This window comes from Pistacia vera, unplaced genomic scaffold, assembly GCF_008641045.1.
Source record: "Pistacia vera cultivar Batoury unplaced genomic scaffold, PisVer_v2 Contig505, whole genome shotgun sequence".
Taxonomy (NCBI): Eukaryota; Viridiplantae; Streptophyta; class Magnoliopsida; order Sapindales; family Anacardiaceae; genus Pistacia; species Pistacia vera.
In genome coordinates this window covers 337317-409405 of record NW_022196341.1, presented here as the reverse complement: position 1 = coordinate 409405, position 72089 = coordinate 337317, and the positions used below count along the sequence as shown (strand labels likewise).

Genomic DNA, 72089 nt, shown 5'->3' with positions numbered 1-72089 from the left:
AACCGAGGAACCTCAAAGTTTTAATGAAGACGTAGAGTTGGGAGAATAGCTAAATAAAACTATAGCAATGTTGGATGAGCTTCCAATGAAAAATTCAAGGTATGAAATCTCCTATATTTCTCTTCCCATGTCTAATGAGAAACTTTTACCTTCCATTGTGTAGGCCCCTACCTTGGAGCTTAAGCCTTTACTAAGTCATCTCAAGTATTTATACTTTGGAGAAGGAGACACACTGCCCGTGATTGTAGTGGCCAACCTTTCAAAGGTGCAAGAAGAGAAACTTGTTCGTTTGTTGAGAGAGTACAAAACGGCAATTGGTTGGACGATTGCTGACATTAAAGGAATAAGTCCTTCTGTAACGCCCACATGGAGGTACGTAATTTAATTTATGTTCTTATGCCTTTAGTTGATTTTACGAGTGTACTAGCTAGAAAGAAAGCATTACACCTTCCATGTGCATACACCGCATATTATTAGAGGAAGGATCAAAGCCTACAAGAGAAGCGCAAAAACGGTTGAATCCACTAATGATGGAAGTAGTGAAGAAGGAAATAATCAAGTTGTTAGATGTTGGTGTGATCTACCCAATTTCGAACAGTAAATGGGTTAGTCCGGTCCAAGTAGTTCCTAAGAAATCCGGAATAACCGTGGTAAAGAATGAAGATAATGACTTAGTTCCCACTCGCATTCAAAAGGGATGATGAGTGTGCATAGACTACCGCAAGCTCAATGCCATAACATGTAAAGATCATTTTCCTCTTTCATTTATCGATCAAATGCTTGAACGTTTAGCGGGCCATTCACACTATTGTTTTCTTGATGGATTTCCAGGTTATAATCAAATTGTGATTGCATCGGAAGATTAAGAGAAGACAATGTTTACATGCCCCTTTGGCACTTTTGCTTATCGACGCATGCCATTTGGCCTTTGTAATGGACCCGCCACCTTTCAAAGGTGCATGGTAAGTATTTTCTTCGATTACATAGAGAACATTATAGAGGTATTTATGGATGATTTTAGTGTCTATGGGAAATCATTTGATAATTGTTTGGGTAATTTGACATTAGTTCTTAAAAGTTGCATAGAAACTAATCTCGTTTTAAATTGGGGAAAATGCCATTTTATGGTAAATCAAGGGATAGTTTTAGGGCATATTATCTCATATAGGGGGATTGAAATTGATAAAGCTAAAATAGATCTTGTACGTTCCTTACCACCTCCTACTTGTGTGAGAGAGGTACGTTCTTTTCTTGGACATGCAGGATTTTATAGGAGATTTATCAAGGATTTCTCTAAGATCGCAAGGCCCTTATGCTGTTTGTTACAAAAAGAGGTAGCATTTGAGTTCGATGAAAAGTGTATAAAGGCGTTTGAGAAACTAAAAGAACTCCTAACCACAACCCCAATTATTCAGCCACCCGATTGGAGTCTTCCATTCGAGTTGATGTGCGACGCAAGCGATTATGTCATTGGAGCCGTGTTAGGACAACGAGTTGGAAAGTTACCACCCGCCATTTATTATGCTTTAAGAACATTGAATGATGCTCAACTTAACTACTCCACAACTGAGAAAAAACTTTTGGCAGTTATTTTTGCATTAGAAAAGTTTCATTCCCATCTAATTGGCACTAAAGTTACTGTTTTTTCTTACCATGCAACTCTTAGGTATTTGCTTACAAAGAAGGAGGCTAAACTAAGGCTTATAAGGTGGATTCTATTGCTACAAGAGTTCAACCTAACAATCCAAGAGAAAAGAGGGAGTGAGAACATTGTAGCAGACCATTTAAATATAGTAAATTACATAGTGACCAAGAGAACCCCACCCAACATGTCATGTGCTATCAAGGACAAACTAAAGAAGATCGCCAAGCAATATGTGTGGGATGATCCATATCTTTGGAAATATTGCCCCGACCAAATCATAAGAAGGTGCGTTTCCGAAAGTGAATTTAATTCAATTTAACTTTTTGCCATTCCTATGCACGTGGAGGACACTTCGGAGCAAAGATGACAGCTCTCAAGGTTCTTGAGAGTGGATTCTATTGGCCTAAACTCTTTAAAGACGCATATTATTTTTGCAAAACATGTAATAGATGTCAACGCTCAGGTAATTTAGGCCTAAGAAATCAAATGCCCCAAAATCCGATTTTATTTGTTGAGATTTTTGATGTATGGGGTATTGATTTCATGGGACCCTTTTCGTCTTCTTATGGTTACTTTTATATCTAACTTGCTATTGATTATGTGTCTAAATGGGTAGAAGCAAAGGCCACCCGAACTAATGATTCTAAAGTTGTTGTAGATTTTGTAAAATCTAACATTTTTGCAAGGTTTGGAACACCTAGAGCCATAATTAGTGACGGGGGCACTCATTTTTGCAACCGTACATTTTGGGTTACCTTGAAGAAATACAACGTCACCCACAAGATCTCTACGCCATACCACCCACAAACAAGTGGACAAGCCGAAGTCTCTAATCGGGAAATCAAGTCCATCTTAGAGAAAACCGTGAATCCAAATAGGAAAGATTGGAGCTTGCAACTTGACGACGCATTATGGGCATATAGGACAGCATATATGTAACGCCCACACAGAGGTATGTAATTTAATTTATGTTTTTATAGCCATTAGTTGATTTTTGTTAGAATTATTGTAAGAGAATATGAAGAAATTGCCTTAAACTTGCATTAAGGGTAAAATAGTATTTTCACTCAAAATTAGTTGAAATTGTGGGGAGTGAAAAGAGATAGAATTTCATAGAGAATACAATAAAAATGAGGGCATTATGGTAATTGACTAAGGGGTAAAGATGGAATTTCTAAGAAAGAGTAAGGGCAAAATGGGAAAGTGTGGTTATAAAATAAGATATTAAGGGTTTGTAACCCTTATTTCTCTCCTTTCCATTGCTACTTTCCTTCTCTATTTTCTCTCAATTTTTCACTCAATTCTCCAAGGATTTTGAGGGCTTTTGAGTGGATTTTAATAGGGTTTTGATCCTAGGCAATAAGGGGTAAGAATTCTTGCTTTATGTATATGATTTATTTGTGTAGAAGTTGAATTCTTCTTAAGTTTATGCTTAGGGTTAAGAGAAGGTTTGAATCCAACAAGAGTTGAGAGCTTTAGTGGAGACTACTCAAGTATAAGGTAAGTAAATTCCACTCAAACTCCAAATCAAGTTAAGGTTTAAGAAATCAAGTGAGTAGAGATTTCTTTTAAGCATGCATGTGTTAAGATTATTGAGAAATTGAGATGAGATGATGATTATTTATGGTTGTTGTTGGATATATTTGAGCATGATAAGTGTATGTGGATGAGGGTTGTACCAAGAAGAATTTCCTACATGCATGCCACCTTAATTGAGTGGCCTAAGAAGAAAGAAAGAATGTGTACGGTCCGCAAGAGTGCATGTAAATGAGGACTGTACTCACTCACATGGCCAAGGTTCCAAATCCATGCATCAACCGAGACTGATCGGCAAAGAATAAGAAAAGAAAGAATGAGAAAGCTTGAACAAGCAAAGAAAAGAAAAGAAAAACAAGAAAGAAAAGAGAAGCTTGAGCAAGACAAACAAGAAGAAAGGAAAAGAATAGAAAGAAAAGAAAAGAAAAGAAATAGAATAAGAAATAGAAAGAAGAAAGAAAATGAATTATTGCACATGCATTTCATTCATGCATATTATCATGTAGTCTACCATGGTTAGAAAGAATAGAAAGAATAGAAAGAAAAGGAAGAATAGAAAGAATAGAAAGAAAGAATAGAGAGAAGGAAAGAACAGCGAGAATTAGGAAGAAAGAAAGAACATTAAGAATTAGAAACAGAGAAAGAACTACGAACGAAAGAAAAGAAAAGAATTAAGTAAGGAAATAACCAAAGAAGGAGAAGAGATAAGGGATTTACTTATTGAGCATTTTTGTGCTCACCCCGTTGTTTTTCCATGTTTTTGCAAGAAATAGGTGAGCAGCGGTCGAAAGGACGTCAACAAGCGGAGAGCATTGGCATTACTGTCCACCGTTGCTAAGTTTTTGTACTTGTTAATTTGATATGTGTAAAGAATTATATTTTATAAGTAAAGAAAAATTTGGGCCCAACTATTTTTCAAATGCTAAGTATGTATGTTTTATTGTATATATTCTAAAGTATACTAGTAGAAAGAAGTCATTACATTTTTGGTATTAGAGCAAAGACTTTGGGATTTGACAGTGTGCCATTCTCACCGCCGCGACGTTCCGTAGCCGACTGTTGTAAGTTAAATTTTCTTTCCTTACTTAAAGTGTTGCATGAGTTGATTAAATGTGGTTGTTTTGTAGATGAGACGTTGAACCCGAGCAAGTAGTAAGAAAGCAGTGAGTACAGGGGAACCTTCTAGCCCACCAGAACCTACTCCCCCTACCCTTAATGAAGCTAGAATTTGGGTGATTGTACAGCAAGTCGTAAGAGAAAGATAGGGGAGAGTTGAACCAAAAAGAATTGAAACCCCCATTCAAATACAGCCTACTAGAGAAGAAAGAGAAAGGCCAGTCCCCCGACAGTACAGAATCAGATTGAACCGATTTATGGGCTTCTAAGTCAATATCAGCCGTCAGACTTTAAAGGTACAACAAACCCTTTAGTGGCAAAAGAATGGTTTAGGTCCGTTGAGCGTATGACGACACTGTTTCCTATGACGGACAAGGAGAAGATCTGGTATGCCAGTTTCTTATTTTAGGGTGATGTCCCGAATTTGGTGGGAATTGATGGAAGACACTCATGATGTTTCGGTGATGACTTGGGGCGAGTTTAGAAGATTTTTTGATGCTGAGTATAGAACAGTGGATCAGGTACATGAGAAGATACAAGAGTTTATTAATTTAAAACAAGGGTTGAGTACAGTGAAAGAGTATTCTGTGAGGTTTAATTCCCTTGCCAGGTTTGTACCCGGAATAGGCAGTACCCCAGAATTGAGAAGAGATAAGTTTGTCCATGGGTGGAAGCCAGAGATAGCCCGGGATGTAATGACAGGAGCTGAGCCCCCTCAAACCTATAGTGAAGCTTTAGAGCAGGCTTTAAGGGCAGAAATTTTTGTAGACAAGCTCAGCCCAGCAGGACCAAGTGAACCATCTCCCGCTTTATAGAGAGAAAGATTTGAGAGTGCAAGAAATAGAGAAATGAAGAATAAGAAGAAGTTTCAGCCAAAGAAGAATAGAAAAGATTGGCAAAATAAATGGTCGAGAACAGTAGAGTTTCCCCCATGTCCTAAATATGGGAAGACTTATCCAGGAGAGTGTCTGAGAGAGTTAGGCCGTAATGTATGTTATCGATGCCAGCTGCTAGGGCATCTAATGAAAGATTGTAAAGCTCCTCTTACACCTGCAGCACAGAATTCCAGAGGCATTAATGCCAGAGTGTTTATAGTAGCACAAGGTGAAGCAGAGGCCAATCCATTAGCTGTTACTGGTTAGTTATTGTTTCATGCAGTTCCTATTTATGCTTTAATTGATATTGGAGCCACTCATTCATTTATATCTTATGGGATGATAGAAAGATTAGGTTTGAAACCTACTAGAGTAAGTTGACCCATTAAGATAGAGTTACCTGATGGGGTTAGTATTGTGACCCATGAGATGTTGTCAGGTGAGTCCGTGGTGATCCATGGTTAGGAGTTAGCAGTTGATTTAATAGTGTTTGATATGCCTAACTTTGATGTGATTTTGGGTATGGATTTCCTAGGGAGGTATGGAATAGAAATTGACTATCGGAAGAAGAAAGCGAGATTTAATCTCGATAGTGGAGATAAGTTTAGTTTCGGAGAGGGCCATCAGTTGAGTATGTTGATTAGTAGCATGAAGGCTAGAAAGATGCTAAGAAAATGGTGTTCTGGGTATACAGCCCATGTGGTATAGAGTAGAGATATCCCACAACTAGAATTGTAGAGTGTGCCAATAGTTCAAGAATTTTTAGATGTATTTTCGAAAGACTTATCGGGTTTTCCTCCGGAAAGAGAAGTTGAGTTTAGTATTGAACTGGCACCAGGAACAACACCGATATCTAAAGTCCCTTACCGAATGGCCCCAGCCAAGCTTCAGGAATTGAAGAAGCAACTCCAAGAGCTCCTAGATAAAGGTTTTATCCGACCAAGTCATTCTCCCTAGGGAGCTCCAATCTTGTTTGTAAAGAAGAAAGATGGGTCATTACAGATGTGTATTAATTACAGAGAGTTGAATAAAGTGACAGTGAAGAATAAATACCCGTTACCTCAGATAGATGATCTTTTTGATCAGTTAAAGGGTGCAGTAGTATTTTCCAAGATTGATTTGAGGTCGGGTTATCATCAGGTAAAAGTGGCAGAACAAGATATAGCTAAGACTGCCTTCCGGACAAGATATGGGCATTATGAATTTATGGTGATGCCTTTTTGGTTAACTAATGCCCCAACAGTTTATGGACTTAATGAACCGGGTGTTCCATGATTGTCTAGATCAGTTTATGGTGGTATTTATTGATGACATCCTGATTTATTCAAAGTCGAGAGAAGAGCAAGAGGAACACTTAAGATTTGTGCTGCAGCGATTGAGAGAAAAGAAGTTGTACGCCAAGTTTTCTAAGTGTGAGTTCTGGCTTGATCAGGTGATATTTTTGGGCCATACTGTTTCTAGCGAGGGAATTTCAGTGGATCCTAGAAAAGTAAAGGCAATCCTAGAATGGCAAAGTGTAATATCCAAGATGTCAAAGGTATGTTCCTAACTCAAAATAGTCCTTTAGATGTTAATTTTATGTTAAAAAGCATAAAATCTAACTAAGGGTAATTTTGAGATTGTCTTCGTGTGGACTACGCAGGTTCGATCCTACACTTGGATCGGTAGTAAAACATTCGTCGACAAATTTGGAGGAGCCTCCAACGTGCGTTTGTTTTCTTTAAACTCAGATTTATTTTTCTGCAGATTTTATTTAATATGAATCGTAAAATTATACCCTTGATCTTGGCTCATGTAAACGATCCTTGAATTATATTTTTTGTTTCCGCTGCGTGTATAGGATCGTTTACTAACAGAGATGTCCCATAACCAGAAGTGCAGAGTGTGCCAGTAGTCTGAGAATTTCTAGATGTATTTCCGGAAGACTTACTGGGTTTGCCTCCAGAAAGAGAAGTTGAGTTTAGTATTGAATTGGCACCAGGGACAGCGCCGATTTCTAAAGCCCTTTACCAAATGGCCCCAGTTGAGCTCCAAGAATTTAAAAAGCAACTCTAAGAGCTCCTAGATAAAGGTTTTATCCGACCAAGTCATTCTCCATGGGGAGCTCCAGTCTTGTTTGTAAAGAAGAAAGATGGGTCATTACAGATGTGTATTGATTACAGAGAATTGAATAAAGTGACAATGAAGAATGAATACCCGTTACCTCGGATAGATGAACTTTTTGATCAGTTAAAGGGTGCAGCAGATTTTCCAAGATTGATTTGAGGTCGGGTTATCATCAGGTAAAAGTGGTAGAACAAGATGTAGCTAAGACTGCCTTCTAGACAAGATATGGGCATGGCAGGGTTTCTTTGGACTAGCAGGTTACTACTGCCGGTTCGTGGCAGGGTTTGCCCAGCTAGCTAAGCCATTGACAGCGCTTACCAAATAGAGAGTTCCTTTTATATGGTCAACTACCTGTGAGGAGAGTTTTCAAGAGTTGAAGAAAAGATTAACGACAGCTCCAATGTTAGTATTACCACATGAGGGTGTAGATTATGACATTTATACAGATGCCTCACTGCAAGGACTTGGCGCCATATTGATGCAATTAGGTAGGGTTATAGCTTATGCTTCTCGTCAATTGAAAGAGTACGAGACAAGATACCCTACACATGATTTAGAGTTGGCAGTAGTAGTCTTTGCCTTGAAGATTTAGAGGCATTACCTTTATGGTGCCTAGAGTAATATCTACATCGACCATAAGAGTTTAAAGTATTTCTTTACTTAGAAGGAGTTAAATATGAGATAGAGAATATGGTTAGAGCTGGTTAAAGATTATGAGTGTGAGATTAAGTATCAGCCGGGGAAAGCTAATGTAGTAGCCAATGCTCTGAGCAGGAAAGCTTATTTGTCCCGACTCACAAGACAGAAAGAGTTAATAAAAGAGTTGTGTAAAGAGCAGATTGAGGTCATACTAGGAAATATTGCCAGATTAGAGGTTCAGTCTACCATACTGGAAGAAATTAAAGAAAAGCAGCTAATTGATGAGTGGTGTCAAAAAACAGTTCAGAAGGTGCATGAGGGCAAGACATCAGAGTTTCGATTGTTGGATGATGTTCTCTGTTTTAGGAGTCGGTTGTGTGTTCCTCAGGATGATGGGTTGAGAAAGAGAATCCTGACAGAGGCTCATGATACACCGTACACTGCTCATCTTGGAGCAACCAAGATGTATCAAGATTTAAAGAAAGGCTATTGGTGGTCAGGTATGAAGAAAGATATTGCAAAGTTTGTAGCTAAATGCCTGACTTGTCAGCAAGTAAAAGCAGAACACCAAAGGCCATCAGGGTTGCTTCAGCCACTTAGTGTAACGCCCCACTTGAGGTACGTAGTAGATTATGTTGTATGTTGTATGAATACTTACTATTTTGTTCTTATTTGAGATGGTATATTGTTATTATTGTTTGGTTGGTCTTTGGTTGAATGGATGTATTGGATATGCTGAGTAATTGCCTTGGAATTGCTTAAGACTTCAGGAATTTTGGAGTTACAGGCTTCGCCGGGGCAAAGAAGAAGCTTCGTCGTGGCGAAGAGGTACTGTAGCCCACAAAGTAGCTGCGGGAGTGTTTCGCCGCGGCGACGGGACGGCCAAAAAGTTTATTGAGCTTTAGATATTTTCTTCCTTTGTGGCACAATGACCATTCTACCCTTAATTAGCAGGAAAAGTGGAGAGTGAAATGCAAGGAAATTTCATGGAGAATATGTTAGAATGGGGGTGTGAGTGTAAAGATTGAAAGGACAAAGATGGAATTTTCAAGAAAGAGCAAGGGCAATATGGGAATGAATGATTATCTTTTGAGCTAAAAAGGGGATAAACTTCATAAACCCTTCATTCATTCTTCTCCACCANCGGTTTCAATGAAGTTCATCGCTTCATTTTCTTTTCTTGATCGCCTCAACTCAAACATTTCGCAGACAAAAAACTGACGTGAACCTCTTTAATTTACTTAAAATATACCAGTTCCTTGCTGCGGTTTTCGAGGGTGAAAGTACACTTGAACTTCAATTTTTAATAAATTCGGGGCAAGTGTTGCCGCCCTTGCATGGTCAGTTTTATAAAAATATTTTTGTTTATATGGATAGTTGTGCCAAATCGATGCCTTGTCATGTTAAGATTTTCTATTTCTGATGTCATCGTAATGCTTGAATCCTGCTGCCCTTGTCTTTTTTCTCTTGCTTTTTTAACATAAACAAAACATTGCGAACGGGTGCCTGCGACGTGTCCCAGAGCTTTTAATATTCACTTTATTTGGGGTGGATTATGAATTTGTGGTCAATTTTCTTTATTCCTTTTTAATTTACATTCAACTTCTAAATCACAATAAAAAGGGTTATTTTACATTTCAATAAGGTTAAACTTAACAACTAGTTTATAGAATTACTATAGGAGTTGTAGTACTATAAATAATTTCTTTTCAATTTATAAAAAAAATGAAATTAACATAAAAATCACTAAAAACATATTACATGACAAAAAAGAAAATTAACATTTATTATTGTTTGTGGGGGAAAAAATGAATTAGTTAATTCCGTTTGTTGTGTGAGAGGTTTCCATGTAGCATGTTCACTCAAATTGATATGATACCTATTGACTCTACAACCACTCCAAAAAAATTCTCAAGCGCATTGATGGGTTTGGTCGGTGAAATGTTAGAACTCAAGCCCAAGGGAGAGCTCAACCCAAAAAACCAGTCTGATAGGTGGAAGAGCCCATAGGCTTAAGTACTACACTTGGTGGGTATGAGATCCCGATGTGAGATCCTAACATTACACCTCCCTTCAAGAGTCAATGTCCACGGCTATAATGCCCAACATGGAGGTACATTATTTAATTTATGTTTTATAACCCTTAATTAATTTTTTTTTAAAGTTATTTTAAGAGAATATGAAGAAATTGCCTTAAACTTGTATTAAGGGTAAAATAGTCTTTTCACTCAAAATTAGTTGAAATTATGGGGAGTGAAAAGAGATAGAATTTCATAGAGAATACAATAAAAAATGAGGGTATTATGGTAATTGATTAAGGGACAAAGATGAAATTTCTAAGAAAGAGTAAGGGCAAAATGGGAAAGTGTGTTTATAAAATAAAATGTTAAGGGTTTGAAACCCTTATTTCTCTCATTCCATCACCACTCTCCTCCATTTTCTCTCAATTTTTCACTCAATTCTCCAAGGATTTTGAGGGCTTTTGAGTGGATTTTAATAGGGTTTTGATCATAGGCAACAAGAGGTAAGAATTATTGCTCTTTATCTATGATTTATTTGTGTAAAAGTTGAGTTCTTATGAAGTTTATGCTTAGGGTTAAGAGAAGGTTTAAATCCAACAAGAGTAGAGAGCTTAGTAGAGACTACTCAAGTATAGCTTAGTAGAGACTACTCAAGTATAAGGTAAGTAAATTCAACTCAAAATCCAACTTAAATTAAAGTTTAAGAAATCAAGTGAGTAGAGATTTCTTTTAAGCATGCATATGTTATGATTATTGAGAAATTGAGATGAGATTGATGATTATTTATGTTTGTTGTTGGATATATTGGAGTATGAGAAGTGTATGTGATGGTATGATGATGGGTTGAAATTGGAAGAATTGGAGAAAACTTTTGGGAGTGTTTTTGCCGCGTAGGTATGGTGATGATACAAGAGAGTTTTTCTCTCAATTTGGATGGTTTAAGAAACAAATCAAATGATAATTAAATTAGGGTTTGTATATGCAGATTTATTGTTTGATGAAATGCCTAAGAGAATCATGAGTATGAGTAGAAACCTTAATTTTATGCAACATTGCATATTTGCATTTTCATGAGTGCATTTAAGTAAGAATTTTAAGCATGAGCCATCCATATGCTTATATTTGTATATGTGTAATAATGTAAGAAAGAATGAAGAATTATTAGAATCAAACACTTTAAGAGTAAAGAGAAAGAATAAGCATTAAAGAATTAAAGAAAGAAAAAAATGTTAAAGAAGAGAAAAGAATAGGTTGGTGTGATGGGGAACCGTGAGTGTTAAGAAGAAATTCTCACATATACGTCACCTTAATTGAGTGGCATAAGAAGAAGAAGATTGTACGACCCGTAAGAGTGTATATGGATGAGGGTTGTACCAAAAAGAATTTCCTACATGCACGCCACCTTAACTGAGTGGCCTAAGAAGAAAGAAGAATTTGTACAGTCCGCAAGAGTGCATGTAGATGAGGACTGTACTCACTCACACGGCCAAGGTTCCAAATCCATGCATCAATCGAGTCTGATCGGCAAAGAATAAGAAAAGAAAGAATGAGAAGGCTTGAACAAGCAAAGAAAAGAAAAACAAGAAAGAAAAGAGAAGTTTGGGCAAGCAAGACAAGAAAGAAAGAAAAGAATAAAAAGAAAAGAAAATAGAAAAAGAAATAGAAAGAAGAAAGAAAATGCATTTTTATGCATTATTGCATATGTATTTCATTCATGCATATTACCATGAATTGCATCATGATTAGAAAGAATAGAAAGAAATAAAGAATAGAGAGAAGGAAAGAACAACGAGACTTAGAAAGAAAGAAAGAACAGTGAGAAAGAACTAAGAATGCAAGAAAGAAGAAGAGAATTAAGTAAGGAAAAAACCAAAGAAGGAAAAGAGTTAAAGGATTTACTTACTGAGCATTTTTATGCTCACCCCGTTGTTTTTCTATGTTTTTGCAGGACATAGGTGAGCAGCGGTCGGAAGGACGTCGACAAGCGGAGAGGATTGGCATTACTGTCTACCGTTACTAAGTTTTTGTACTTGTTGTTTTAGTATATGTAAAGAATTATATTTTATAAGTAAAAAAAAATTGGGCCCAACTATTTTCATATGCTAATTACGTACAACGGCAGCTTTCACTCTATCGACATTGACCCGACGATAACCTCCAATGTTAGAACTCAAGCCCAAGGGAGAGCTAAACCCAAAAAACTAGCCTGATAGGTAGGAGAGCCCATAGGTTTAAGTACCACACTTGGTGGTTATGAGATTTCGATGTAGGATCACAACATTTCACTGCCCTTCAAGAGTTGACGTCCACGGCGGCTATCACTTTATCAACACTAACCCTACGGTAGCCCTTTTCCCCTTTGGGCGGCTGCACTCACCTATCAATCATTCGACACACATTGTACCTTAATCTAGCCTATAGGTAGCCATTTCCGCAACCTAACTCTCAACGAAAAGCACCAATGTTAGAACTCAAGCCCAAGAGAGAGCCCAACCCAAAAGACTAGCCTGATAGGTGAGAGAGCCCATAGGCTTAAGTACCACACTTGGTGGGTATGAGATCCCAATGTGGGATCCTAACATGAAACCCCTCCAATACTTAAATCAGATACCATATAACACGAAAAATTACATATTAGAAAGGAAACTAATGTTTTGTGTATAATTTTGAGTTTACCTTTGCTAGTCCCCTTGAGGGGGTATTTGAAGAGTTTTTGTCCCTCGAACATGAGATTTTGAAGGTTTGTAAGAAACATTTTGAAGTGGTGGAGAAGGCATTCTCTTATGATTTAGTTAGTCAGAAATTAGCTTTGAGTGGAAGAAAGTATATCTTGGGTTTGTTAGAGATTTTATTAGTAAACAACTTTTTCCCACCCAAATAATGGTTTAATGACACTTTTTCACCCAAAAAGTTTAATGTTAATGTTTTTGTCATCTTATGATCCTGTCTTAAGTCCTGCACCATTTTTTCCTTTTTGCCAATGTGGGCACACTCGTTAAAGGTGAACACCTTTACAAATGTGAGCACTTTAGTGTCTGTGTGCTCACAATGCATTTGATAGATATTTTTCCTGAATCATACTTCATGCACTCGTTTTACTTTTTGGACAATATTATTTCTTATTGATATTCTGTTTTGTGCTTTTACACTTGTCCTCTTTTTATTCGCTATGTGAGAAAAGAAATATTTTTTTTTTTGTTTATAGTCCCAAATTTCTTGTGCAAAAAGAAAAACACAAAATTTAATATTTAACTTTTTTGTCCCCCAACCCTTGACACATTGATCCTATATACATCCATTCATTTCTGGTGTTTTCTTCAAGGAATCTGATTGCAATTGTTTTCCTCTTTGAATATTCTCTGAGGTTCTCATTTTGGTTAAGATTCTTGCTATGCTTTTGTAGGCTTAGAATTACCATCTTCACTTGTCCTTGTGTGAGATCTTTGGATGTTGTTTTTGTTGTGACGAGAACTTGTATGCAAGCTGCTATCCTATCTTCATTGTTGAATCTTAAGAGGAGCTCTTCTTCAACATGATGTTGTTGTGTACGTGAAGCTTGCTGTGAGAACTTGAAGTTCAACAAATAAGATAATGTTGTCATGTGGAAAACAAGAAGTGTTTTACAACCTTGGTTATCTTGCTTTGTATTTGAACTCATAAGTATTTCATAGTGAATTTGCTTCCTCTGGACATGGTCCAATGGACTTAGGCTTGATGCTAAATCATGTATTTACTTGCTTTGATGTATGTTTTGATTAAGTTTTTCACAACTCATTTGCACTAAAAATTTGAACAAGCAACCAATTCTGCATAAGTTTTAAACACTTGGTAATCCTTTAAAACTTTCATTTGGTATCAGAGCTCGATTTGAAGAGTTATTTTAGTTGATCCTTGCTTTTTTATCAAATCTTTAATCTGAGTTTGTGCTTGCCTGTGTTATCTTTTGTTTCATGTCTGGTTGAGCAGATCTACTCATTTCGATCTGTGTGATCACCTCATTTTGTGTGACCACATTCGTTGCCCTGTCACTATGAGTTTCTTTGGTAAAGGTGGATCTACTCACATACCACCATTGTTGGAGGAACTAGCTTTTCCTTCTGGAGACATAAGATGAAAGCCTTCTTAAAATCCATTGATGAAAGAGCTTGGAATGCATGTGTTGTTGGTTGGAAATAACCGCAAGTTGTTAGCAAAGAAGGTGGTAGCAAGAGAAAACCCCTTGATCAATGGACCAAAGCTGAGTTGGAAGAGTCTAATTTCAACTCTAAAGCTCTCCATGCATTCTTTAATGTTGTCATTATTAGCCAAATGAAAAATATAGCCAACTGTGAGACAGCTAAAGATGCATGGGACAGACTCCAAGTAAAGAATGAAGGAACTGACACGATTAAAAAGAACAGACTTGGAAGATTGATTATTGACTATGAAAACCTTTTTATGTATACTGATGAATCTATCACTGATTTTCATGGTCGGTTGTGTGACATCATGACTAAATGTTTTGCTTTGGGTAAGATCTATACTAATGCTGAACTTGTCAGGAAAGTTTTGTGTTCTCTACCTATGAAGTTCATGTCCAAAGCAACCTCTATTGAAGAATACCAAAATCTGGATGAGATGCAGCTGGATGAACTCATTGGATCACTTCAAACTTTTGAACTCAATTTGAAACGATGGGAGAAGAAACCAGGAAAGGGTCTCGCATTGAAGCATGAGGTAACATCTGAACCTACTGTTTGTGTTGTTTCTAGTGATGTGAGGAAGATGAGTGCGCTTTGCTCACAAAAAGTTTTTCTAAATTCTTGAAAAAGAATATGAGAAAGCGTAAGTTGAGCAAAAAGGGTAAACAACCTTCTGTGAAGAAGTCCACTGACTAGGTTGGTCAAGGTGCCTTCTCGAAATGATTTTTGAGAGATGATGACAAGAAAAACAAAGGCATCAGGTGCTATGAATGTGAAGGGTATGGACACATTCAATCAGAGTGTGCGAACAATCTAAAGAAAAACGGAAAACCAATGGTTGCCACTCTAAATGAAAGTGCTGACAGTGAAAGTGGATGTGATGACACAAATGAGGATAGGAATTTCCTAGCCTTTACGGCAAATCAAAAGGACGATAGGAGTGTGTCCTCGGATGACTCAAGTGATGTTTATAAGGAGCAACAAGAGGCTTACGACAAAATGTATGAGTCATGGGTGAAAGCCATCATGAAGATCAAATCTCTTAAATCTAAAAACTGTGCCTTAATAGAAGATAAGAAAATGTTGAATGATAAGTTGAATGCCTTGTTTATTGATTTATCCAACAAGGAACTTCTATTAAATCAAGCATTAAATGAACTAACTAAGGCCAAGGCCAAGGCCATTGTTGAAAGATTGAATGCAGGTTCTTATAAACTTGATGAAGTTCTTGGTCAAGGGAAGTCTTTTGGTGATAAAACTGTTTTGGGTTTTTCTCCTAGAGCAAGTTCTTCCTAACCTGGTGTAACCACTTTCATTAAGGCGAGCTCCTCNGTCCAAGTTGTTTGAGTTGTTGCAGGAACTTGACAAGAAAAAGTGGATTCATATCACACCACCTTGTTGGGTCGTGTTGACTCCCTTAAAGTTGCTCTTAAAGAAACCAGGGTTGAGCTTCTGAGCAAAGGGTCTTTAAGTGGTTCCAAGGATGCCCTTAATGCCTCTGTTCCTGTTAAAAAGATTGTTGTTCCTGCTAAGCCTTAGATTGGTTTGAATGACAATCCTACTGCTGCAAATATTGTTGTTGAGGATCTAAATCCAATCATCCCTGAAGATATTACAGAAATTAATGAAGAAGACACTGTGGATGAACCTGATTCAGGAATTGCAGCTAAGGAAAGTGCAAAAGAAACCTTTGCTTCTATGTCTGTTCCTGAAATTGATCTATCCAATAGGGAGAAAGAATCTGAAGATTGGTCCCTCTTGCTGTCTCTCAGACTAAAGAAGATGATCCCAATGTGGACACCTTTACCCTTGTCAGCACTGTTCTTCCTCCTGTGTCCACCTCTGCTATTGATCCTCCTCCAGCTCTTGCACCTGTCAAGAGTCGTGTCAAAACTGTTGGCAGAAAGCCACACACCAAAAGATCTTCTTGGCACAAAGATTGATCACTTATGATAAAAGAGTAGGAGATTCGATGTTGTTGTTCTATTGATGCTCTGCTTCCAAGACATTTTTTTACTGTTTAATGTTTACTGCCTTTTTTTAATTGTGATCACTGTTGTTTCCATGTGATCACACTTTAAGTTTTTTTATGCAGAACGTTATAGAACCTTTTATGGATGTTTTCTTATGGAATTTTTTTTTTTTTGAATGTTTCTTTTTATTATTGATGTTTGGTTGGTTCTATATAATACTTTCTCTCTAGCTAGTATACTCGAAAAATAAATAGTATTATATATACATAGATGAGTATGAAATAATGGGCTCATATCTAATTTTTCTTTATATACAAATCTTTACGTAATATAATAAAATCATAAAACATCACTCGACAGTGTTGCCAAACCCTTCCGCTTCTTGACATTCCAAGTGACCGTGTCTCACCTATTACCTGTAAAAACATTGAAAACAACGGGGTGAGCACTAATTGCTCAGTAAGTAAATCCACTATACTACCCTTCTTTCTCCGTTGCTCAAATGCTGAATTTCTTTCCTTACATCACACTTCTCTAATCTTCTCTGTTCTTTCTCTATTTTTCTCGGTTCTTTCTCTATTCTTTCTCAATTTCTAATTTTCTCACTACTCAAGATAATAGGCATGGTATTATGCATAGATATGATGCAAATGCACAAATGCATAGAATGTGCATTTTCTTTTCTATTTTTCTTATTCTATTTTCTTTTTCTTTTTCTGTATTTCTGTATTTCTTTCTTTCTTTCTTTTCTAGTCTTTCTTTCTTTCTATTCTTTCTATTCTTTCTTTCTTTCTATTCTTTCTTTCTTTCTTTCCTTTCTTTCTATTCTTTCTTTTCTTTCTATTCTTTCTTTCTTTCTTGCCGATCGGACTCGGTTGAGGCATGGATTTGGAACCCTGGCCGTGTGAGTGTATTCTTTAATTCTGGGTACAGTACTCATCCATATGCATTTCTAACGGACTGTACAATTCTTCTTTCTGAATTCTGAGGTCGCTCACTAAAGGCGGTGTGCATGCAAGGCTATGTCACTCACGAGTTCCCCATCGCAACAGCCTTCTCTTCTTTTATCTTTTTACACTTTTTTAAATAAAAATTCAGATTTGAATTTCTTTAACATTCTCATTTCTTTCTATTTACTCTTTAATGTTTTTTCATGCTCTCATGAGTATGTATGCATGTAGATGGGTTCATGCTTATAATTCTTTCTAAATTCACATGTTTAGATGCAATAATGCAATATGGAATGCAAACATGTCATTCTCTACCATCTACTAACTCATCTCAAGATAACACATAACCATACTCATACATGCACTTCTCTTTGACATTTCATCAAACAATTTATGTGCATATCCAAGCTCTAAATTGGCTACACTTCTACTTCTTTTCTAAGCCACCAAAATTTGGAACAAAATCTTCCAAGATTAACGCCAAACCTGTCCAAATTGCACACTCCATAATTTCTACTCTAATTCATCCAAAATCTCATCAAACATCAAATACACAAACACTACTTCTCATGGATAAGTTTTAACCATCATTCAACATCAAATTCATCAACAATTCTTCATATAAAACACATATAGGCATAAAATGAATTCTCTACACAATATTGCTTCAATCATAACTAGGGTAGGATTTACTTACTTTAGATGTGAGCAATCCAACACTTTAATAATCTTCTTTGATCCAACTCTCTTTCTCTTAAATCCTATGAATACAAATCATCAAAATTTAACACTTTAAAAATTAAAACTCACTTCTTAGTGCAAGGATCTTACCTAAGGATGCTTGGGATTGAAATTCCACTAAAAATAACCCAAAATCTATGAATTTCCCTTGAAAAAGAATTGAAGAAATTGAGAGAGTTTGGGAATGAAGGTGGCATGAAAGTGGAGGAAGAATGGCTAGGGTTTCATTCTTCAACTCTTGATATAATATAATATTATTTCTAGTTTCCCATTTTACCCTTGCACTTTCTATGAAATTTCATCTATGTCCCTTAGTCAATTACCATAATGCCCTCATTTTTATCGCATTCTCCATGAAATTCTATCTCTTTTCACTCTTTACACTTTCAACTAATTATGAGTGAAAAGACCATTTTACCCCTAATGAAATTTTAAGGGATTTTCTTCACACTTGTTCAAGATAACTTTAACAAAACTCAACTAAGGGTATTTGGGCATAAGTAAAGCTATGTAACTTGATGTGGGTGTTACATTCTATGCGTGAGCAAAATTCTTTTTACTAATCTCTCCCTTGATGTGTTCATGCTGTGTAGATTCTCGTGAATGTCATGTTGATCTGCCTCATATGGAAATCCTTTGGTAACTTTTTCTTGACTTATGTTTCTGCTTAAGGGGAGGTTTATTATTGAGGGGGAGTAGTTGTGCTTTTAAAATTGTATTTTTGATCTCTTACTTTGAAAAATGTTTTTCTTTTGCTTTTAAAATTTGTGCTTTGATCATAAGTGACAAAATGGGAGATTGTTAGTGTTTTTGTCATCTTTTGATCCTGTCTTAAGTCCTGTACTATCTTTTCCTTTCTGCCAATGTGGGCACACTCGCTAAAGGTGAACACCTTCACAAGTGTGAGACCTTTAGCGTCTGTGTGCTCATAATGCATCTGGCAAATATTTTTCCTAAATCACACTTCATGCACTCGTTTTACTTTTTGGAGAATATTATTCCTTGTTGATATTCCATTTTGTGCTTTTACACTTGTCCTCTTTTTATTCGCTGTGTGAGAAAAATAATATTGCTTTTGTTTATGGTCACGAATTTCTTGTGCAAAAAGAAAAACACAAAAGTTAATACTTAAATTTTTTGTCCTCCAACCCTTGAGGCATTGATCTATATATATTCATTCATTTCTGGCATTTTCTTCAAGGAATCTAATTGCAATTGTTTTCCTCTCTGAATATTCTCTGAGGTTCTCATTTTGGTTAAGATTTCTTACTATGCTTTGGTAGGCTTAGAATTACCATCTTCACTTGTCCTTGTGTGTGATCTTTGGATGCTATTTTTGTTGTGACGAGAGCTTGTGTGCAAGCTGTTGTCCTATCTTCATTGTTAAATCTTGAGAGGAGCTCTTCTTCAACATGATGTTGTTGTCTATGTGAAGCTTGCTGTGAGAACTTGAAGTTCAACCAAAGAAGATAGTGTTGTCATGTAGAAAACAGGGAGTGTTTTTACAACCTTGGTTATCTTGCTTTGTATTTGAACTCATAAGTATTTCATAGTGAATTTGCTTCCTCTGGAACTTGTAATAGCATCTTTCTACTCAAATACTCATAAAACATGTACATAATAAAATACATATAAAATAGCATAAAAAGGTTGGGCCCAAATTTTTCTTTTATTAACTATATACATTCTTTAAATACAAAAAGTTGTATCATGTACAAAACATCAAAACAGGGTGGACAGTGTAGCCATTTCCCTCCGCTTGCCGACGCCCATCCGACCGTGTCCTCACCTAGATCCTGCAAAACATGAAAAACAACGGGGTGAGCACAACTAATGCTCAGTAAGTAAATCCTCTACTCATCTATCCCCGTAACTCTTTCTCTCTAATTCTTTCCTTACAATTCTCATTTACTCTCTCTTTATACTTCTCACTACTTTCTCTTTCTCATAACTCTTTTTACTAACTCTCTCTAGTAGTCACGGCCTCATCTTACCGGAGGCACGGCCGGGACTCGCTCCCACTCTACGTGACTTCTACTCATTTTAGCCGATCGGACTCGGTTATGCATGGATTCGGAACCCTTGGCCATGTGAGTATATAATCTCTCTCTCGGGTACTCTCGGGTATAGCCCTCATCCGCATGCACTCTCACGGGCTACACCACTTTTCTCTCTCTCATACTCATGCCGCTCTCTCAATGCGGCGTACATGCGGGAAACTCTACCCATTACTCACGGGTTCCCCATCGCATAACCTACTCTATTCTCTTTTCTCTTCGTTCTCTAGTGCTCATTCTCTCTTTCTCTTTACTCTTAAGGTAGCTTATACTCAAATTCTCTACTATGTCTCAAGCTACTTCTTAAGTGCATAAGAAAAATGCGTATGGACAGCTCATGCTCACTAATGCACTTATGAAATGCCAAATGCAATATTGCATCAAAACAGTCATTCTGCACAGGTCGCACTAAAAAGGGCATAACTTGCGTTATACACATCGGATTGCTACGGTTTTGGTCTCGTTTTAAAGCTTAAAAACAGGGCTACAACTTTGATGTTTTGGTCTCAGCCCAGTTCAATCCGTAAGATGCCCAAAATTCACTTAGAAAGTCACGGCTGTGACAGGGCAGATTTCACCTAGGCATTTCCTCAAACAACTCATGTGCATACCAAAGCTCTACTTATCTATAACTCTACTCTTCTCTTTAATCATCCAAAATGGGAGGAAAACTCACTCATACAATCATAATTCCTGCCAAAGAAAACACTCCCAAAAATATTCATACACAACTCCTCCAACTTCAACTCAATTTCACTCTCTCATCACACATTAAAAACACTTCTCATAATTTAATCATACCCAACAACTAGGACTAAGCACACATCTCATCTCAATTTTTCAGTAGGTATAACATATACATACATAGTTAAAATAAATCTCTACTCAAAAGCTTATTCAAAACTCAACTTGGTTGGATTTACTTACCTTGTGAGGGAATAGCTTCTCTAACACTTTTCCTTTCCTTTGGTAGCTTGATTTCTCTCTACAACTTTAAACAACAACAACAACAACATAAGACTTTAACCAAAACATACTAAAACTCTCATCTAAAGCAAGAATCCTTACCTTAGGATGCTTTAGATTAAAAATCTACTCAAAACTACTCAAAAAGTCCTTGGAAATCTTGGAAGATTGGATGGAGAATTGAGAGAAGTTAGAGAATGGTTATGGCGGTGGAAATGAATGAATAAAAGGTTTCTCTACACTTTAACTCTTTTTAACTCATATTATAACCATCATTTCCCATTTTGCCCTTGCTCTTCCTTGGAAATTCCATCCATATCCTTTGATTCTTTGCAAATACACCCTTATTACCAACACATTCTCTACTTAATTTCCTTACATTTTACTCCCCACTATTCCTACTAATTAGGGGTAGTGGTTATTATGCCCCAAAGGAAGAATTCTCTAGAAAACTCAAGAAACTTTTTGTTAGGCTCTTCGCCGCGGCGAAGAACATTCCGTCACCCCGGCGAAGAACATTCCGTCGCCCCGGCAGAACCTACCCGTGGGTGCAACACCTCATCGCCGTGGCGAAGATTATCCTTCGCCCCGGCTAAGATTGGATTTCCAAAATTCACCAAATCTCAACCAATTTCAAAGCAAACACTTAACCAATACAACATACAAACTCAATTGAAACTGAATCAATGAATTTTTAAGTAATACAGCAAATCTTAAGTACGTACCTCAAGCAGGGCGTTACAGAACTAGTCTTATGGATGTAGGCTTGATGTTAAACCATGTAAAAATGAGTGTGTGCTTTACTTGCTTTGATTAAGTTTTTTACAACTTATTTGCACTAAAAAATTGAACAAGCAACCCATTCCGCATAAGTTTTAAACACTTGGTAATCCTTTTCAACTTTTATTTTAAAATACAACTTTAATACTGATAGCACAAATTCATTAGTAAATTTCATTGTGAAGAAGCGCATGATGATCAAAAGTCTGTTATAAGTAAGGGTAGGTATGGTTAATTAACATTTTGCATCATAAATCAAAACTTAAAATTCCACTTTGTTGAAAAAACAACGAACAGCAGAGGACGGTGATTCACAGTCGATGATCGACGAGTAACCAAATGTCAGGGTTTAAGGGGTTTTGAAGAGGGGAGGTCAGAGGTTGAAAAGGTGGAAGAAGGTTGTCTGGGTCAAATGGTTGAGGTAGGGTGGTGTTGTCTGGTGAGGCTTGGGTTTTGGTTGAGGCAAATTGTCGAGTGGATGGTATGCGTTTGGGTTTGGACACTGCGAGAAAGGTTGGGGAAGGGGGAAAACCAGAACATTCACCCGCAAACTCAACCAATTCAACACTTCTTAGTGCACACAACAATCGCGCTGATAGGACAGTGGTCATCGACCGACAATTGGAGGATGCATTGGTGTGAAAGTGAAAGGAGTTTTGGTGTGGGTGATATGAGGAGTCTGATAAAAGTGTTGGGGGATTGTGATGGTGCCGGAATCAGGCAAAATCTAGCCTAATCCAACAGGTTATGGTTTTGGCCATGAAGGATAAGAAGAGAAGAGAGAAAGGTATTTTCATTTTTTTCAATAAATATTATTGTATTTAATAGAAATTATTAACGAAACATAATGTTTGGGTAGTAAAATTTTATTTTGAAACTTTTTGGGTGAGAAAGTGTCATAAGGCCATTATTTAGGTGGAAAAAAAAAAGTCATTTACTCGAGATTTTATCTCTTTGTGTCTCATGTGTCCTGCCACTTCTCTTTTAAAATTAACATGTTTGGGTCGTCTTCTCGTTGGGTAAACTTCTCGAGTTTGGGTCTGAAACAAATCTCTAGTCCAATCGATTTGCTGTATTTTATTTATTCTTTGTTCATATATTTTAGGCTTCTTTACAATGGATTCCCTCATTGAGATTCATCAAATTAGGTTATGCTAAAATTTTCCTACAAAAACAATATAGAATAATCAATAAACTAAAAAANCCACTTCTCTTTTAAAATTAACATGTTTGGGTCGTCTTCTCGTTGGGTAAACTTCTCGAGTTTGGGTCTGAAACAAATCTCTAGTCCAATCGATTTGCTGTATTTTATTTATTCTTTGTTCATATATTTTAGGCTTCTTTACAATGGATTCCCTCATTGAGATTCATCAAATTAGGTTATGCTAAAATTTTCCTACAAAAACAATATAGAATAATCAATAAACTAAAAAAGAAAAAGAAAAAATACCTCTCCCCTTATGGTCAAATGGCAAACCCTTTAACTACTAAAGTTAGCTATACACAAGGTCCTGTATTCAGGAGGGGCAATTACCATATTTACCCAAAAAAAAAAATTGGCCACCCTAGGCGAAGAGCATTGTTGTCCTCAATCTTTCCTAGCATGATTAGATTAAAGCTAAAGTCACTAGCCTAGCTGTAATCTGGTCACAGTAGGCAAAATCATTAATCACATGTGGTTGCCTTTTTTTTAACATTTTTTAAGTTTTTAATTTCTTCATATTATTAAGTTATTAAAATGCCCTTCTTCACTAATATGTCTAAACAATTTGCGTTAAATGCCCTATTTATTGTGTTTTAGATTTTGGATTTTTTTTTCCAATCAATTTTTTTCAAAAAAAAAAAAAAAAATTACCGCTCAATCAGAAATGACCTAAACCATAAGTTTAACTTTAAAAACAAAGGGTTAGTGACATCTATAACACCTAAAACTCAAAAAATTGAACAAACAAGAAAGACCTTATTGGTGACATTAACACCAATAGATTTGCAATGCCGAAAGGCAGGAGTAGAGGTGGGAATTTAGGACCAGGCCCAAAAAACCCACCCAAAAAACCGTTCCTAGGAGATCTAGTCCCAAACCCGGACCAAGCCCTTGGAGGAGGGCATGGGCCCTAGTTTGGTCCCTCCTCCAAGGCCAGTCCTAGGCCTTGTCATAAACCTCCCACCCAATTTTGTTTAAGCCCCTAATAAATATCCATAAACCCCATATTTTATATGAAATAGATAATAAATATAGGGGCTAAACTAAAATTTTACATATTAAAGGGGCATATTAAAATTTTTCAGGCCCATAGGACCGGTCCTAGGGACTGGTCTAGGACCGATCCTGGCCTTGAAAAATTTTATGGGCCTAGGACCAATCCTAGGACCGATTAGGCTCTGTCCCAATAGGATCGTTCCCAATTTGGGATCAGACCCATTGGGCCTAGACTAGGGATCATTTGGGACTGGTCCTTGCCCACCTCTAGGCAAGAGCAAAGCTAATCATGGAAAGCATACAAACATAGTTGTCAAATGAAGACGAAAAGTACCTATGTAACAAGTAATAGCAAAAACAAATTAGCAACTCTTAACAACAAACATTTAAATGCTATTGGGAAAATTAGCGTGATTGTGGCAATGATAATAAGTCCAAGGGTTTTAAAGCTCAAGTGATCACCAACAGTGCCTATGGTGCTACATACAATAAGAAAAGACAGTGTTCTAAGTTTAAAGAGAAAATGTCCTAAACTCATAAATGAAGTAAGTCAATCAAATTACTTATTATTTATCCAACTTAAATGTTGAGTACTAGAAGAAGAAAAAAAAAGAGTTTCATTGAGTTGGCAATCATTTATTCTTGTAAATTATGTAAATAAAGTTTTTTGTTAAGTATAACTAAATGCTACTATGAATAGTACAATTGATTGCATTTGTTGGTTTTTTGGTTTTTTAACATGCAAGGAAATGACATTTTGCAGAAAGGTAGTCTTTCTTGAAATTAGAAGATCACTTAATGTTAGTAAACGGTCCCGTATACGTAGCGAAAACAAAAAAATTAATATATAACAAGATCGTTTACATGAGCCAAGATCAAGGATATAATTTTACAATTCATATTAAAGCAAGAATCTGCAGAAATTAATAATCTGTGTTTAGAAACCATACGCACGTTTGGAGGCTCCATCACGATTGTCTTTGAACGTTTTGCTACCGATTCAAGTGTAGGATCGAACCCACGTAGTCCACACGAAGACAATCTCAAAAGAACCAAAGAGGTATTTGCTAGATCCTCTTTGGCTTCAAGATTAAGAAGAAAAGAAATCAAATTGAATTGATTTAGGCCAAAGAAAGGCTTCTAGCGTGGGAGTGTCAAATGGGGGCTGTGTGTTTTTTTTTTTTTACAAAGAAAATCTCTCTAATTTAATTAACACACTTTTCTTTTTATAGTAAAAATAATTTGCCCTAATCCCATACGGAATAGGCTTGGGCTTCAACCCAAACGCCCCATGTTGCCAAACACTCCCAATTTGATTTATTTTATTTTCCATCATTATCTCAATTAAAATCAATTAATATATATTTAAATATATATTAACATTTAACAATAATGATAATATATTTAAATATGTGCGAACACACATTTAAACGTAATTTCACTTATTTAATTTTTCTAACAAATTAAATAAAGGCTACGACCTCAGCAAATTTAATTGCACTGTGAAATTACCAAAATACCCTTTCGCCTTAAAAGACGAAAACACCCTTCTTTCTTCTTGGATCTTAAATTGTCTTCTATGTGTGTGACCCATAGGCTCCTCATCATATCGGCAGTGTATAGTATCGCGATTAACACCAATTAATCGTCTCACTAATACACAGACCAAGATTGGCCCCTAGCAAGGCATCATGGCCACCCGATAGATTCGGATTCAGCAAAGTAGCTACCTGTCAACGATATGGTTACCGTGCAATTCGATCCTTTCATCATACGTTATCTCGACGAGACGAAGGCATAGAAATAGTGTCAACCTTCGGTTACTCTCGATATTATTTATTCAGTTTCTGGACCAATGACCCGTATTATAAACTGGATAGAGCAACAACTCAATCCCACTGTGGCCACAGTTTTAGTGTCATTGCCATATACTGAATTGCGCCGTGAGATAACTTTCTCCCGTACCCGGGAGTGATGAATCCTCTGTCAATCCACCATAGTCTTGATACACTCCTTGATGCAGCCAATCACCACCGTATTGACAGCTCTAAAAAGAACTGCGTTAGGCTAGTGTCAAACAACACCAATCGATACACAAGGCGCTTTGATGATCTCAAGTCTAAGGATCACATGCACCACCATTCGTTAGAGGATTTGTTCCATAGACACTGGGGTTACCATCCATATGGAATCCTCTAGTGGGTCAGTCCAGTGAACTTGCTGCGGTGTAATCGCCTACAGCAAGCACCCATGTGTTGCACCAGGTTGTCACCAAACAACCTTGACAAGTGAGATTAGTCACTATCTTTCGACAAGGTCGTTCAACACTATGATAGCCTTACCATATCATCTGTGCCCTTACTTCAGAATAATACTGGGGCTACGGACGTTTTTAGAATGGCCACCATATGTGCTCATAGGGTTCTCACTATCAAGATTTGAAATACTTGATACCCTCGTCACGGTTTTACCATTCTAAGGACATATATCAATACATATTGCAATAATAATGATTTACGCGATATAGAATAAAATGTCTCTTATTGATTAATGAACATTATTACAAAGAGTCAATTCTATAATAATTGATTGGCTCTAGGGCATCTACTCTAACACTTAATACTATGTTGTGAAGTTTGTAAATGTTCACTTTCATATTCTTTGAGTTCTTGCCAGGGAATACATCTTAGATGGCTCAGGATCGATTGAAAAAGCTACAGCACAAGGGTACTGTGATGGAGTACGTGAAGGAATTTAGCTCCTTGATGTTAGACATCCAGAATATGTCGAAGGAGGACAAACTGTTTAACTTCATGTCGGGCTTGCAAGGTTGGGCAAAAGTTAAGTTAAGGAGGCAAAATGTGAGGGATTTGCCTAGTGCAATTGATGCTGTTGATAGGTTAGTGGACTTTAAGACCACTAAGCAAAAAAAGCATGTTGTTATTGTAAAACCAAAGAAGAAGGATAATCGAGAAATAAGAGGAAGTAAGAAGAAAGACTTCCAGCCTCAAAAGAAAAATCCTACCAATGATAAAGGGAAGGTAAGTTGTGGGAATAATTTTTCTAAAGAGAACAAAGAGGGCAAAGTAATGTCAAGCTGTTTTATTTGTGGGGGACCACATTGGGCAAGGGATTTCCCTAAGAGAGAAAAGTTGAACGCTTTAATTGGTAAGGAGGGAGAGCCTGGTGGGGAGCAGACTTTAATGAATCCTATGCAACTATTGAATACTATGGGGACAATGACTATTTCAAAGACGAGAAATGATTCTACTTACTTTAGAGTTTTGAGCAAGGGTATTGCTCGTAATGCTTTACTGTTCGTTGATATAAAGTCAAGGATGGATAGATTAAAGCCCTATTTGACATAAGAGCAACCCACAATTTTATGGCAAATAAAGTTGTTGCAAAACTAGGACAAGGACTCTCTAAGAGTCCCACAACAGTGAAGCTTGTTAACTCTAATGCATAAGGGGTGATGGGAATAGCCTACAATGTGTCTATGTGTATGGGTAGTTGGACAGGGAAGATTAATTTGATTGTTATTCCTTTAGATGACTTTGATATCATCTTGGGAGTAGACTTCTTTAGAGGAGCAAATGTGTCAGTGATGCCCTACTTGAATGGAATGATGATGAATCACAAATCTAGTCCTTGTTTTGTCATGATGTTTATTGGGGAATGGTAGTAAACCAGGTCACTCGAAGCTTACCACTATTTCTGCCACAGCCATAAAACGTGGATTGAAGAAAAGGTATGAAACCTATCTAGCGACATTGATAGAACTGAAACCTGATAAAAGGGTTAAAGTCTTAGATACAGTGGTAGAACTATTACATGAGTTTACAGATGTAGTGCCATGGGAGTTGCCTAAAAAACTTCCTCCAAGGCAGGCTATCGATCATAGAATTGAGCTAGAATTTAGGGCATTCCCACCTACTCCCTCACTATATAAGATGTCTCATATGGAGCTAATATAACTTCGAAAACAATTTGATGATGAGATTGAGAAGGTCTTATATCACTGAAGGATGGGACAACATAAGAAGAATTTTCAGATGGAGTATTTTGTGAAATAGAAGAGGGGTAATGAAATTGAAATTTCGTGGGAAAGAGAATTTGATTTGTGGCAGTTTGAGGAGGTTGTGACAGAGTTCAATTTCCACCATTCTAATAAAGATGTAGGTTCTTTTGGTTGGGGGGGGGGGGGGGGTTTGTTTAGAATGTCATGGCCTTGGGCAGATAGGTGGCTTGCATCCTTGGCCACGACCTTGCCTAGATAGTGCATGGGAGCATGCAATACCAGGATGGGTGGTGTGCCTTAAGCAAGCACACGAGGCAGTAGTGAGTAAGCTGTTAATCTTAAGGTGTTGGGCATTGGGGTGCCAAACACACACTGATGGAGGATGGCGAGCACACAGACACATAAACTTGCTGGTGGGAGCACTTGCAAGCCTATACATGTGCAGGTGGAGCAAGTATTGGCATAGGCGTTGGTGCGTCCATGAGTAGATGAAGCAATGCATGGGCTGGGACATGCACAAACGGGTAATGTGCATAGCAAGCAGCTGAGTACACGCACGAAGCAGGTAGTAGAGTACATGGGTGTGCATAAGGACATGTACCAAGCTTATGGGAATGCTGAGGGAAAGCTGGATAGTTACATAGACAAGACTGAGGGTCGGTTATATATGTTCAGATGAAACATATACAATTACCCAAGTGCTTGGTAACTGCTAAAATTTGTAACTGCTTCTTGTAACTGTTTATGTAACTGCCTTGCCAATTTTAATCTAAGGCAAGCAAGTTGTTTATTAAGTAAGAAAGGTATTATGGGTCTATGTATGTCATTGTTGTAAACTTGAGTGTTAGTAATCTGTGAGTTTGGGAATCAGATTGTAACGGTGGGGAAAAAATGTGTGAGCATTCATGTAATCCTTGTATTTTGTGTAATTAATATAAGGTTGGTAGTTTTTCCTATATATTGTTGCCTTATACTTTGGTAGCCTCTCTTCACTATTGGTTTCATAAATTGTAATAGGGATACACACGTTTGGGAAGGCTTACAAGCAATTGATGTGCTTGTGTTGCACAGTGCCCAAGTGGGAATTTAGGCCCTCTAACAACTGGCCACTTGCGGTTCACTACTACTGCATTCACCAATGTAAGGAATTGAAATAAGTTCCTACTTAGTTGGGTAGCAGAACTTACGAAACCTTTAACTTCAACAAGATGGCTCGAGGCCAAATCAAGCCTCTACCAAGCGTGTAGAATCCAACCTTTATGGTGTCAGAAAAGGCCAAATTGGGCCTTTATCGATGTCAAGAGGCAAATAATAGCCTCTACCAGCAATAGCTAGAGGCCTCCAGGTGTTTTTCATGGTTTTCATGAGGCTTCATGCCTTTCGTGGCCGTCATAAGGCTTTCAATGGTCTCCAATTGCTTCCACGAGACCTTCAAGGCCTGTAGTGTAATACCTTCTTTCTAGCTAGTATACTTGAAAAATATATTATGATAAAATACATAAGCATAAAACATGAAAAGTAATGGGCCCACATAGCAAAAGTATCATAGACACAAGCTCAAAATAGTAGACAGTAGTGTCATTTCTCTCCGCTCCTCGATGTCCATCCGACCGTTTCTCACCTATTTCCTGCAAAACATTTAGAAACAACGGGGTGAGCACTAGTTGCTCAGTAAGTAAAACCGCTACTCTACTATCTCCGTTGCTCATTCTTTGAATTCTCTCCTTACTTTACTCTTTTTCTTCTTCTTCATTCTCTCTTTGTTCTTTCTCTTTTCGTTCACCATTTCTAGTTCTCACCATTCTTTCGTTCTAACTTTCTTTGTTCTTTCTTTTAAATTCTCTCTATTCTTTCTTTCTTTTAATCTATCACTACCCATGATAAGAATCATGGTATCATGCATAAATAAGATGCAAATGCACAAATGCATAGAAATGCATTTTCTTTCCTCTTTTATGTTTCTTATTCTGTTTTCTTTTTCTTTTCTATATTTCTTTCTTTCTTTCTTTCTTTTTCTTTTCTTTCTTCTCTTCTTTTCTTTTCTTTTCTTTGTTGCTTGCTTATTCTTTTTCTTGCTAGCTTATTCTTTCTTATTCTTTGCCGATCGGACTTAGTTGATGCATGGATTCGGAACCCTGGCCGTGTGAGTGAGTACAGTCCTCATCTACATGCACTCTTACGGACTGTACAAATTCTTTTCTTCTTGGGCCACTCATTTAACGTGGCGTGCATGTAGGTATTTCTTCTGGGTATAGCCCTCATCCACATGCACTCTTACGGGCCATACAAATTCTTCTTCTTATTCTTTGGCTGCTCACTGAAGGCGGCGTACATGCGGGAATCTTCTTCTTCTTGTCACTCACGGGTTCCCCATCGCAACAACCTTTCTTTTCTCTTCTTTAGCACTCTTCTTTCTTTCTTTTTATTCTTTAGTGCTTTATTCTTTAAGTGCTCATACATATGCATATGTTTGCATGTAGATGATTCATGCTTATTATTCTTTCTAAATGCAAATATTTAATGCAAGAATGACATGTAGCATAAAAATAAGTCTTTCTCTATCATCTACAAGCTCATATCAAGGTCATGAATAAATACTCTCATGCATACACATCTCTTGAACATTTCATCAAACATAATGCATGCATACTCAAATTCTATTTTAGCTATACTTCTACTTCTTTCTCAAGCCACCAATATTTGGAGTAAACTCCCTTAAATCAACACTAAAGCTGGCCATGAAAAATACACTTCATAATTCTTCTCAAACTCTTTCTAAATTCAACCCAACTTCTATCAATCACCACACAACAACTTCCACTTCTTATGGCCAAATTCTACTCATCCACAACCATCAATCTCATCAACAATTCTCAAAACATAAGCACATACATACATATAGAAATTCTTTACTCACTTGATTTCTCAAATCATAACTTGAGGTGGATTTACTTACCTTGTACTTGAGTAATTCCACTAGAATCCCCTAGAACCTCTCTCTCTTTGGTAGACTTCCACTTTCTCCAAAATCCTAAGCATATAAACTATAAGAATTCAACACTTTAATAATTCATCACACATCCATTTGCAAGAATTATTACCTTGGGATGCTTAGGAATGAATCTCTACCAAAAATCCAACCAAAAGTCCCCTAAAATGCCTTGAAAATTGATGAAGAAATTGAGAGAATTGAGAGTGAAGATGGCGTGAGAGGGAGTAGAGAATGATAGGGTTTTTGTGCTTGAACCCTTAATATCTCATATTAATAGGCATACTTTCCCATTTTTCCCTTACACTTTCTTGAAAATTTCATCTTTGCCCTTTAGTCAATTACAAAAATGCCTTTACCTTCATTGCATTCTTCATCAAATTTTCTTACTTTTCACTCCCCACATTTACAACTAATTAGGGGTAGAATGGTCACTTTGCCCTTAAGGAAATTTCTTTAGAATTTTCTCAAGAATTCTAGCCAGCTCTCTTTGCCCCAGCGAAGCATTTTCTTCACCTCAGCGAAAAATTCTAGAGCATACGTCGCTGCGGCGAAGTCTGCAATTCCCAACTTCGCCAATCCTCCACCTTAAAACAGGCAAAACTATGGGCAACATGCAACTCTAAGAGCATATAAGCTTAATTAAGGGCAAACAAGCATAAAATAGGTTACGTACCTCAATGTGGGCGTTACATGTAGCGGCTACTTTGAGGTCGTGAGAGTCACTAGAGATGCATCAAATATAGCTGGGCAATGAAGGTTCTATATTTAGGTTGAACAGGAGCTAAAGTGTCATTCTTTTTAGTTATGAAGGTTGGATTTTTAGGTAGAAAAGGGGTAAAATGGTCATTTTCCTTATCAACAGATGTTCACTAAGCTATGGTCCTATTTTTGGAACTAACAAGTGCTTACGTCAATTCTTGAAACACGTGGGGGTTTACTAAATTTTACCTAGTTGATAAATGTCGAATGACTAGAATTCATCTTTATTTTCTCAATTTGGTTTAATAAATTATTAAGAATAAGATATACTTCTACATTTTATTACATCATCAAAAGTTATAAAGTTTCCAAAATGATTCTCAAAAATATTCTTTCATTTTAGAATGGAAGGTATCATTTAATTAAATCATTAAAATAAAGTGAGTAAAGAATAATTTAAATTAAAATACCATGTCTGCATAATTTTGGGAAAAAGATAACTGAAATTGATTCCAAAGGTAAGGAGCATAACATGTGTTATTATATGTCTTGTCTTGAAGTGTGAATACACAAACCAACATAATGTTTGATTCTTATGCCGCCGTCAGAATAACCCCATGTCTGTTTGTTTGAGAAAAAACCATTTCTATACTAAAACCATGTTAGCTAACACATGATCCACACTTCATTAAACAAAAGAAGCCGAAAAGTTCATCTGCAGTGGCTAATAGTAAAGGGAATTGATATTTAGCCCTATATGGTCGTATCGTATCATATCGTATCCATGTCGTGTTAAACTTTCTAAAATCAAAACTAACCCCTTAACTAATCACATTTAAATATAAAAACCCAAACCAAACATTATTTTATTGTGTTATCCACACCCAACCCATTAAAAGCTTTCCCTAATTTTCTTTTTCAAATTTTTATAATTAATTAATGAAATATAATATTATCTTATAAATTATTTTATATATATATTAAATTATACACTCAAACACATAAATATTAAAATGTAAAAAAATTTCATATTCATACAATGCCAAACATTGTTAATAATTTTTTTTCATATAATACTAATAATATAAGAAATTCATTACTAAGTCTCATTCGCGAATTTAATTTAGTGTATAAAATATAATTCATGTTAAATTTAAAAAAAAAAAACAAAATTAATAATCAAAATGTTACATCTTATTTATTACACTTTTTAAATACTTTATTACTAAAACATATTTAATAGAGTAATATTACACTTACAAAAAAATCTTACAAAAATTTTCATACAAAGTGATATGACAAAAAATTAATAGAAGAGTTAATTTAATAAGTTTGACTTTTTGTTTCACTCTTCCATTCGTTTTTTACCACCTCACTTTGTATGGAAATCTTTGTAAGATTTCTTTGTAAGTATAGTATTATTGTATTTAATAAAAGTTAAACTGGTCAAACAGGTCTAACGTTTTTTTATCCTAAACCTGAACAAGGTCCATTATAAATAAATAAATAAATACATATAATTCTATAATTGTTGTAATTGGCCTTCCACCGCCTTAATTTTGAGGTGGTGAACGGAGGGGGGTGTTGGCTATAAAAAGCCGCCCAACCACCCCCCAATTTTTCTGATATAATGAAATGAGAAGATTAGAAGTTTTATAGCCCCTTTCTGACTTTAATTTCTTAGCATTTTGTCTCCTTTAATCTATTACACTTGCACATTAAAATTACAACACGTATCAGCATGAAGAGCTAAACCAATGTAACAGTGCACGCCTACTGAAAGTACGTATTTTCAATCCTACAAGTGTTATTTAATCTTTGTTTCCGCCTCCATGATCGAATTTATTTATTATTGTTAAATTCTGCTTCTATGGTCGGATTTATTCATTATTATTAAATTCCACCTCCATGGTCGATCTATTTATTATTGTTAAATTCCGCCTCTATGGTCAGATTTATTTATTATTGTTAAATTTCACCTCCATGGTCGGATTTATTTATTATTACTAAATTCCGCCTTTATGGTCAGATTTACTTATTATTGTTAAATTCCGCCTTTATGGTCGGATCTACTCATTATTGCTAAATTCCACTTTTATGGTCGGATCTACTCATTATTGCTAAATTCCACTTTTATGGTCGGATCTACTTATTATTATCAAATTCCGCCTTTATAGCTGAATCTATTTATTATTGTTAAATACCGCATTCATGGTCAGACCTATTTGCTATTGTTGAATACCGCCTTTATGGTCGGATCTGTTTATTCTTGTTACATACCATCTTTACCGTTAGATATGTTTTTTATTATATTTTCGATAACCAATGTTAGCAATTATGCTTCCATATTATATTTGATAAATGAACTTGAAGTTTCATAAATAAATATCGTTTTAAAACTTGACGTTCTAAATACTAATTACAAACATGAAGTTTGTAAAATAGACAAAAATTGGACCTGAAGTTTCATACCATGAAGATAAAGTTCTGTAAACATCATTACTAATGTAAAAAAATTTTTTAAGGATGGACTTCAAAACTGAGACATCAATATACAGTAATGGTGGAGACATTTGTATAGTAGACAATGCAACAACGCACACAATCCTTCGGGATAGAAAATATTTCTCAGGTTTGACCTTTACTGAGACTAAAATAAATACCATGTCAAGATTTGCAAACATAATTGAGGGCTCCGGAAAAGCAACACTCATGTTACCAAGCGGAATTAAATTAAGTATCCATAGTGCTTTATATTCTAGCAAATCCAAAAGAAATTTGCTTAGTTTCAAAGATATATGACTCAATGGATACCACATTAAAACTTTAAGTGAAAAGGATAAAGAGTTTCTATGCATCACTACTAATATTTCATGCTAGAAGCATCTACTAGAGAAACTTCGTGCTTTCTCATCAGGGTTATATTACATATTCTTGAAGAATGTTAAAGTCTATGCAGTCATAAACCAGAAGTTCACTGATCCTGAACTTTTTAAAATTTGGCATGACCGTGTTGCTCACCAAAGATCTACTATGATGCGTAGGATCATAGAAAACTCACATGGGCACCCATTAAAGAACATGAAGATTCTATCACCTGATGAGAGTGTTTGTATTGCTTGCTCACGAGGCATATTAGCACTTAAGCCATCCATCACAAAAGTCGGTGTAGAATCCCTATCATTTTTACAAAGAATTCATGGGGACATATGTGGACCTACTCATCCACCAAGTGGACCTTTCCGCTACTTTATGGTACTAATTGACGTATCGGCAGATGGTCACATGTTTGTCTACTATCAACCCGTAATGTTGCCTTTGCTAGATTGCTGGCACGAATTATCAGATTACAGGCACACTTTCCAGATTACCCAATTAAAACAATACATCTGGACAATGTTGGTGAGTTTACCTTAGAGACATTTGATGACTATTGTACAGCAATGAGAATTGATGTTAAGCACCCAGTACCACATGTGAATACCCAAAATGGTATGGCAGAGTCATTTATGAAGCGTATCCAATTAATTGCAAAGAACTTTGCTATTACGTATGCAATTACCGACTTCTGCCTAGGCTCATGTTGTTTTACATGTTGCAGCGTTAATTTGCCTAAGACCCACTGCATATTGTCAATACTTTCCAATACAGCTTGTATTTGGACACCAGCCAAATATATCCCATTTAAGAACTTTTGGTTGTGTTGTGCAAGTTCCAATTACATCTCCTCAATGCACCAAAATGGGACCCCAATGTCGTTTGGGAATATATGTTGGCTATGACTCACACTGATCATCAGATATTTTGAGCCCTTGACAGGTGATGTGTTTACCACACGTTTTGTGGATTGCCATTTTGATGAGACAACATTCCCATCTTTAAGGAAAAAGGTAAAGCCTCCTGAAGTAAGGCTTGAACTTTCCTGGAAAGTGAATTCTATGTCTCATTTAGATCCTCGCACTTCTCAATCTGAAACTGAAATGCAAAGAATAATACATTTGCAAAATACTATCAACCAAATGCTTGATGCATTTACAGATGCAGCAAAGATAATGAGATCATACATTCGTGTTGTCAATACACCAGTAAGGATTGATGTTACCAATGAACAATCTATGCGGGCAGCAATCGATTCATATGTTACACGCCAAAAGCATGGTAGGCCTATTGGACCCAAAGATATTGTTCCTAGGAAACGAAAGGCGCATAATCAAATGGGTGCCAATATTGACAATACTGGAATAATTGACAATTCCACATTTTCTAAACTAACTCCAGAAGAGTTAACAGTCCCTGAAGAGGAAGAAATCCCTGAAGGAATACAAGAACATAGAAATGAAGAAATTTCTATGAACTATACTCACTCTAGAGAAATGTGGAATCGTGAGAAACTATATTCTCATATGCAGTAGCTATTGAAATTATGAATGATGAGTTTGAGCCACGTTCTGTTGATGAATGTTGACAAAGACATGATTGGCTAAAATGGGAAGAGGCAATTCAAGCATAATTAACCTTCCTAACAAAACATAATGTATTTAGACCTGTAGTCCAAACGCCTGAAAACGTGAAACCCGTAGGAAGTGGGTATTCACAAGAAAACGAAATCAAAAAAATGAGATTGCTAGGTATAAGGCCAAACTAGTAGCTCAAGGTTTCCTACAGAGACCTGGAATTGACTTTGATGAGACGTATTCACTAGTGATGAATGCTATCACATTTCAATACTTGATTAGTTTATCAGTCTCAGAAGGACTTGATATGCGTTTCATGGACGTTGTCATTGTGTATTTGTATGGTACACTAGACACTAATATCTATATGAAATTCCCGAAAGGATTCAAAGTGCCAAAACCAAATGAAATGAACATGTATTCAATAAAATTGCAAAGATCGTTATATAGATTGAAACAATCATGACGAATGTGGTATAATCGTCTAAGTGAATATCTGTTTAAGGAAGAATACATCAATGATTATGTATGCCCATGTGTCTTTATAAAAAGGTCAGAATCAGGATTTGCAATTGTGGTAGTCTATGTCGATGATATGAACTTAATAAGGACTCCTAAAGAGGTCACAAAAGCTGCTAAATACTTAAAAAGAGAATTTGAAATAAAGGATCTGAGGAAAACAAAGTATTGTCTCGGCTTGCAGATCAAGCATTGTTCATATGGAATTTTGGTTAATCAATCAAATTATATTGAAAAGATCCCTAAGCGATTTTATATTGATAAATCTCACCCCTTGAGTACCCCAATGGTAGTTTGATCTCTTGATCCGAAAAAGGATCTATTTCGTCCTAAAGAAGGCAATGAAAAGATACTTGGTTCTGAAGTACCGTATCTAAATGCAATAGATGCATTATTATATCTGGCATAAAGTACGAGACCAGACATAGCATTTGCAGTGAATCTATTGGCAAGATTTAGCTTTACACCAACTCGCTAACATTGGAATTGGATCAAAAATTCAAACATGTCTTTCATTACCTCAGTGAAACAAAAGACTTAGGATTATTTTATCCAAGTTTGGTAATGAACATAAATTAGTTGGCTATACAAATGCTGGGTACCTTTCTGATCCTCACAAAGCCCGCTCGCAGACAAGATATGTTTTCACTTATAATGGTATTGCAATATCATGGCGTTCTACAAAACAAACATTGGTTGCCACTTCCTCCAACCACTCTATGATTCTTGCGCTTCACGAAGCCAGCCGAGAATGCATACGGTTAAGATCTATCATCCATCATATTGAAAGTACATGCAAATTGCCATATACCTCAGATGCTCCCACAATTATAAATGAAGACAATGCAGCCCGTATTGCTCAAGTCAGGTGAAGATATATCAAAGGAGATAAAATCAAGCATATTTCACCGAAGTTCTTTTACACACACGAACTGCAGCAAAATCGAGCAATTGATGTCAAATAAATACGCTCCAGTGATAATCTTGCAGATTTATTCACTAAGGCCTTATCAACATCAACATTTGAAAAGTTAGTATATAACATCAGTATGCGGTGGCTCAATAAGTTACTAAATTAATTTTACCATTATGAAGGGGAGCATTGATCAAGAGGAGCATCGATTAGGGGAAGTTTTTAGAAAAGTTTTTTGTATTGTTTATTGTACTGGACATATGTGTACTGTAATCTTTTTTCCTTGATCAGGTTTTGTCGCATTGGGTTTTCCTGACAAGGTTTTTAATGAGGCAGTGTGAAGCACGTCAAATTTCACGTTATAGTAGAGTTGTATTTCTTTACTTAAGTTTTTTTTTTTTCCCACTGGGTTTTTCTTCAATAAAGTTAAATACAGGTATATGTAAGCGGTGGATGTCCAAAGGGGAGTGTTGTAATTGGCTATCCACTGTCTTAATTTTGAGGCGGTGAATGAAGGGGGGACGTTGGCTATAAAAAGCCCCCCTCCCCTTCATTTTACTAATATAATGAAGTGAAAAGATTAAAAGTTTTACAACCCTTTTCCGACTTTAATTTCTTAGCATTTCGTCTCCTTTAATCTATTACACTTGCACATTAAAATTACAACAATAATAAGAATGTCTTTATATAAATTGTGAGGAATTCTTATCATTATCCATGATGATGAGTCCAATGGTATTTAAAAATAGTTCTTACAAAACTTAAGTACTAATTAGTAAGATTTTGTTAGAGTTATTCTGTAGCCATGAATTTCCTGGTTAACATGGAAAACGTAGTCATGAGAAATGGTTTTTTATGCAACTCTTTTATTTTTTTTTTTTATTATTATTTTTTTTTTTTTTATTCTATCCAACAATGGGGTGATAACACAATAGTAACTTAAATTTCCTGATATGGGCTCAAGTCCATTTCTCACGTAAAAGAAAATTTCAGTTAACGTATTTTATTTTCTGATTTTAATTAAATTCTTAAAGAGTTTCTCACTATTGATGATTAGGAAAGATTACTTAAAAAAAAAAAAATTTCAGATCTGATTATTAGAGAATGACTTGTAGTTACGAACATGCTAAATTATAAAAGAATCAAATTAAAGTATTAAAAATTTAATGAAACAATATAAAAGATAAACTCATATTATGATATACAATTACAAAATAAAAAAAGTTAAAAACCAATGAGGAGATGAAGAGTTAAAATTGAATTCCAAATTTTTAGGGATGTGTTGGTCCACTAATTAAACATTGGAAAGTTAAAATCATTTAAAGTAACAAAATGAGAAAAACAAAATGGAGCAAGTGAAGAGTTTCTTTTATCATAAATAATATTTAATTAATTAAACATGTTTAATCCCCTCGGTTTTACACTAACATTGAGAAGCTAAAATGCTTTAAATTAGCAAAAGAAGACTTTGGTTTATCATAAATATATCTAAATCGAAATCGAAAATAAATGAATTAAGGTTACAATTTAATGTTTCCAGTTACAATATGATATTGAGAGTTATCCAACTCCTCAGCTTCCCACATTTCTTCTCGTAACTTTCCAAGAGCTCCATCCTAAAGTGCACATGCAACTTTAATTAATTAGTCCATTTATTATCAATAAATTATAACTTTTAATTAATAAATAAATTTAAAATTACCAAAAGGCTAAACATTGGAATGGTGCGTATTTATCATAAATTTCTTTCACATCTTTATCTACTGTTTTCGCGTCACAACTCTCTCTTGAATGTACCTGTAAGACAAAAGAAAAAAAAATTAATTAATTAAAGATGTGATTAATTTATGTTCTTAATTAAATAATGGAATTAACCTCTTTCAAATGTCTGATAGTCTCGGAATCTGTTGGAACCTTCTCATAAAATCCAATACAAAACAAAATATTGGCACATACAAATGGACCAAACCCTTTATTATCCTTCAATGTTTTGTAAAGTAGCTTGCAGGAAACTCCTCCTTCTTTATATCTGTGAAGGTTGATTTTCCCATTTTCGATTTTTCCCACAAATTGAAGAATATAGTTAACTCTATATCCAAGTTTACAACATTTTTTCAAAAACTCTTGTTTTAAGCTCACTATTTCTTTTGAGCTTGAAAAGTTTTCCATTATTTTTAATTTATTACCACTTAATTCTGCTTCAATTTCGCAAAGAGCGCTTGCCATTCTCAATGTCCGCTTCCACCTATCCAACGGTTTATATATTATAAACTTAAATACGTACTTGAATATTCTTGTAAACTGAACACAATGGTATAAAAATAATCTAACTATACATAAAGAAATTGAGACTTACGTGGTATTACAGAGGAGAATAGATTTGATGATATCTTCAAAGAGAGAAGATGAGCGAAAAAGTCAACCGAATCCTTGATGTTTTGCTTCTGCATGAATTGCATGAAACTCCCTCAAGTCGCTCTCATCTTTTTGGATATCCTCAGCATTCTTACTATTTGATTCATGATAGTTCGCCGATCTTCCGATGAGAGAATTTCAACATCATAAACATGAATAACAAGAAAGTCTTGTCCAGTAGGATGTGAAACGGAAACATTTACAGAATCTGTAGCGTTCGTCAGTCGTAAAGGAGGTTGGAAAGATTTAGTAGAAGGATTCCAACAATTTGGGGCCATCATAAATAAGCCATGGTTGCAAATTGGCTTCTCCAAATTGAAGTTCGACGCGTGCTCGCCTAATGGCATACGCAACAAACAACTCTTCTGCATGCTTAATTAAGAAATTTAATATCCAATGAATACACAGGTTCTATATACTTTAGATGTACGTTTCTTTACATTTTTAACCTTGTAATTTTCAGGTTTTTTGAAACTATTAACTTCTTAGTAAATCACACAAACCATTAACTTTTATTACTTTTCCAAAATCTTATCAATTTATATTGTTGTTATAGATACTTGCACTAATAAATGATTTAATCTTATCAATTTACAGTGTCAGGAACTTTCCCCTTGTGGAAGGCAACTATGCTTTACATGTAGATATACTATATCTATAAGTGTTTCTTGTAACAATTTTCTTGAATTTTATATAATTCTTATATGGTTTATTTTATTTTTAAAATTGAGTGTTAACATGCGAGATTTTAAGTACAACTGCACCACAATTGCTAAACAATGGTTAAATAAATGCTTCAGGTTATTAGTAATATGCTTTTTATAAGCTTACCTTCCCAATGCTATTCATAAATTATCTCACCAACCAAACCTTAACTTTGAACTTAAAACTTCTTCTTCTCTCTATTTCTTCGTTTCATTGTTGGGTTTTTTTGCTAATTTCAGACAATTCAGAAAATTAGTAGTTGTGGAGCAAAGAGAAGCAATCTGGTATTTTCTTTTTTACCATTTCAGAAAATTAGTTCTTTGGTGATTTACTCGTCAAAACTTATATAATTTTTTATTTCTGCCATTTGTTTTCAGTTTATTTTAGTAGTAGGTTTTGTTTTTATGTCTTTTCATTTTGGGTACATTTTCCCCTAATCTCAAACAATGGTTAAATAAATGCTCAGGTTATAAGTAATATGTTTGTTGTGTGCCTGGTGCATCTTTCTTTTGGCTTTAGATTATAAGTAATATACACAACATTTTCGAGTTTGCATTTTTATGGCGGGTTTTGTTTATCGCAAAACATTCTTCTTTGAGTTCTCAGCATTGTGTAATTTTGAGATTATGGGTTCGTGTCTGTTCTGGAGAAAGTATGGCCTTTAGAAAATTTTCCCTTTTGTTTATTATGGCCTTTAAAATTGCTTAAAGGGAAAAATCATAGTTGATTAAATTTTCACATAAACATAAAACAGATTTTTGATTGTTTAATGTTAATATTATATGTTCATTTATTTATGAAATACCCTGCTATTCAATTATTTATATTAAGGGGGTAGTTCAAAAAAAAAAATCATGGGTTGTTGTGGTGTCAAGGTAGAAGCGTTAGAATGCGTTTAAGGAGTGCCAATTTTGAGGCGGCGTGTTGAATTTTCCAAAAGATGAGGGGTGGTGGTGATAATTGGTCAAATAGGGTGCATGATATTTTGTCAGGGTGTGATTTGAACTTTAGCAAAGTTGTATTATATGATTTTGGGGCACGAATTGTGACAACTGAAACCTTTATGGTACATAAATATTTACCATATTAAGGTGGACTAAAGGGAAAAATGCAGAGTTGTAGCCCATGGTTTCAGCGAAGTTTATGACCAAAAATTTTTAGTAAACGGGAAAGGGAAAAAGAGAGGGGAGAGAGAGAGAAAGAGGAAAGAGTTTTGCTCATCTTAGCTCTTCATTTGCAAATTTGAAGAAAAAGCAAGTTGGAGAGTTGAGAGGGGAGTGCCGAGAGGTTTTTAGAGGAGAGATAAGAAAAATTGATTCTTTGGTAGGAAGAGGCAAGTTGGGATTTCATGCATACATTCATTTCCCAAGCTTATTTTTATATCTTATTCTTTCTTTCCTTGAGAATTTGCTGATATTTTGCAAAAAAAAAAATGAAATAATTAGGTGAAGGAGAGAAGGAACCCGAGCCTTAATTTGATCAAGTAAAGGAGAAGGTTTTGTGGGTGAGTGGAATATATATTGAAATGATTTTCAAACGTATTTCATTCCTTATTTTCCTGCATTTGTGCATGTATACAAATTAATGATTAAATTAAAATTGTGAATGGTATATTGCATGTGCATTTCGGTTGCTGGAAAGTTTTATTAATGGTATAATTTTGTTTAATTGCTGGCGGTCTGCTTGGCAAGTGTTGGGTTGAGTTATTGCCAACTATTGGTTTTTGGGTGTGATACTTGTTTAGTTTGAATCTTTGTCTTGTAGAGATAAATTGAAATGTGTTGGTGGTTGGTTAGTTTGGGTGATTTTGCAGTAGCTTGGGGTTTTGAAAATTTGATTTTTATGTTGCTTGTTGCATGTATATGTATACGGTGTTCACATGGAATTAAAGGCTGCTGAAAATGATCAATTGAGGTGTGATTGATAACATAGAGAGGAGTTGGTTTCGGCTGACTTGAAGAATGGGAAGTTTTCAGTAATAAGTAAACAAAAATATATGTAGATTTGTATGTTATGGGGAAGATTGAGTTTGGTTTGTTCATTGTTAAATAATTTAACTTTCCTTTTATCTATATACATATAGGTGAGTATAGCATCATACATTGGTATGTTTGCCCTTTTAAATGGTTGCCGGTTGAATGGAAAATGACTTTTGTTGATTGAAGAGAAATGGTTGCATCCGTATTACCTTATAGATGCTGTTTTGTATATGATTTAGTCATTTGGGTATTGTGCAAATTTTAGCTGGCCGTGGTATGCAAATATTTAAGTTTTTTTGTAAGTACCCATCCCCTCCCCTCCCCGGCTAGAAATTGGTGATGTCCTGCGTGTATATAAGACCTCAATGTAGTGACCAAGGCAAGCGTGCAATTGGCACGCGAAGTGGGCGAAAAAACCAAGGCAAGTGTGTGAACAGGACACATGAGGTGAATCGGTAAGCCAAATGCGAGTGTTGTGTAACATGTACACGAAGTGGGCAAGTGTGCAACACACACACAAAGTGGGCAATTAACTAATGCAAATGTGCAATGTGCACATGAAGTGAGCAAATAATTAATGCAAGTGATTGACATTCAGTGGCTCCAGCTGTGTTAGGGGCACTTGCAAAGGTGGTGGATGTTAAATGTTCTTGAGTGTTGTGGTGATAATTTATCCATTGCGCATTATCATATATTCTCATGATATTATGTCTTGTGTTTTGTGTGAATTCGGTCTTAAAATATTTGCTTGATGAAGTAAAGTATTATTCCTCTATAAAACCTATTATTATCCACTCATTGGGCTCGTTTAGCTAACCCTTTTAAATTTTTTTCCCTAGGATTGCCTCCAGGATCAATGCGGAGCTTCTCTACGCTCTAAGTTGGGCTACACATCGATGATTTCTATGTGTATCATTTTTTTTTTTTTTTTTATTACAAGGAACCCTATTTTTGTACATGTAAATATCCGTACTTTGTTTTTGACATCGAGGCCTGATACCACATGTTTTAGTTCAAATCTTATAAAAAAAAAAAAAAAAAAAAAATTGGAAGAACTTAGATGTTGTGTTTCCTATTCCGGGATTTCAATATATGCTTACGTTTTATTATATATGAAAGCACTTTTATGAGTAAAATTTAGAAAAAAAGGGATTCATATGGGATTTTTTTTTTCAGAAAACAGATTTTTCACATGACGCGTCTTGGTCACCCAAGTCCCGTGGGTGCATCTGGAGCCTATGGGATAAGGAGGGTCGGGATGGGTCATGTCAATTTAGCTAATTGACATAAGTTATTTATTTAATACATAGCTATATCTATCTCTAACCTTGAATCAGTCTCTTTTATCTCGTAGAATAAGTCTTTAATCACCTCAATATTCATGGCACCAAGGAAGCAGTCCCAGTCTTATTGAGAAGAAGAAGATATAGAAGAAATTTATGGGGATGACGCATCTCAAGATGATCAGGAAGACGATGAACAATATAAACCCGCTGAAGACACATCTGAAGATGAGGAAGATGACGAAGAATATAGACCCGCTGAAATAAACGCATTTCAAAGGATTTGGAGTGAGGACCAAGAGAGAGCTATCTTGAAGGGTGTGATCAGATTCTCAGCTGAAAAAGGGATTGATTATGCTTCCAACATGGTACACTTCTTTGCTCATATGAAAAAATCAATTAAAGGAAATTATACTGAACACCAATTAAAGGCAAAATTATAGAAAATGAAAAGAAAGTTCAAGGATAATTTGAACAAGGACGAGTCCAGTTTTAGTCTGCATGAGAAGAAAAAGTTTAGGCTTTCCAAAAGAATTTGGGGCGCTGGTTCTATTGTTTGTGCTCTTGTTGAAACCTTCAGCTCTCCTATTACACCATATTCGACAATTATGGAAGAAGCGATGGATTTGGTAGGAGATGTAGAGAGAGTTGAGCTTGACAAGAAGTGGATAGCCCTTGATATTTCTCAATTGGAGATTAACATGAAAAAAGCACGACTAGTCCAGGAGAATATTCAAACAACATTTGATTTTCTTCCTTCGCCTGGGGTTGATGGTAGCACCAATATGAAAATTATTGAAGGGATGGATTTTGTGGCAGAAATGCAAAAACCTGAATTTGACAAGAAGTTTAAAGCAATTGATATTTTGCAGTTGGAGCTTAACATGAGGATGGCACAATTAGCCCAAACTAATATAAGTATGATCTTAGATGTTTACAAGTCCTATAAGTAAGTTTGTTTGTTTTGTACTTCTGTTAGACCGATCGTCACGGTCTAAAAATTAAACTTAAATACCGTAGTAGCGATAAGCAGGATCAAATCCACAGGGAGCAAGACTAACAACCTAATGTATTTTAAGTAGCGGAAATGAAATTGGCAAAATGATTGATGAAACTAAATAGACTAAATGCAAATAATGAAATAGTGAAATTAAAACAAATAAAGACTTTATAATAAAAATTGTTGCCGTTACGGTTTTGGTTCGACACGAGAGCGACTCACACAATTCTCCTCCACCCTCTACAATCCCTTAAACCTACAAGGTAAGGTAAATCAATGAAATGGCTTCCCGACACTCTAGGTATAATCTATTATGTTTTACCCGATCACTCAAGTTCGATTAGTTAAAGACTATCATTGAACATCGAAAAACGCTACAAGGCAATACCACTAGTTGGTACGCGATTAACAAACACAATATGTCAACATGTAATATCCAATCAACCAATTTCACAATAAACGCAACAATAGTAGAAATTAAATTAAATCCGAACACAACTCAATTACAATCGATGCGAAGTAATGAAAAGCAATATTCATCATTTAATTATTCCAAACCAACGTTTATCATTCAGCAAGTTCTATGAAAACATTAAATCATAATGGAGAGCAATATTTATCACAAGTTATGCTCAAATCATATTAAAGTATCGAAATCAAACATGAAACGAAAACAAATATAATCCGAAGCACAATACTACCAAATGTCCTAAAATCGGGCTCATCCAACTAGTCGAGAGTTGATGAGGAGAGTCGTGGAGTCAATCCCGATCTCGCCTATGCCGTAACAGACAACCGGGAACTTAGCCGCTCATGGTGGTGATGACGGAGGCCGAAACAGTGGAAACAAAGCTGACTATGGCGGAGAGGAAGTAACCGACAGCGATATGATGCGAAGAAGGGGTGAAAACGACCAGCGGACAGCCCGGAATACGGACAGCCCGGAATACGAACAGCCGCACTTCGTCGGAAAACGTTAATTTTCCAGCGGGTCTTCTGGAAAACGATGGCGGAAATGGGATCCGAAGGTACCGATGGAAAGCTCTGGTGATGGGGAGTTCAGATCAGGTCCTGGGGAGGTGAGAAGTCGCCGGAAATGAGCAGGATCTGGCCTGAAAGATAAAGAGGCACGGCGGCAAAATCGCGGATTCCGACGGTTTTCGCAGCGGCTGAAGCTAGGGAAGTATAGATCCGGCCGTGGGGAAGGGGGATCGACCCTTGGGGAGCTGGAACGTCGCCGAAAAAGGGAAAAATCTCGCCTGGAAGACGAAAAGTCGCGATGGTAGAAGATGAAACATCGCTGCGTGATGGTTCTCGGTGGTGGCTTGCGGTGGCGTTGACAGAATGTTGAAGCTCTCTGCACGAGGAAGACGAAGAGTCGCCAGAAATGGAAGACGAAGGGTCTCCGAAAAAGATGATGAACAGCGCCCCGGATCACGCGAACTGCAGCTTTCTTTTATAGAACAAATTGCAAAATATTTTTTGTCCCCACACAATTGAAAAGTGACAAAATCAGCCCCTTAAAATATGACATTTTACCCCCTAAACAGCATAAATGAGACAAAATCACCCTTAATCCATAAACCACAACCTAATATCAACTCATATACTTTCCAAAATCATTCAAAACACATTAAATTCATAAGAAAAATATTAGGAAGCGATTTTCGTGAATAAATTCATAAATTCTTTAATTGTCTCAATATACTTCAATTTAATCACACATGGGATATTTTTATCACCAAAATAGAGTCACTTTCATGACTGTAACAATTTCCAATGATGATTTATGTTTAGAGATTAATGGAGGCTTTTTTATCGTTTCTATGGCACTTTTTTATAACTGTTAACTAGTGTTGGGATAAGAATGTGGGCTTAAGGTTTTTATTGTTCATTGATTTGGGTATTAGCAATTTGAAGTTTGGATGTATTTCTTCATGTAGCATTAGGAGCAAGGACTTCTCTAAGTTATTGGTTTTGATTTCTGGCACATCCTTGTCATACATATCTAATATAAATTTGAAAAAAAAAAAAACTACTTACCAAAACAAAAAATTTAAAGTTGAAAAATTAGTAATTCGATTTTTTTTTTTTTTTTTTTTTTTTTTTTAAGAAATCCATTGGTAATTAAACTATCAAACCTGGACAAATTCATTCACACTTATGATTACTATATAGCATCATTTAAATGGTTTTTGACAAATGAAAAAGACTTTTAATTAAAGATAATATTATGCTGATATTGGATCCAAAAATTAAATCCGTGATGGCCAGTCATCACAAATTGACTTACAATGTTGAGACCAAGAGAAATTTAGTACGGCCATAATAAAATTAAATATGAATTTTTGGCTTTGAAAAAATGGTTGAGAATACGATTTATATCTAACGAAAAGAAATGAATAAATCAAACAGGTGATATGGGAAAGATTTATTTAACAATATATTTGAGTTGGTATTTGGTAAACCCAATCCATCTTCTTCCACAAATTTTAAATATCCATCTCAATCTGCTAGATTTTAGATTACACTATTCAAATGGCATCCTATGCATCAAATTAGAATCCCAAAAAAAAAAAAAAAATAATATATACAGTACTTTGATTAATTAGTTTTTATGGTTTTGGCTTCCTTGAAATTGATCAACTCAAAACAAGGTCAAACGTATTACAGACTATATAATAAAATTTTATTGAATATATATGTAGATTAACTGCGATAATAATTTTACTTCGTTGAAGAATTATATTGTAAAAATAGTTACCACCTTTTTGGATGGAACGTGAGTAATACGTTGTCGTAGTTGTTTCATGATCCATATGTGAATCAGGAAAAGCACAAGGGAGAGATGGTGGAAAAGGAGAATTAAATATTCCATGTAGCTTCATCCTTTAATCAGTCTCTTTATCTCCCATTCCAACAATCAATCCAGTTTCTTCATGGAACCCACTCACATTCTCACAACCACACCCAAAAAATCATGGAGTCAAGACCAAGAGATCTCAATCTTAAACGCAGTGATCCAATTCTCCACAAAAGGTCTGAATCCTTCGGCTTACCTGACTGACTTCTATGCATTCATAAAACAAACACAAACAGTGATTGATTTTACTCAAAATGAGTTGATGAAGAAACTACTCCAAATGAGGAACAATTACAGAGGGAGTTTGATTAAGGCGCCGGCGGAGATTGTTTCAATCTGCGATCCCCATGAGAACAAAATATTGAGTTTGTCCAAACAAATATGGGGAAGATTTCCAAGTCCTGATGCAACGAGTGAGATGTGCTCGAAGGAAATGGGGAAATTTCATGAACAGAGAAGGTGATTAAGGAACGACTGAAAATTATGAAGAAGAGGAATAGAGGAACGTATGTAATGAAGTTGAGGGAGATTGAAAAATTGGAGATGAAACTGAACTTGAAGAGAGCGGAGACTGTAAAGAACCAAATAAAGTTTTTCTTGGATGCTTACGATGAAATATCAGAGTATAAGCTCGTGATTTTATTTTTTTCATTAAGGATTTGAATTAAAGTACATTTTTAAGAGATGTTGAATTGTGTTTTGTTGATTGCTTTTGTTATTATAAACATCTATTGCTTTTTACGTTTTGTATGACTATCACCGCCAGCCCGTATTCAAAATAGGCCGGGGCTTTCATCAGCAATATCCATCATAATTTAGTGTGCTACACAACTCTTCAGCTTCCCAATGATAATAATGATATAGCTCCATTAATCACCTGCTATTGCATGTGGGTGTTATTGTGAAAGACTCAAATAATAATTGCGAAAAAGCTTCTGATTTGAAAAGGAGTACATAGAAGAAGTAGAAAACAAGAAACAAGAATCATTTCATTTGCTTTGTAAATTAAAAATTTGATTTGAAAAAGATAAGCCAAATCCCTCTTTCGACTTCAAAAATTGTTGCTTATTTTAACAATTCAAATCAAATCAAATATCTTCTTAAATAGTCAAATACAGTCATTTATTAGCATATATAGGAGTTTCTTTGTAACTTTACAAATAACAATTTATTTATAAAAAAAAAAAAAAAAAAAAAATTTGTTTAAATTTTTTAAAAAGATGGTTAATTATTTTAAAATATAAAAATTATATTCGAAAGAATTGAGAATAACTGTATCAAATTGACTCAATTCAATTTAATTGACTTGATTCAATTGATAATTTCATATACTTTTTAGAATACAAAACTAAATAATTAATTAAATAAATTCACTTGCTTTATCAATTATGAATTGAATAAAACTTCATTCTCCAATTACCTTATTTCTAAGGGAAATGATTTTTAGCCTCCACTAGTTTTTTCTATAGCCCAATCTTTTACTTTAGGTGAGGGTATAACTGTAATAAAATGTTTTATTCTTCTTCATTCACACTTTAATTCCAAAGCTTTATACATTTAGTTACCAAAAAAATAAATGAAATTTAGGTCAATAAGAAATCATAATTTCACTAGTAAATTGAAGCTCATAATAATTATCAAAATTACTTAACAGTTCTTCTTTATATCATGAATTAATTTTTAGATCTCATATCCTTCTAAACCTAAAACAAACACAACTCCATTCGATCTCTACATTTGAGAAAACTATTGATGTTTACATTGTTTAAATTAAAAAAGAAACAGAAAAAACTAATCATATAACAAAAAATTACAAGAACTTGAATCAAGCAAAACGCGTTTATGTTAGTTTTTGAAGTGTTCTTGGAATTGTCAACTTTACAAATAGAAGATAATAAAAAGATTTCAAATCTAGAGTAAAATAAAGAACATATTTATAAATTCTCCCCAATTGTTTTTTACTCCCTCCCGAGAGTCATTGCACGTTCTTTAATAAATTAATTTTTTAATGTAAAATTTTTTTCCCTTTGCTCAAAGTGCGTGGGAAATGACAATGATGATTGATGAAAAATAAATGGCTTTTAAAGAGAAAGAGGAGATGAGGGGTGAGCGAAACTGGGAAAGAGAGAGGAGGATTGCATTTGGCCAAACGACATTCATTTTGGAACAAATTTATCAGGCTAAAACGACTGAGTAGTTAATATGGAGGACTCAATAAAATCATCTTGGGAACAAATATTTGAGAATCAAATACAAAGAATCTGCAACAGCATTAAAACATATAAAACAAAAGAGTAATATGGATATTTTACTGATCAGTGTACTAATTTAAAATATAGTATAAATATTATATACATATAACAGATACTTTATGTGATTTTAACAAAGATTAGTACACTGATTAATATAATCTGTTAATACACTGGTTAATAAAATCCGGTAATACGGCAAAGTATTATTCAAGACAAAAACGCTACATTATGCAGAGCATGTTTAATATCATAACAGTGTTCACTTCCCAATCAGGCTTCAAGATAATTTACTCTTTCAGTGAAGTATACATTTGAAGATATTTCCATTTCAGTATCCAGATAACTAAAATTTTGTAAATAACTTGAATTAAATACCTCTTATTTAAAATTTAACTCAGAACTTATCACTATGCTTTAAGTTAGTACACTATGCTTTAAGTTAGTACACTGATTAGTAAAATCAATCAAATCCCATAACATTACCCCATAATTAACTGCACATTGATCAAGCCGCTACTTTGCTTGTAAGACAATTTAAGCTTTACTGAATGCAATAACAAATTATAATTGCAAATTCACTTGCGTAAACAAGAACTTTCCAATAAGTTGGGTCAAATTATAAAGCTAAGCAAAAGTGTCATCCTAATAGCTTAATTAATTCTCAAAACCACCACCACAAAAAATATAAATTATACCTAGTGACCGAATGATTTCATGGCCCGAAAAACCAACTCAGTCTGCTCCTTAATCAGATCAGTCCGCTCCACAAACAACTGCAACTGAGCAATCTGCAACTTCTTCCACCTTTCCTCCAATTCCGCTTTTTTGGCTCCTCCAATCATATCTAAACCCTGGTTGATTACAAACTCCTCCAAACCAGTATCAAACAAATGCAGGCTCCCTTTCTTATCATTATCAATATCCATCTTCGTCCCTTTAGCTCCATCATTCAAATCAGCTTTGCAAAAAGCTAAGGACTCACTACTCCCTTTCTGGTTTTGATTCTTTTTTGCTTTGTTGTTAGACTTTGCCACAGATTCAAAGACACTACTAGTACTTCCATTGCCCCATAGCTTTCTCGACAAATCATAAGCTTCTTGTTCATGGAGTTTCGAGAAAGTCGTATCTTCACCTTTCTTCCCAAGATTGTTCTCATACTTCTTCTTCAATCTCCTAATCTTTTCCTTCACTTGAATTCTAGTAAATTCCACGTGAAGCGACTTCTTGATAAAATCATGAAACGCATTCGTATCTTGATACGGGTCCATCCCTTTTTTTGTGGTGAAGTCAATCAACCCCTTCAATACAGCAATTTCATCCTCGTCGCTCCATACCCTTTGAAAAGGCTGCAGTTTCTTCGTATCCTCTCCCGGCTTCTTCTGATCCTCCTCATCCGGATCCGCACCCATTTCCTTCTTCTTCGCCCGTTTCGAGTCCTTTAGAGACTCCAACGTCTCATTGTGGCGTTTTGCCGGAGCTTTCGACCTTGGTTTTGAAGTGGTGGCTTCCATGGGTTTGGTGGCAATAGGCTTAGGAGTTGATTCGGATTCGGAGTCGGAGTCGGATTCGGAATCTTTTTCGGAGCAAGAGGATTTGGATATAGGGGCAGAAGCTACAGAGTGGGTTGGTTTCTGGGTTTGTTGAGGAGGAGGAGAAGGTGGATTTGTGGGTTCTTCAGTTTGTTCGTCATCAGAGGAAGTAACTACATCAGAAGAAATCTCTTCGTCTTCGGGGGAGGAAGCTGGTAGTTCTTCCATGGGGTTTGGCTTCTTGAGCGTCTCATTGGGGCGTTTTGCCGGAGCTTTCGACCTTGGTTTTGAAGTGGTGGCTTCCATGGGTTTGGTGGCAATAGGCTTAGGAGTTGATTCGGAGTCGCACTCAGATTCGGAATCTTCTTCGGAGCTAGAGGATTTGGATATAGGGGCAGAAGCTACAGAGTGGGTTGGTTTCTGGGTTTGTTGAGGAGAAGAAGAAGGTTTTGTGGGTTCTTCAGTTTGTTCGTCATCAGAGGAAGTAACTTCATCAGAAGAAATCTCTTCACCTTCGGGGGAGGAAGCTGGTAGTTCTTCCATGGGGTTTGGCTTCTTGGGTGCCATTGTGAAACGGGGATTAGGAGATGCAAGAGGAATTGAATTGACAATGGAAGGTGTAGGGCTAGGGTTTGTGCGGAGGTTTATAGGGAAAACAAAAGCCCATGCGGTCAAAGTTCCTCGAGCCGCCCACTAGATAATCCCTACTGATCACCTTTTATTTGCTTGAGTTTTACATTATTTTTGTGGGCCTAACAATTTTTTACACCTAAGGGCTGGGTCTGCCCCTGGTTATCCATTTGGTTTTATGATGAATTTGTTATGTGATAGTTCAGTTCCCTTTTGTCAAGTTTGAAGATCAACTAGGAGATACACTTACTAAGGTTGTTTCCAGTAAAATATTCTACAACTCACTCGACAAATCAGGGGGAGTGTTGGTGTGAGTTGTCAATCAACAATATAACATAGTAATTGTAGGGATTACGATCACCTCTTTTGTATTTGACTTCATATACATTGTGGGTTAACCTTATGCATAGCTTAAATTAGTGTACAATATCGTATACGTTCCTAGAATGCCTCTTATATATGTTATATATACGTCTGCATACTGTAAAGGTAATTCAGTGAAATAATGTATGTGTTCAATGGTAGGGTAAGGAGTTCTATCAAGTTCACAATGTCCAAGGTTTTGAAGAATTTCTCTTGCCATTTCTTGAAATTCACCCCCATTGAAAATTTCTCAATCTTCGAAATATATTTGGTAGGATTTTGACAGGTTTAGTGTATCTTCGAAAAGTAACCTGACGTCCTCATAATTAAAAACTCTTCTCTCACACACACCGCCACAATTCCCGCAAATAAAACTCTTCAATTATATTTATGCATAAGCCTAGTTTAAAAAAATATATGCAAAAAAATGGAAGAAATAAGGACACCCAAAAAAAACTCTATAACCAATGGAAATATAAGAAAAGTATTAAAAACCCCCCTGCCCAAAGGGATTTTTTATATTTGTAAGAGGTTTTTTCTTTTATATTTTTAGAGGGTTGTTTGATATATTATAAAGGGTTTTGCGATTATTTTTTATATGACTTTCAGAAATTTTGGTTAATACTTACTAAAAATCACTAGTCTTGGTTATCTCTTGGGAGGTGAATAAAATTAGAATAATGGTATTTGGCTCCTACTAAATTTTGCAAAAGACCCCATTTTGATAACTTGTTAAATTACAATATTATTCTCTATTAAAATTACATAAAAAGCATATATAGTTTTAATTAAGTATTTACACATCATTTTTCTTTTCCTTGAAAAATTATCTGGCATCCACAAATTTGAGTTATAAATTTTTTTTTACATGTTTTATTATTCTTAATAATCATAGTTACGAAAGAATTTCATTCAAATATTAATAATCATTACTTTATAAAATGTTAAATATATAATTTTAAGTATTTATAAATTTACTATGCAATCAAATTGGGGTGTTTTTTAATTTTAGGACAAATGTGGAATGAAGTGACTGTATTGTTAAAATAATTAAAAAAAAAAATTTATGACATTTAGTTTGATAAAATGTGAAAATTAACCCAATAGTACATAGATTTGAACTAATTTTTAAATTTGACTACGCTACTATTCGCCACAGGTGAATGGATGTTTTGTCCATCTAAACAGTAATACTACACTTACCGATTAAGCTATCGATTTTCACATACCGACCGACCTGTCCAATTACCCAAATCTCAAAATTTAACTCATTCAGTCGGTAATTTAATTGGTAACTCAAGCATTATTGCCATCTAAAACATGTGAGTTCTTACTTTCGGATTTATGTTTTCTTGAAAGTCTGTCTATGAGACTTTGAATTGTGTTCTTAAATAATTATCGTTTGTTTTATTATTATGGGTAATACTTTTTTAAAAGTTGAATTGAATTATTATTATTATGAAAGGAATATTTGAATTTGAAAATGTGTTCGATAAAATTATTTTTTAATCATCTATATTTTTTAATTTAGTTAAACATTTTTTATAATAAAAATTTTAAAATTAATAAAAACATTTTCACCTGTCAATTAAATACTCGTATGCGGCCATGGGCTTTCAGAAATATGTGAACGGAGGAGAGTTCTTGTTAATTTTTTATTAAAAATTATTTAATTAAATTAATAAATTTAAAAAGTGTAAAAATAGTAGAATAAAATTAAAATGGAAAAATAAATATATATTTTAGATAAGAGAGAGTGAAAATATTAAAACAACAGTATCCATTTAATTATATATTTAATCCATTAGTGTGTAACACAACTTTTCACTTGCCCCCAAACCCTTCAGCTTCCCAATGAGATAATGATAATATACCCCATTAATCGTCTGCTGTCCCTCTGACTTTTCCAAACTCGAGGTACGGAGGTAGCCAAAAAATTGAAGAGCCTGAAGGCAAAAGTCTCTTACTCTGTCACAGTATGATTGTTAGAGTTCTCCAAGAGCTCCTCTCTAAAATGCAATTTAATTGTTTAATATATATGAATAACTAAATAAATAAAGAACGAATCGACCGCCTACCGACCCTGAGACAATTGCCATAATTAAACTGCTTAGATATTAAAATAATAATAATAATTTTTTTGTTATTGAAATTAAATTTATCTTAATAAATACCCTTGTCTATATATATATTAATCACAAACTTTACTTCTTCCTCTTTAATTACTTTTTAATCACACAAAAATTACTATTAAGGTAGATTACTAAACCCCGTTAACATTTGAAAATTTTTGCCATTTATTTACCCTGATGGTAGATGGTACTGTATATGATAGATAAACTTTCGAATAATATAAGATTGGGGCATTGTATATCATGTAATTTGTAAGACCATTAGATAACATCCAAACATTTTTATATCTATTTGACACCTAAACATTCCTATAAAATTTTAATTTTTAAATAAATATATAGATGATGAAATGCATTTGCGATTCTTTATAAGTATGATATACCGTTATTATCATTAAATACCCCGTTAAAAAATATCAAAAACTCTCTAACAAAATTTTTGAAGTAAATGCATGCGTGACAGCTTATTAATTTCTGTTTATAAAATTTTAATTTAAGAAATTTTTGGTTTGCGTAAAGGATATAGAATCGTTTCATTAATTGCTTACAAAAACTATTATAAATAGGGATATGATAGTGGTATGTAATTATATAATCAATTTATCAATAATATCATCAGTCACCTCTTTCACAACTTTTCGCTCTCCCCTTCAGCTTCCCAATGATAATAATAATAAAGCTCCGTTAATCACATGTTATTGTATGCGTGATATTGCTACTAAATGTGAGTATTCTTGTGAAAGATTCAAATCATAATTTCATGTTACTTCAAAAGAGATCATACGAAAATGAAGAAGAAGGTAAAAAAAACTTCTGATTTGAAAAGGCGTACAGAGAAGAAGAAGAAAACAAGAACCAAGAAAGAGACACAAGAATTGTTTCATTTGCTTTGAAGGGACGCTTGGTTCCAAGAATATTAGATTACTAAAAATATTTGATTACTAGAAAGATAGATTACCTTGAAGATTACTAAGAATCTTTAAGAAAATGTGTTTGGTTAATTAGTGAGTATATTATATTAATATGTTTGGTTATGAGAAATAAATTAGTGGATATGTTATTTAAGGAATAAATTAGTGGGTATGTTATTTAAATTACTAAATTGTCTCTTTTTTAAATATTAATATAATATTATTTTTATTGTTAATTTTTGAATAATTTCTTTTAACACCCAATATTTTAGATTTAGTTAAAACACCCCGTTTATGTAAAACTTTAATTTATGATGAAACCACCCCCATCTCTTGCTGCCATCACAAACCATCGTCGAAAGTCTCCGAAAGTCCCCGTGTAGCTCACCGTGACCAAGAGGCTCCGATATGGTCGTTTTTTACTATATTCATGGCTGAAAACGGCCATTATCGGCCAGATCTGGGCAAGATCTGGCTGTTAACGGCCAGCCAGAATAGATCTGACCGTTAACGGCATTCTAGCCATTCTCGGTTAGATCAATGGAACTGGCCGTTAACTGCCAGATCCGTAGCCATTAACGGCCATATCTGGTCGAGATCTTGTCACGTCCGTGGCCGTTAAAGACAAGATCTCGACTAGATATGGCCGTTAATGGCTATGGATCTGGTAGTTAATGGCCAGTTCCATTGATCTAACTGAGAATGGCCAGAATAGATCTGGCCATTTATAGCCATATCTATTATTGTCCAAATTTTTTATTAAACAAGGGTAAAATTGAAATAAGATATCAATGTAAATTTGTTTTAAAATAGGGGTATTATTGTCCAAATTTTTTATTAATAAGGAATAAAATTGTAACAAAAAAAATAACCCTGATAATCTTAAAATACCTAAGAAAATAGAAGTAATCATATTACTTTCAATAGTAATTACTATTGGTATTTGAAGATTACCAATATCTTATATTACTTGATAACTAAACACAATAATTAAATAATATAAGATGATATAATCCTAATAATCCTACGTAAAACCCTCCAACCAAATGCCCTAAAATATAAAATTTGATTTGAAAAGAAGTCAAACCCCAGAGCAACCGCCGGTTTTCTACATTGGAGCATGGGCCATCATCAAGAATTCATTAGTGTTTGTATAATGAATTATCAATGTATTATTAATCACCTGCTATTGCATACGTGATATTGCTACTGCGTGTGAGTGTTCTTGTAAAAGACTCAAATCATAATTCCATGGCACCTTAAAAGAGGTCATACGACAATGAATAAGAAGGCGAAAAAGCTTATGAATCAGAACCCCATTTGAATCTGTTGATGCTAAATTTTTACACCAACGAATTTTTACGTGTATAATGTTGATTGGCTGTCCGATACACGCGAAAATGAAATATATGAAAAGTGAAGTAACTGTAGAGGGAGTTTTTTAAGTGGTTCGGATGCTAAGGTAGTAAGTCCTACGTCCACTGATTTGTATTGATATTAGTGGATGTCAGATCGCGGTCGCGAGCTGACTTACATCAGACAAAAAAGTCAAAGAAAAGTTTACAAGAGAGAGAGAGATTTCTTTTTCTGTATGAAAAATGGCCGAATCCCCCTAATGAAGGGGTCTTCCTTATTTTATACTGGACTGAAGCGTATAATCATCACTCAATCCGTGGTTTGGTGTGATTGTCAGTACCTAATCCGGCTTTACGTCCCATTTCCCTTTTTCCAAGCTGACATCGCATGACTTGCTGCAGGAGAAAGGACGCGTGTGGGCTCCATATCACTTGGCAGGTCTGACGTGTGCGTCCTGCTCTGACGGGAGCAGGTCGCCCTTCACGTGACTTTCCCACGTCAGCCCTTTATTTCCTTGGGCATAACAGAATCCAACCAAAAAGACAAAACAATAAGAATCATCATTCACTAAGAGAATTTGGAGTGAGGATGAAGAGATTTCAATTCTAAGTACTGCAAGCCAATTTTCTGATAAAAAAGGACTCGACCCAACTGTCTTTGGCCACAAGACTCATTTTTTTACATTCATGAAACAATCCATTTCCTATTACTTAATTTTAACAAATCATAAACAATTTAATTTCAAGATATTCATATTTACCCTTTTTTTTGTTGGTTATTCATTTAGCGTTTGTATAATTAACTATCCATGTATTATTAACCAATTACAACGATTCAATTATATTTTAAGATATTTAAAATTACGTTTACAATTATTTGAAATATTATGAATGTATTGATTATTATATTTTCAAATTATATATATATATATATATATATCATGCGAAGTATGTCTTTATATTGGTCATTAATGCTAGATATAATTCATGTTTCATATGGCCTTAACAGATTATTCGACATACTTTGCATGGCCACCGGTTACAAGTTTCTACTAGGTTTTTAATTAAAATATCAAGCAACTGTTGGATTGTGTTCTTATAAATCAAATGGTTTTTCTTTCTTGATGTATGTTCGTTTAGCGTAACATAATTTAACCCATCACCAACACATCTCTACCAATTACAGGAATACCGACCTCTATCAAAATATAGGTAAAATTATGTTACAAAATAAGGTCAAAGAACTCTGCACTTTCATATAGATTTAACTCAATGATATTTTATGTTTATAACATTTGTGTCATTCGTACATAATTGTAAAAGGATGTGTATATAGCCCTTAAAATAAATATATTAACATCATAGGGTTAGATAAAGCTTCATCATCCCAAAAATGAGGTCGATTGATGCATGAAGTTGGTAAGTCAGCCATTAAGTTTCTTCAATTCTTCTACAGCATAATTTAACTCATAAATATATATTTTCTTAACCTATTTTAACGTAATACAAAAAATACATCAAGGATCATTAAGATAAAGGTAAATACAATTTTCCCAACCCAATTTTAAAAAGTGCAAATAGATTTATATGCATAGTTTATTAGCCTTAGTTTGATATTGTAAACCTTTACAAATTTTGCTTACTAAATAAAAAACACGAGAAAGGTATGTACTAATACAGCAATACATACCTCAAGTTTGTCCTTCTTAGTCTTATGCTTCCGTGGAAGAGCGCAAAACTCTTTTGTGAGACGGATGCATGCTTTTATACAATACTACAAACAACACAAGGAAATGATGGCAGTGGCGAACTTTAAGTTGAGGCTAAGTTAAGCCTAAATATTAGGAATTGTACGGTAATCACTAGGGCATCACAGCGAACATAATTAAACTACTTAGATATTAAAATTATAATAATAATTTTTTTGTTATTAAAATTAAATTTATCTTAATAAATACTCTTGTCTATCTATATATATATATATGTTAATCACAAACTTTACTTCCTCCTCTTTAATTACCTTTTAATCACACAAAAATTCTTATTAAGGTCAGATTACTAAACCCCACTAACATTTGAAAAATTTAGCCATTTATTTACCCTGATGGTACTGTATATGATAGATAAACGGAAAAGTTTCGAATAATATATGATGAGGGTATTGTATATCATGTAATTTGTAAGAACATTAGATAACATCCAAGCATTTTTATATCTATTTTATACTTAAATATTCCTATAAAATTTTAATTTTTAAATAAATATATTGTTGATGTTTGATTTTAACACTAACAAATCGCACATGAAAAATGTTGAACGGATTTAAAAGACATACATATACATGGAAGATTTGGTTAAATAAAAGATGAAGAATAATGTTTCGTTTATCATAAATATATCTAAATCTAAATCGAAAATAAATGAATTAAGGTTACAATTTAATGTTTCCAGTTACGATATGATATCGAGAGTTATCCAACTCGCTCAGCTTCCCACATCTCTTCTCGTAACTTTCCAAGAGCTCCATCCTAAAGTGCACATGCAACTTTAACTAATTAGTACATTTATTGTCAATAAATTATAACTTTTAATTAATAAATAAATTTAAAATTACCAAAAGGCTAAACATTGGAATGGTGCATATTTATCATAAATTTCTTTCACATCTTTATCTACTGTTTTTGCGTGACAACTCTCTGTTGACTGTACCTGTAAGATAAAAGAAAAAAAATAATTAATTAAAGCTGTGATTAATTTATGTTCGTAATTAAATAATTGAATTAACCTCTTTCAAATGTCTGATAGTCTCGGAATCTGTTGGAACCTTCTCATAAAATCCAATACAAAACAAAATATTGGCACATACAAATGGACCAAACCCTTTATTATCCTTCAATGTTTTGTAAAGTAGGAAACTCCCTCTTTTTAATATTTGTGAAGGTTGACTTTCACATTCTTAACTTTTCTGACAAATTAAAGAATATAGTTGGCTTTATATCCAAGTTTACAACATTTTTTCGAAAACTCTAGTTTCAAGCTCACTATTTATTTTGAGCTTAGAAAGTTCCCCATTTTTTTAAATTTATTATTACTTAATTCTGCTTGAATTTCACAAAGAGCGCTTGGCATTCTCAATGTCCGCTTCCACCTATCCAACGGTTTATATATTATAAACTTAAATACGTACTTGAATATTCATGTAAACTGAACACAATGGTATAAAAATAATCTAACTATACATAAAGAAATTGAGACTTACGTGGTATTACAGAGGAGAATAGATTTGATGATATCTTCGAAGAGAGAAGGTGAGCGAAAAAGTCGACCGAATCCTTGATGTTTTGCTTCTGCATGAAACTCCCTCAAGTCGCTCTCATCTTTGTTGGATATCCTCAGCATTCTTACTATTTGATGCATGATAGTTCGCCGATCTTCCGATGAGAGAATTTGAACATCATAAACATGAATAACAAGAAAGTCTTGTCCAGTAGGATGTGAAACGGAAACATTTACAGAATCTGTAGCGTTCGTCAGTCGTAAAGGACGTTAGAAATATTTAGTAGAAGGATTGGAGCCATCATAAATAAGCCATGGTTGCAAATTGCCTTGGCTAAATTGAAGTTCGACGCGTGCTCGCCTAATGGCATACGCAACAAACAACTCTTCTGCATGCTTAATTAAGAAATCTAATAATTGCGAAAAAGCTTCTATAAGTTGGGGTGGGTCATTGTCGGAGGGGAGACGGTAACAATGTATCCAGCTGCCTATTTTGAGTTTGACGTGTCAAAAGATCAATATCGATAATTTCCAAATAGTCTTCTCTTCTCCCACCATATAAATATAATTCCTTCACATTTCACCTCTTTCTCTTTTTCATCACATCGCATGCATGGAAAGATGTAATGAAAGGAAATTAATTGGTTATTAATTGTAGATGTTCAAAAACGTGGTGGAATTTACAAAAGCATGCTGTGACACTTGGGGATTGGGAACGTCGTATACGTGTGAAGTCGCGTGTGTTCAACTCTACACGTAACAGCCCTCTTTCGACTTCAAAAATTGTTGCTTATTTTAACAATTCAAATCAAATCAAATATCTTCTTAAATAGTCAAATACAGTCATTTATTAGTGTGTGCATATATATATAACCTACATGTAAATTTATATTGGAGTTTCTATGTAACTTTACAAAAACAATTTATTTATTAAAAAAACTGTTTAAATTTTTTAAAAAGATGGTTAATTATTTTAAAATATAAAAATTATGTTCGAAAGAATTGAGAATAACTGTGTCAGACTGACTCAATTCATTTTAATGGACTTGATTCAATTGATGATTTCATATATTTTTTAGAATACAAAACTAAATAACTAAATAAATAAATAAAAATAATAAAATAATTTTTTTGTTATTGAAATTAAATTTATCTTAATAAATACTCTTGTCTCTATATATATATACTAATCACAAACTTTACTTCCTCCTCTTTAATTACCTTTTAATCACACAAAAATTACTATTAAGGTCAGATTACTAAACCCCGTTAACATTTGAAAATTTTAACCATTTATTTATCTTGATGGTACTGTATATGATAGAGATAAACTTTCGAATAATATATGATGGGGGTATTGTATATAATGTAATTTGTAAGACCATTAGATAACATCCAAGCATTTTTATATCTATTTTACACTTAAATATTCCTATAAAATTTTAATTTTTAAATAAATATATATAGATGATGAAATGCATTCGCGGTTCTTTAAAAATATGATATACCGTTATTATCATTAAATACCCCGTTAACAAATATCAAAAACTCTCTAACAAAATTTTTGAAGTAAATGCATGCTTGACAGCTTATTAATTTCTGTTTATAAAATTTTAATTTAAGAAATCTTTGGTTAGAGCCGTTTCATTAATTGTTTACAAAAACTATTCTAAATAGGGATATGATAGTGGTATTTAATTATATAATTAATGCATCAATAATATCATCAGTCACCTCTTACACAACTTTTCCCCTTCTCCCCAATAATAATAATAATAATAAAGCTCCATTGCGTGATATTGCTACTAAATGTGAGTGTTCTTGTGAATGACTTAAATCATAATTCCATGGCACCTCAAAAGAGGTCATACGACAATGAAGAGGAAGGTAAAAATGCTTCTGATTTGAAAAGGCGTACAGAGAAGAAGAAGAAAACAAGAACGAAGCTGAAAGAAACACAAGAATTATTTCATTTGCTTTGAAAAAGGTAAAATCTGATTTGAAAAGAAGTCAAATCCCAAAGCAACCGCCGTTTGCTACATTGGAGCATGGGCCATCATCAAGAATTCACTAGTGTTTGTATAATTAATTATCAATGTATTATTAATCACCTGTTATTACATATGTGAAATTGCTACTGCATGTGAGTGTTCTTGTAAAAGGCTCAAATCATAATTCCATGGCACCCTCATACGACAATGAATAAGAAGGCAAATAAGCTTCTGAATCAGAACCCCATTTCAATCCAACTAAAAAGACGAAACAATTCTAAGCGTTGCAATCCAATTTTCTGATAAAAAAGGACTCGACCCAACGCCAACTGTCCTTGGCCACAAGACTCATTTTTTGACATTCATGAAACAATCCATTTCCTATTACTTAATTTTAACAAATCATAAACAATTTAATTTCAAGATATTCTCTTTTTTTTTTTTTTTTTTGGTTATTCATTTAGCGTTTGTATAATTAACTATCCATGTATTATTAATCAATTACAACGATTTAATTATATTTTAAGATATTTATAATTACGTTTACAATTATTTGAAATATTATGAATGTATTGATTATTATATTTTCGAATTATAAAATAGATATATATATCATGCGAAGTATGTCTTTATATTGGTCATTAATGCTAGATATAATTCATGTTTCATATGGCCTTAACAGATTATTCGACATACTTTGCATGGCCACCGGTTACAAGTTTCTACTAGGTTTTTAATTAAAATATCAAGCAACTGTTGGATTATGTTCTTATAAATCAAATGGTTTTTCTTTCTTGATGTATGTTCGTTTAGCGTAACATAATTTAACCCATCACTAACACATCTCTACCAATTACAGGAATACCGACCTCTATCAAAATGTAGGTAAAATTATGTTGCAAAATAAGGTCAAAGAAGTCTGCACTTTCATATAGATTTAACTCAATGATATTTTATGTTTAATGCATAGTTTCAAAGATTTCTTAAATTAAAACTGTCAACCTAATAGCTTAATTAATTCTCAAAACAACAACCACAAAAAATATAAATTATACCTAGCGGCCGGATGATTTCATGGCCTCCAAAACCAACTCAGTCTGCTCCTTAATCAGATCAGCCTGTTCCACAAACAACTGCAACCGAGCAATCTGCAACTTCTTCCACCTTTCCTCCAATTCCATTTTCTTGGCTCCTCCAATCATATCTAAACCCTGGTTCATTACAAACTCCTCCAAACCAGCCATTCCAACACTTTTATCAAACAAAAGCAGGCTCCCTTTCTGGTTTTGATTCTTTGTTGCTTTGCTGTTAGACTTTGCCACAGATTCAAGGACACCACTAGTACTTCCATTGCCCCATAGCTTTTTAGACAAATCATAAGCTTCTTGTTCATGGGGTTTCGAAAAACTACTATCTTCACCTTTCTTCCCAAGATTGTTCTCATACTTCTTCTTTAATCTCCTAATCTTTTCCATCACTTGAATTCTTGTAAATTCCACGTGAAACGATTTCTTGATAAAATGATGAAACGCATTCGTATCCTGATACGGGTCCATCCCTTTTTTCGTGGTGAAGTCAATCAACCCCTTCAATACAGCAATTTCATCCTCGTCGCTCCATACCCTTTGAAAAGGCTGCAGTTTCTTCGTATCATCTCCCGGCTTCTTCTGATCCTCCTCATCCGGATCCGCACCCATTTCCTTCTTCTTCGCCCGTTTCGAGTCCTTTAGAGACTCTTCCGTGTCACTGGGGCGTTTTTCCGGAGCTTTCGACCTTGGTTTTGAAGTGGTGGCTTCCATGGGTTCGGAATCTTCTTCGGAGCTAGAGAAATTGGATTGAGGGGCAGGAGCAACAGAGTGGGTTGTTTTCTGGGTTTGTTGAGGAGGAGAAGGTTTTGTGGGTTCTCCAGTTTGTTCATCATCGGAGGAAGTAACTTCATCAGAAGAACTCTCTTCATCTTCGGAGGAGCAACCAGCTAGTAGTCCTTTCACGCGGTTTACATTAGCAGCTAGTAGTTCTTTCATGCGGTTTAACTTAATGGGTGCCATTATGAAACGGAGATTAGGAGATTCAAGAGGAATTGAGTTGAGAAGGGAAGGTGAAGGGCTAGGGTTTGAAGTTGGGAATTGAATTTCTCGTTCCTCCCTCGAGCCGCTACTGTAAAGTATTATAAAGTATAAACGGCTAAAATGTAATTCGTTACTCATTCTTGGCTGTCTTTCCTAAAGCGTGTGATTTAAGTGTGCTCTTCTCATTTATATCAAAACATGCAGATTTCTTTTTATTCTATTTGTCTTTGTCTTGCTGGAAACTTGAAAGGAGTGGAAATTTCATGATTGAGTGCAGATTTTAGTAATGGGAATTATGGAGGCTGGGTTGTTAACTGTTGAATGGATATAAATTTGTTAAGATGAAATATTATTTTTATATATTTTAACTCATTTGTTTACTTATGCATATAATAAAGTGCATTGGTAGGTTTGTTCTTTAAAATGGGCTGCTGGATTAAATTGGGAGATAATCTTGCTAGTTAAAGAGTGAGTGGAATTAAACCAAAAAGAAATCTCTTTTCTAACTTCAAATAAAGTTTTGCATGTCAAGTTTTGGGTATGCTACCTTTTTTATTTATTTATTTTTTTTTTTATTTATGTTTGATATAATGTTGTGTTAAATGACTTTATTTTAGTGAAATCGTCAACCAAATTGAGTAGAATGTGTACAAAAATCTTTTATGTAGTTGAGATTTCTACTTGCATGTAGCTTTAAAATTATGGCATTTAAATATTTGGAGCTTGTGTTGGATATTTTTTTTATATATTGGGATGTTTGGTTGTGTTGTGCCATGGAGTTTTTATTTGACATTTTGGATATGTAGTTGGAGAAGGTTCATATTTACGAGTGGAATATTATTAAATTTGCATTTAAAATCATGTCTTTGTTAGAATGATCATATGCATGTGCAGACCCGATTGATTGAGGTTTTATTTTAATTCTTGAGTTTTGAATTTCTAATAAATACGTGCATGTGTTTGGAATTGTGGGTATGAAATTATGTTTATGAAAATATATTGAGTAAATTGCTATTAAAAAGGGCTTGGTGAAAAAGCTTGTGATAAATTGTGATAATTGCTAGATCCCACCTTGCCTGTCTCGGCTAAATTGATATGTGGATATTGCTGCCTTAAATTTGGCTCTAAAGAATGTGCTTACGCTTTGTATGTTACTTATAGTTATGTATGGCTTTTGCATGAATTGAATATTGGTGGAAATGTTTATCGTAATAATTATGGCTGAGATTTTCAGTTAAGCTGATGCATTGCAAATTGTACTGATTTTTTAGGCTTGAAATTTGCTGGACAATATATTAGATAGAGTTTGAATGGGTTTGTTTTGTGATGTTGCTAGAGTGCATATGGACATTGTGTAATGAGAGTTCTATTTAGAACATACAATCTAGTTCTCAAAATGACTTGGAAGGGTCTAATGTAATTGCATTGCATAAATTTATGGATGGTTATGAATATCTATATACACAGATCTTTGTGGCGAACTTTTACATGTAGTACAGATTTCTGTTAATGTAGAAAAGCTTATTTAATTATTTAGAATATAAGTTATTAAATGCTCCTTAATATAAGTTATTTCATTTAATGCATGTCTATATATATCTTCAACCTTTTATCTGTTTATCTCCCATTCCAACAATCAATCCAGTTTCTTCATGGAACCGGCTCACATTCTCACAACCAAAACATCATGGAGTCAAGACCAAGAGATCTCAATCTTAAACGCAGTGATCCAATTCTCCACAAAAGATCTGACAACTCCTTCAGATTACATTACTGAAATCTATGCATTCATAAAACAACACAAACGGTGGGTGATTTTACTCAAAATCAGTTGTTGAAGAAACTGCTCCAAATGAGGAACAATTACAGAGAGAGTTTGATTAAGGGACCGGCAGAATTGTTTCAGTTTCCGATCCCCATGAGAGCAAATATTGAGTTGTCGAAACAATATGGGGTGGAATTGAAAGTCCTGAAGCAACGAGTGAGATTTGCTTGAAGGAGATGGCGAAATTTCATGAACAGAATGTGGGGTTGGAAGAGAAAGTGGTTCAGGAACGACTGAAATGAGAAGAAGAAGAATAGAGGAAATGCTATGCTAATGAAGTTGGTGAGAATATCTTTGGAGATATGGGCTTGGCAGCTGGTACAGAGAGACATTAATTGTGCTGACATAGGCTTTACTTTTTGAGGCATAACAAACCTCATGATTTTTTTTCTTTTTTTTTTTCATTAAGGATTTGAATTAAAGTATATTTTTAAGAGATTTGAGTTATGTTTTTGTTGATATTTTTTGTTATTATAAACAACTATTGTTTTTAACATTTTGTATGACTATCACCGCTCACCTCGTATTCAAAGTAGGCCGTGGCTCTCATCTGCAGTATCCATCCATACACTTGATCATAACTCCATTCACCACCTGAGTGTTTCACAATGCATGGCATCCCAAAAGAGGTCATACGAAGGCGAAAGAGCTTCTGAATCAGTCAATCCAACCAACAAGACAAAGCAACAAGAATCATCATCCACTAAGAGAATTTGGAGTGAGGATGAAGAGATTTCAATTCTAAATATCGCAATCCAATTTTCAGATAAAAAAGGAGTCGACCCAACTGCCCTTGGCCACAAGACTCATTTTTTTACATTCATGAAACAATCCTTTTACTGTGATTTTTCCAAACAAGAGGTAGCCAAAAAATTGAACAGCCTGAAGAAAAAATTCGAAAGAAATTTCATCCAAGGTAAGGCCCTTGCTACTCCACATCAAATCAAAGTGTCTGAGCTCTCATTGAAGTTATGGGGTGGCAAAAGAAAAGATAATTGTGTGAGTGCCAATGAGATTTCAAATATTATAAGTAAAAAATTAAATGTTGGATTAGGAGAGCATGTTATTAAGGAAGCGATGAAACAAAAAGGAGAAGGTAAGATGGTTGAGTTGTTGCAACAATGGAAGGAAGTCGAAGAACTTGAATTGGAGCTGAGCTTGAAAAGGGCTGAGTTGGTGATGTTTGAGAGTCACGCAGATTATGTTAGATGTGTACAAGAAGTCTCCAACTATGCTGTGATTTTGTTATTGCAATTGCAATTGGTGCTGGAAATTGTACATCTTTCTTCACTAAGTCAGGTGCTCCTACAAAGACTTAATTTGTTTTTTATTAGAATAACACAATTGTTTGTGTGTGTGTTCAGCTGCTGACATTTTACTTTGGAGAAAGAAGCAGATGACAATAAGCATATTGGCTGGAGTGACAATGGTATGGCTTCTGTTTGAGTGTATAGGTTACCATTTGATCACTTTTATTTGCCATTCCTTAATCCTCTCTTTGTCAACATTGTTTCTGTGCTCCAATGTAGCTGCTTTCAGTGGCCTGTAAGTTCTTTTTCTCTCATTGAATTGCTGCTTTTCTATTTCTAAATATGAGCTGTGCTCCTTCTTTTGAATCTTATTGCTTAGTGTATAGTGAAAGCAATTTACAGGTCTCCACCAAAAGCAATTGCTGGTTTTCTATTTCTAAATATGACCCTCTTATACTTAAGTGAATTCCTGTTTGTTCTCCTTATTTTATGTCTATTCTTAACTCTAAACAAGATGATGAATCTGACTCTACGGTATGCTTAAATTGTAGTCTTTGTGATGGCACTGGCGCTGACGCTGCCAATGCTGTATGAGAAGCATGAGGATCAAGTGGACAGTTTTGCAGAGAAAGGTTCAAATGAATTGAAGAAACAATATGCAATGTTAGATGAAAAGTTTCTTCACAAACTCCCAATTCTATCTGGCCAAAAGCAGCATCGGTCATAAGCTGATCAAAGGCATATTATCTGGAGTCAGTCTCTTAAATTTCTGCTTTTTCTTTGAACAATGTGACCGCTATATGTCGATCAGCTTGACTAGTTCTAACAGTTTTTCAATGTCCTTTCATATCAAGCATTTGTGTCAAACTTACTGCTAAGCATTATATTACAGAGCCATGCATGATTTAATTTTCATTTCACTGCCTCTATTTTTAACAGATCAGATTGGTTGTGAACAATGTTACTTCTAGAATATAATTGATTTCTTCAAAGTATTAAATACCAACTACTAAAATTTAGGTCCTGAAGCACTAACCTTGAGAAAAAAAATATCAACTGTCTTCACTATTGCATGCAAACCCCACTAGCTCCAACTGTCAGTTGCTACTTACTAATACATAGAAAATTCCTCACCGTTAACAGAAAAAAGAAGGGCAAAAAGAGAAGGAATAGGTGTCTTATACTTTCGACTCTTTTGATCCAGTGGGCAAGAAGGGCTCCCACCATCCATATTCGTACTTAGGATAAGGTGCCACCCATTTTTCTGGCTTCTCAAACTCTAATGTAGCAGGATTAGAGGCTAGAGCTTCGTCTAGACTGTCAGCTTCGTATACGTCCGACAAAACACGGTCCAGTCTCAATTTCATAAACCTGCAAGACAAATGCTAAGCAATATAGACGTAATTGGGAAAATGTAAAGTGCAAGAAATGAATAAAGCAATTATTTAAACCTAAAAAGGTGACTGTGGTTTCCATCACTATGGAACAATCCAATGTCAGGCATCAAACTAATGGAAGTGAGGTAGAATAGTAATCAGAAGATAATCTACAATGCAGCCAGTAAACACATGATAAAGTTGATTTTTTTTTCATCATGGTCATTAGCATTTAGTATCTAACAAGACCAAAAGGCATGGTGAAGATTCCGAGTACCACGGGATTATTTCCATTCCATGAGCAAGAGTATTGGATATATTTACACAAGCAAAAATTTCAAAAACAGTACTTTTATGTGTTTGATACATAGTTTTGTTGAGAAGCATCTTAGGTTGATTCATCTATTTTGATTTGTTATTCAAAGACAAAAACTTCATTTCTTGTCTGGGAATTCTATAAAAGACCATCTACAAAGGATAAAAACTTCATTTCTTGTCTGGGAATTCCATAAAAGACCATCTACAAAGGATAAAGACTTACAGAACTGCTATACTAGTAATGCCTTTTGTATTTTTCATATAAATGTCACAGAGCAGAGATCATTGCTTTTATGATACTTTTTTAAGGACTACTCAGAAGCTATTGGAGATTTGTTATATTCATTGAAGAGAAGTAAATTGGGATTTTGAATTTGAATGAATAACGAACAAGAGCAAAAGCAAAAAAAATTGCAGCAGAGGGTTTAAATAGGAATTCAAGCCTGTATACACCAATTTACAAAACAGAAGAGAAGTTCACTAACAAGTTCTATCCGGTATCCAGTTCAGCTAGTTTCAGAGGAGTAGCTGTTTGTGTAATAACAGGATATTCCCATTCGGGTATAAGGTAGTTTTGTGATAGATTTTTCTAAGTTGCCATGACAGCAGCCTTGGTTTCACTTTACTTTGCAATTTTTCTGGTTTGATATCAGTCCCATTTTTATCTTGGGAGAAAAAAAGCATTAACTGAGCCAGAAAAAGGACCATCACATGGACAACAAGAGGGTAACCATGGTTATTAACTGAGTAAATGCCCCAACTAGTAACAATAACAGTGCTGTAAACAGGAACACAACAAGAAAAAAATGCAGAATGGTACAAGTCTAGCCCGGTTTTCGCAGAAAGAAAATGCTTCTTAGTTTGAATCTATGTAATTTGTCACACCAAAATGTAAAGTTAACTTGTACCACTACCATAAAACAACAGAGCAAGCGATCAATGATTCAAATAACCAGCGAACATCAATTGCAACAATTCGATGAACGGCTCATTGGCATACATATAAATGAACAATACCCCCTAGAAACGAATGAGCTTCGGAAAAAATGATTGGAAGTTACTCTGTATCAAATTAGAATGTCAAATATCAAATAGATATATAAAACCATTAAATGAATTTCCAGAGATTTAAGTCCTTTCCTTTTTTTTCAAAAAAGAAGAAAGAAAGAGCATTCTTACTCTCATAACTCTAAGTTGGACAACTTTCAAATAGCCTAAACAACAGAGCAAGCGATGAATGATTCAAAATATAGAAAAATATGAGCATTAACTATTGAATCTAAAGAAGCAAAATATGGCAAGAAATGAGGGTTAAATTCTTACGTAATCCAAGGGCCATTAGTTGAAACCAAAGCGACAGCAGGTCTGCGTAATCTTTTAGTAATGTTGGGGAATTTATCCAAGAATTTCGGTTCAATCACAAGCCAAAAATCCTGCTCTTTATCACGTTCGCCATAGTTTCGACGCCTCTCAAACATGAGCTCCTTGAAGTGCTCCTCTTCATCGAGCATGAATTTCGCATTCGCAACAACAAAATAATACTTGTTGGCTTCCTCCTGTGCATCCAAACATCAACAAAATCAAAACCAAAACCAAAATGTTATCTACAATTTGTAAAAATCTAAACATCTATTCAATCAAATTATTAATCTGAGGAAAAAAAAAAAAAAAAACCTTTTCAGGAGGAGGATTGGAGGAGGAACCGAGTTGGTTAGATTCAATAGAAGCCACAGCAGTTTTGAAGGAAGAAGAGTTTCTGGTGGGGCATTTCTTGAAGTGGGTTTGGGAGACCGTGGGGAAAGATAATGAGGGTGATCTCACTGAAGCTCCATATTGAGTGGAAATGGGAACACCACCTACTGTCAAACTAAGGCTGCCTGAACTTAACATTTGTGAGTAATTAGTTCAGCTTCTTCTTCTTCTTCTTGTGATTCAAAGTAGTAACGGGCAAGAGGAAGAAGAGAAGAATTGCCAATAGGGGACAAACCTTATCTTGTTAGTTATCTACAATTCCATCTTTAATTTTCTTTTGTTTTAAGAATTAAATAAATAATAAGCTAAGCTCTCACATCACTATCATTCCAGTTAAAAAAAAAAAAGAGAAACCATCAAACCTGCCCATGGGATTACTTAAACTGGAGGAGTTATTTTTACTTAATTGAGTTTATTTCTTTCCCTTGGGTTTCCTCGATTAAAATATTTCCCCTCGGGTATAAAAACTATCAATGTACTCCCTCATAGTCATGTCATGTCTAAGGGTGAGTATGGGTAAAGCATAGACAAGATCAATGAGTACCATTAGGATCTACTTTCGTTTATAAAAAAATTGGAACTTGGAATTCCAGGGTCAAGTTTCAGTTCCTACAATGCTAGAACCATGAACCAGGAATTGGGAACCGAAATCGGAATTGGAATCGGGTTCGGGTGGTTGAAACTAGGACTGAATTATAATTTTTGTAAACTATTGAAGGTGTATTTGTAATTTTATGGGGGTGTATTTGTAATTTTATGGGGGTGTATTTGTCATTTTCTTAAATAGAGGTAATTGAAATTAACTCGAAACCGCAACCTATGTTTCAGGTTTCTAGGAATCGGAACCAACCAGTTCTTCTTCTGGTTCCAAATCTTAGGAATCGGTTAGTTCCGGTTCCTTCAAAAAATGCAAGGTACCTGAAACCGATCATCCCTACTCATGTCATGTGTCTGTTCTTGTTAATTTTCTAACACATTTTACACCTAATCCATTAAATTAAATAAAGAAACTCTAACGAAGTATTGAGGACAGAGGTAAATTGTTATTTCTGAAATTTTAGAGGGAAACGTTTTTTTAAGGAGACCTCAGAAGGGAAATTTCCATTAAACCCAGCTAATTTATTATATATATTATCATTAATTAAAATATTATAATCAATACCATTTTGACTTATGCAATGACCAAATCACCCCTAAACAAAAATTAAAATAGATCGGAAGTCTTATAAAAAAATTCATTTAACATAAAAAATTCAATAAAATTATCTAAAACAATCAAAAAACATATAAGTTTTAAGATATTTTTTGAACTAGGTAGGTTTCTGACTATTGATTCCAAAAATTTTATGATTTTTTTTTTTTTTATGAGTTTAATATAATTTAAAGACTTATTGGTATTTTTAAGAATACATTTTAAAAATTTCTAGGCAT

The 72089-nt window shown here is 34.8% G+C and overlaps 5 protein-coding genes across 5 annotated transcripts in view; 2 read left to right on the top strand and 3 right to left on the bottom strand.

Moving 5' to 3' along the window:
- LOC116105799 overlaps positions 1-49 on the top strand; it is a 2410-nt gene extending 2361 nt beyond the window's left edge. The window contains 1 exon segment of the mRNA XM_031392208.1: positions 1-49. This exon segment is cut by the window's left edge and continues 847 nt beyond it. Within this exon segment, the coding sequence (XP_031248068.1) occupies positions 1-49 (49 nt within the window).
- Positions 50-44212: 44163 nt separating this feature from the next.
- LOC116105797 lies at positions 44213-44719 on the top strand. Its single transcript, XM_031392206.1, has one exon. The coding sequence runs from the start codon at positions 44213-44215 to the stop codon at positions 44717-44719; it is 507 nt and encodes a 168-aa protein (XP_031248066.1).
- A 5857-nt stretch (positions 44720-50576) lies between these two features.
- On the bottom strand, positions 50577-51977 carry LOC116105796 (probable transcription factor At1g61730). The gene has a single exon (XM_031392205.1). It carries the CDS (start codon positions 51975-51977, stop codon positions 50577-50579), a length of 1401 nt encoding a protein of 466 aa, XP_031248065.1.
- An 11146-nt stretch (positions 51978-63123) lies between these two features.
- LOC116105795 (probable transcription factor At1g61730) lies at positions 63124-64116 on the bottom strand. The gene has a single exon (XM_031392204.1). It carries the CDS (start codon positions 64114-64116, stop codon positions 63124-63126), a length of 993 nt encoding a protein of 330 aa, XP_031248064.1.
- Positions 64117-68157: 4041 nt separating this feature from the next.
- LOC116105821 lies at positions 68158-70839 on the bottom strand. The gene is made up of 3 exons (XM_031392227.1): positions 70581-70839; positions 70230-70462; positions 68158-68583 (listed from the first exon to the last, which is right to left on the bottom strand). Exons 1-3 carry the CDS (start codon positions 70794-70796, stop codon positions 68391-68393), a joined length of 642 nt encoding a protein of 213 aa, XP_031248087.1. The 5' UTR covers positions 70797-70839; the 3' UTR covers positions 68158-68390.
- Positions 70840-72089: the final 1250 nt, after the last annotated feature.

What these genes read in the sequence shown, in the direction of transcription:
- LOC116105797 (XM_031392206.1), top strand. Translation starts at nt 44,213, where the DNA reads ATGAAAAGAAAGTTCAAGGATAATTTGAACAAGGACGAGTCCAGTTTT.
- LOC116105796 (XM_031392205.1), bottom strand. Translation starts at nt 51,977, where the DNA reads ATGGCACCCAAGAAGCCAAACCCCATGGAAGAACTACCAGCTTCCTCC.
- LOC116105795 (XM_031392204.1), bottom strand. Translation starts at nt 64,116, where the DNA reads ATGGCACCCATTAAGTTAAACCGCATGAAAGAACTACTAGCTGCTAAT.
- LOC116105821 (XM_031392227.1), bottom strand. Translation starts at nt 70,796, where the DNA reads ATGTTAAGTTCAGGCAGCCTTAGTTTGACAGTAGGTGGTGTTCCCATT. An exon ending in CCAATCCTCCTCCTGAAAAG is followed by an intron (nt 70,463 to 70,580) that starts GTTTTTTTTTTT and finishes TTGGATGCACAG; the next exon opens with GAGGAAGCCAACAAGTATTA. An exon ending in ACTAATGGCCCTTGGATTAC is followed by an intron (nt 68,584 to 70,229) that starts GTAAGAATTTAA and finishes TTTGTCTTGCAG; the next exon opens with GTTTATGAAATTGAGACTGG.